The sequence below is a fragment of the Sphaerodactylus townsendi genome, linkage group LG10 (assembly GCF_021028975.2).
Source record: "Sphaerodactylus townsendi isolate TG3544 linkage group LG10, MPM_Stown_v2.3, whole genome shotgun sequence".
Taxonomy (NCBI): domain Eukaryota; kingdom Metazoa; phylum Chordata; class Lepidosauria; order Squamata; family Sphaerodactylidae; genus Sphaerodactylus; species Sphaerodactylus townsendi.
Window position 1 is genome coordinate 86,518,587 of NC_059434.1, and position 67,500 is coordinate 86,586,086.

Below are 67,500 nucleotides of genomic sequence, written 5' to 3' on the forward strand. Positions count from 1 at the left end.
CCCCCCCCCCCACCCCCCCCCCCCCCCACCCCCCCCCCCCCCCACCCCCCCCCCCCCCCACCCCCCCCCCCCCCCACCCCCCCCCCCCCCCACCCCCCCCCCCCCCCACCCCCCCCCCCCCCCACCCCCCCCCCCCCCCACCCCCCCCCCCCCCCACCCCCCCCCCCCCCCACCCCCCCCCCCCCCCACCCCCCCCCCCCCCCACCCCCCCCCCCCCCCACCCCCCCCCCCCCCCACCCCCCCCCCCCCCCACCCCCCCCCCCCCCCACCCCCCCCCCCCCCCACCCCCCCCCCCCCCCACCCCCCCCCCCCCCCACCCCCCCCCCCCCCCACCCCCCCCCCCCCCCACCCCCCCCCCCCCCCACCCCCCCCCCCCCCCACCCCCCCCCCCCCCCACCCCCCCCCCCCCCCACCCCCCCCCCCCCCCACCCCCCCCCCCCCCCACCCCCCCCCCCCCCCACCCCCCCCCCCCCCCACCCCCCCCCCCCCCCACCCCCCCCCCCCCCCACCCCCCCCCCCCCCCACCCCCCCCCCCCCCCACCCCCCCCCCCCCCCACCCCCCCCCCCCCCCACCCCCCCCCCCCCCCACCCCCCCCCCCCCCCACCCCCCCCCCCCCCCACCCCCCCCCCCCCCCACCCCCCCCCCCCCCCACCCCCCCCCCCCCCCACCCCCCCCCCCCCCCACCCCCCCCCCCCCCCACCCCCCCCCCCCCCCACCCCCCCCCCCCCCCACCCCCCCCCCCCCCCACCCCCCCCCCCCCCCACCCCCCCCCCCCCCCACCCCCCCCCCCCCCCACCCCCCCCCCCCCCCACCCCCCCCCCCCCCCACCCCCCCCCCCCCCCACCCCCCCCCCCCCCCACCCCCCCCCCCCCCCACCCCCCCCCCCCCCCACCCCCCCCCCCCCCCACCCCCCCCCCCCCCCACCCCCCCCCCCCCCCACCCCCCCCCCCCCCCACCCCCCCCCCCCCCCACCCCCCCCCCCCCCCACCCCCCCCCCCCCCCACCCCCCCCCCCCCCCACCCCCCCCCCCCCCCACCCCCCCCCCCCCCCACCCCCCCCCCCCCCCACCCCCCCCCCCCCCCACCCCCCCCCCCCCCCACCCCCCCCCCCCCCCACCCCCCCCCCCCCCCACCCCCCCCCCCCCCCACCCCCCCCCCCCCCCACCCCCCCCCCCCCCCACCCCCCCCCCCCCCCACCCCCCCCCCCCCCCACCCCCCCCCCCCCCCACCCCCCCCCCCCCCCACCCCCCCCCCCCCCCACCCCCCCCCCCCCCCACCCCCCCCCCCCCCCACCCCCCCCCCCCCCCACCCCCCCCCCCCCCCACCCCCCCCCCCCCCCACCCCCCCCCCCCCCCACCCCCCCCCCCCCCCACCCCCCCCCCCCCCCACCCCCCCCCCCCCCCACCCCCCCCCCCCCCCACCCCCCCCCCCCCCCACCCCCCCCCCCCCCCACCCCCCCCCCCCCCCACCCCCCCCCCCCCCCACCCCCCCCCCCCCCCACCCCCCCCCCCCCCCACCCCCCCCCCCCCCCACCCCCCCCCCCCCCCACCCCCCCCCCCCCCCACCCCCCCCCCCCCCCACCCCCCCCCCCCCCCACCCCCCCCCCCCCCCACCCCCCCCCCCCCCCACCCCCCCCCCCCCCCACCCCCCCCCCCCCCCACCCCCCCCCCCCCCCACCCCCCCCCCCCCCCACCCCCCCCCCCCCCCACCCCCCCCCCCCCCCACCCCCCCCCCCCCCCACCCCCCCCCCCCCCCACCCCCCCCCCCCCCCACCCCCCCCCCCCCCCACCCCCCCCCCCCCCCACCCCCCCCCCCCCCCACCCCCCCCCCCCCCCACCCCCCCCCCCCCCCACCCCCCCCCCCCCCCACCCCCCCCCCCCCCCACCCCCCCCCCCCCCCACCCCCCCCCCCCCCCACCCCCCCCCCCCCCCACCCCCCCCCCCCCCCACCCCCCCCCCCCCCCACCCCCCCCCCCCCCCACCCCCCCCCCCCCCCACCCCCCCCCCCCCCCACCCCCCCCCCCCCCCACCCCCCCCCCCCCCCACCCCCCCCCCCCCCCACCCCCCCCCCCCCCCACCCCCCCCCCCCCCCACCCCCCCCCCCCCCCACCCCCCCCCCCCCCCACCCCCCCCCCCCCCCACCCCCCCCCCCCCCCACCCCCCCCCCCCCCCACCCCCCCCCCCCCCCACCCCCCCCCCCCCCCACCCCCCCCCCCCCCCACCCCCCCCCCCCCCCACCCCCCCCCCCCCCCACCCCCCCCCCCCCCCACCCCCCCCCCCCCCCACCCCCCCCCCCCCCCACCCCCCCCCCCCCCCACCCCCCCCCCCCCCCACCCCCCCCCCCCCCCACCCCCCCCCCCCCCCACCCCCCCCCCCCCCCACCCCCCCCCCCCCCCACCCCCCCCCCCCCCCACCCCCCCCCCCCCCCACCCCCCCCCCCCCCCACCCCCCCCCCCCCCCACCCCCCCCCCCCCCCACCCCCCCCCCCCCCCACCCCCCCCCCCCCCCACCCCCCCCCCCCCCCACCCCCCCCCCCCCCCACCCCCCCCCCCCCCCACCCCCCCCCCCCCCCACCCCCCCCCCCCCCCACCCCCCCCCCCCCCCACCCCCCCCCCCCCCCACCCCCCCCCCCCCCCACCCCCCCCCCCCCCCACCCCCCCCCCCCCCCACCCCCCCCCCCCCCCACCCCCCCCCCCCCCCACCCCCCCCCCCCCCCACCCCCCCCCCCCCCCACCCCCCCCCCCCCCCACCCCCCCCCCCCCCCACCCCCCCCCCCCCCCACCCCCCCCCCCCCCCACCCCCCCCCCCCCCCACCCCCCCCCCCCCCCACCCCCCCCCCCCCCCACCCCCCCCCCCCCCCACCCCCCCCCCCCCCCACCCCCCCCCCCCCCCACCCCCCCCCCCCCCCACCCCCCCCCCCCCCCACCCCCCCCCCCCCCCACCCCCCCCCCCCCCCACCCCCCCCCCCCCCCACCCCCCCCCCCCCCCACCCCCCCCCCCCCCCACCCCCCCCCCCCCCCACCCCCCCCCCCCCCCACCCCCCCCCCCCCCCACCCCCCCCCCCCCCCACCCCCCCCCCCCCCCACCCCCCCCCCCCCCCACCCCCCCCCCCCCCCACCCCCCCCCCCCCCCACCCCCCCCCCCCCCCACCCCCCCCCCCCCCCACCCCCCCCCCCCCCCACCCCCCCCCCCCCCCACCCCCCCCCCCCCCCACCCCCCCCCCCCCCCACCCCCCCCCCCCCCCACCCCCCCCCCCCCCCACCCCCCCCCCCCCCCACCCCCCCCCCCCCCCACCCCCCCCCCCCCCCACCCCCCCCCCCCCCCACCCCCCCCCCCCCCCACCCCCCCCCCCCCCCACCCCCCCCCCCCCCCACCCCCCCCCCCCCCCACCCCCCCCCCCCCCCACCCCCCCCCCCCCCCACCCCCCCCCCCCCCCACCCCCCCCCCCCCCCACCCCCCCCCCCCCCCACCCCCCCCCCCCCCCACCCCCCCCCCCCCCCACCCCCCCCCCCCCCCACCCCCCCCCCCCCCCACCCCCCCCCCCCCCCACCCCCCCCCCCCCCCACCCCCCCCCCCCCCCACCCCCCCCCCCCCCCACCCCCCCCCCCCCCCACCCCCCCCCCCCCCCACCCCCCCCCCCCCCCACCCCCCCCCCCCCCCACCCCCCCCCCCCCCCACCCCCCCCCCCCCCCACCCCCCCCCCCCCCCACCCCCCCCCCCCCCCACCCCCCCCCCCCCCCACCCCCCCCCCCCCCCACCCCCCCCCCCCCCCACCCCCCCCCCCCCCCACCCCCCCCCCCCCCCACCCCCCCCCCCCCCCACCCCCCCCCCCCCCCACCCCCCCCCCCCCCCACCCCCCCCCCCCCCCACCCCCCCCCCCCCCCACCCCCCCCCCCCCCCACCCCCCCCCCCCCCCACCCCCCCCCCCCCCCACCCCCCCCCCCCCCCACCCCCCCCCCCCCCCACCCCCCCCCCCCCCCACCCCCCCCCCCCCCCACCCCCCCCCCCCCCCACCCCCCCCCCCCCCCACCCCCCCCCCCCCCCACCCCCCCCCCCCCCCACCCCCCCCCCCCCCCACCCCCCCCCCCCCCCACCCCCCCCCCCCCCCACCCCCCCCCCCCCCCACCCCCCCCCCCCCCCACCCCCCCCCCCCCCCACCCCCCCCCCCCCCCACCCCCCCCCCCCCCCACCCCCCCCCCCCCCCACCCCCCCCCCCCCCCACCCCCCCCCCCCCCCACCCCCCCCCCCCCCCACCCCCCCCCCCCCCCACCCCCCCCCCCCCCCACCCCCCCCCCCCCCCACCCCCCCCCCCCCCCACCCCCCCCCCCCCCCACCCCCCCCCCCCCCCACCCCCCCCCCCCCCCACCCCCCCCCCCCCCCACCCCCCCCCCCCCCCACCCCCCCCCCCCCCCACCCCCCCCCCCCCCCACCCCCCCCCCCCCCCACCCCCCCCCCCCCCCACCCCCCCCCCCCCCCACCCCCCCCCCCCCCCACCCCCCCCCCCCCCCACCCCCCCCCCCCCCCACCCCCCCCCCCCCCCACCCCCCCCCCCCCCCACCCCCCCCCCCCCCCACCCCCCCCCCCCCCCACCCCCCCCCCCCCCCACCCCCCCCCCCCCCCACCCCCCCCCCCCCCCACCCCCCCCCCCCCCCACCCCCCCCCCCCCCCACCCCCCCCCCCCCCCACCCCCCCCCCCCCCCACCCCCCCCCCCCCCCACCCCCCCCCCCCCCCACCCCCCCCCCCCCCCACCCCCCCCCCCCCCCACCCCCCCCCCCCCCCACCCCCCCCCCCCCCCACCCCCCCCCCCCCCCACCCCCCCCCCCCCCCACCCCCCCCCCCCCCCACCCCCCCCCCCCCCCACCCCCCCCCCCCCCCACCCCCCCCCCCCCCCACCCCCCCCCCCCCCCACCCCCCCCCCCCCCCACCCCCCCCCCCCCCCACCCCCCCCCCCCCCCACCCCCCCCCCCCCCCACCCCCCCCCCCCCCCACCCCCCCCCCCCCCCACCCCCCCCCCCCCCCACCCCCCCCCCCCCCCACCCCCCCCCCCCCCCACCCCCCCCCCCCCCCACCCCCCCCCCCCCCCACCCCCCCCCCCCCCCACCCCCCCCCCCCCCCACCCCCCCCCCCCCCCACCCCCCCCCCCCCCCACCCCCCCCCCCCCCCACCCCCCCCCCCCCCCACCCCCCCCCCCCCCCACCCCCCCCCCCCCCCACCCCCCCCCCCCCCCACCCCCCCCCCCCCCCACCCCCCCCCCCCCCCACCCCCCCCCCCCCCCACCCCCCCCCCCCCCCACCCCCCCCCCCCCCCACCCCCCCCCCCCCCCACCCCCCCCCCCCCCCACCCCCCCCCCCCCCCACCCCCCCCCCCCCCCACCCCCCCCCCCCCCCACCCCCCCCCCCCCCCACCCCCCCCCCCCCCCACCCCCCCCCCCCCCCACCCCCCCCCCCCCCCACCCCCCCCCCCCCCCACCCCCCCCCCCCCCCACCCCCCCCCCCCCCCACCCCCCCCCCCCCCCACCCCCCCCCCCCCCCACCCCCCCCCCCCCCCACCCCCCCCCCCCCCCACCCCCCCCCCCCCCCACCCCCCCCCCCCCCCACCCCCCCCCCCCCCCACCCCCCCCCCCCCCCACCCCCCCCCCCCCCCACCCCCCCCCCCCCCCACCCCCCCCCCCCCCCACCCCCCCCCCCCCCCACCCCCCCCCCCCCCCACCCCCCCCCCCCCCCACCCCCCCCCCCCCCCACCCCCCCCCCCCCCCACCCCCCCCCCCCCCCACCCCCCCCCCCCCCCACCCCCCCCCCCCCCCACCCCCCCCCCCCCCCACCCCCCCCCCCCCCCACCCCCCCCCCCCCCCACCCCCCCCCCCCCCCACCCCCCCCCCCCCCCACCCCCCCCCCCCCCCACCCCCCCCCCCCCCCACCCCCCCCCCCCCCCACCCCCCCCCCCCCCCACCCCCCCCCCCCCCCACCCCCCCCCCCCCCCACCCCCCCCCCCCCCCACCCCCCCCCCCCCCCACCCCCCCCCCCCCCCACCCCCCCCCCCCCCCACCCCCCCCCCCCCCCACCCCCCCCCCCCCCCACCCCCCCCCCCCCCCACCCCCCCCCCCCCCCACCCCCCCCCCCCCCCACCCCCCCCCCCCCCCACCCCCCCCCCCCCCCACCCCCCCCCCCCCCCACCCCCCCCCCCCCCCACCCCCCCCCCCCCCCACCCCCCCCCCCCCCCACCCCCCCCCCCCCCCACCCCCCCCCCCCCCCACCCCCCCCCCCCCCCACCCCCCCCCCCCCCCACCCCCCCCCCCCCCCACCCCCCCCCCCCCCCACCCCCCCCCCCCCCCACCCCCCCCCCCCCCCACCCCCCCCCCCCCCCACCCCCCCCCCCCCCCACCCCCCCCCCCCCCCACCCCCCCCCCCCCCCACCCCCCCCCCCCCCCACCCCCCCCCCCCCCCACCCCCCCCCCCCCCCACCCCCCCCCCCCCCCACCCCCCCCCCCCCCCACCCCCCCCCCCCCCCACCCCCCCCCCCCCCCACCCCCCCCCCCCCCCACCCCCCCCCCCCCCCACCCCCCCCCCCCCCCACCCCCCCCCCCCCCCACCCCCCCCCCCCCCCACCCCCCCCCCCCCCCACCCCCCCCCCCCCCCACCCCCCCCCCCCCCCACCCCCCCCCCCCCCCACCCCCCCCCCCCCCCACCCCCCCCCCCCCCCACCCCCCCCCCCCCCCACCCCCCCCCCCCCCCACCCCCCCCCCCCCCCACCCCCCCCCCCCCCCACCCCCCCCCCCCCCCACCCCCCCCCCCCCCCACCCCCCCCCCCCCCCACCCCCCCCCCCCCCCACCCCCCCCCCCCCCCACCCCCCCCCCCCCCCACCCCCCCCCCCCCCCACCCCCCCCCCCCCCCACCCCCCCCCCCCCCCACCCCCCCCCCCCCCCACCCCCCCCCCCCCCCACCCCCCCCCCCCCCCACCCCCCCCCCCCCCCACCCCCCCCCCCCCCCACCCCCCCCCCCCCCCACCCCCCCCCCCCCCCACCCCCCCCCCCCCCCACCCCCCCCCCCCCCCACCCCCCCCCCCCCCCACCCCCCCCCCCCCCCACCCCCCCCCCCCCCCACCCCCCCCCCCCCCCACCCCCCCCCCCCCCCACCCCCCCCCCCCCCCACCCCCCCCCCCCCCCACCCCCCCCCCCCCCCACCCCCCCCCCCCCCCACCCCCCCCCCCCCCCACCCCCCCCCCCCCCCACCCCCCCCCCCCCCCACCCCCCCCCCCCCCCACCCCCCCCCCCCCCCACCCCCCCCCCCCCCCACCCCCCCCCCCCCCCACCCCCCCCCCCCCCCACCCCCCCCCCCCCCCACCCCCCCCCCCCCCCACCCCCCCCCCCCCCCACCCCCCCCCCCCCCCACCCCCCCCCCCCCCCACCCCCCCCCCCCCCCACCCCCCCCCCCCCCCACCCCCCCCCCCCCCCACCCCCCCCCCCCCCCACCCCCCCCCCCCCCCACCCCCCCCCCCCCCCACCCCCCCCCCCCCCCACCCCCCCCCCCCCCCACCCCCCCCCCCCCCCACCCCCCCCCCCCCCCACCCCCCCCCCCCCCCACCCCCCCCCCCCCCCACCCCCCCCCCCCCCCACCCCCCCCCCCCCCCACCCCCCCCCCCCCCCACCCCCCCCCCCCCCCACCCCCCCCCCCCCCCACCCCCCCCCCCCCCCACCCCCCCCCCCCCCCACCCCCCCCCCCCCCCACCCCCCCCCCCCCCCACCCCCCCCCCCCCCCACCCCCCCCCCCCCCCACCCCCCCCCCCCCCCACCCCCCCCCCCCCCCACCCCCCCCCCCCCCCACCCCCCCCCCCCCCCACCCCCCCCCCCCCCCACCCCCCCCCCCCCCCACCCCCCCCCCCCCCCACCCCCCCCCCCCCCCACCCCCCCCCCCCCCCACCCCCCCCCCCCCCCACCCCCCCCCCCCCCCACCCCCCCCCCCCCCCACCCCCCCCCCCCCCCACCCCCCCCCCCCCCCACCCCCCCCCCCCCCCACCCCCCCCCCCCCCCACCCCCCCCCCCCCCCACCCCCCCCCCCCCCCACCCCCCCCCCCCCCCACCCCCCCCCCCCCCCACCCCCCCCCCCCCCCACCCCCCCCCCCCCCCACCCCCCCCCCCCCCCACCCCCCCCCCCCCCCACCCCCCCCCCCCCCCACCCCCCCCCCCCCCCACCCCCCCCCCCCCCCACCCCCCCCCCCCCCCACCCCCCCCCCCCCCCACCCCCCCCCCCCCCCACCCCCCCCCCCCCCCACCCCCCCCCCCCCCCACCCCCCCCCCCCCCCACCCCCCCCCCCCCCCACCCCCCCCCCCCCCCACCCCCCCCCCCCCCCACCCCCCCCCCCCCCCACCCCCCCCCCCCCCCACCCCCCCCCCCCCCCACCCCCCCCCCCCCCCACCCCCCCCCCCCCCCACCCCCCCCCCCCCCCACCCCCCCCCCCCCCCACCCCCCCCCCCCCCCACCCCCCCCCCCCCCCACCCCCCCCCCCCCCCACCCCCCCCCCCCCCCACCCCCCCCCCCCCCCACCCCCCCCCCCCCCCACCCCCCCCCCCCCCCACCCCCCCCCCCCCCCACCCCCCCCCCCCCCCACCCCCCCCCCCCCCCACCCCCCCCCCCCCCCACCCCCCCCCCCCCCCACCCCCCCCCCCCCCCACCCCCCCCCCCCCCCACCCCCCCCCCCCCCCACCCCCCCCCCCCCCCACCCCCCCCCCCCCCCACCCCCCCCCCCCCCCACCCCCCCCCCCCCCCACCCCCCCCCCCCCCCACCCCCCCCCCCCCCCACCCCCCCCCCCCCCCACCCCCCCCCCCCCCCACCCCCCCCCCCCCCCACCCCCCCCCCCCCCCACCCCCCCCCCCCCCCACCCCCCCCCCCCCCCACCCCCCCCCCCCCCCACCCCCCCCCCCCCCCACCCCCCCCCCCCCCCACCCCCCCCCCCCCCCACCCCCCCCCCCCCCCACCCCCCCCCCCCCCCACCCCCCCCCCCCCCCACCCCCCCCCCCCCCCACCCCCCCCCCCCCCCACCCCCCCCCCCCCCCACCCCCCCCCCCCCCCACCCCCCCCCCCCCCCACCCCCCCCCCCCCCCACCCCCCCCCCCCCCCACCCCCCCCCCCCCCCACCCCCCCCCCCCCCCACCCCCCCCCCCCCCCACCCCCCCCCCCCCCCACCCCCCCCCCCCCCCACCCCCCCCCCCCCCCACCCCCCCCCCCCCCCACCCCCCCCCCCCCCCACCCCCCCCCCCCCCCACCCCCCCCCCCCCCCACCCCCCCCCCCCCCCACCCCCCCCCCCCCCCACCCCCCCCCCCCCCCACCCCCCCCCCCCCCCACCCCCCCCCCCCCCCACCCCCCCCCCCCCCCACCCCCCCCCCCCCCCACCCCCCCCCCCCCCCACCCCCCCCCCCCCCCACCCCCCCCCCCCCCCACCCCCCCCCCCCCCCACCCCCCCCCCCCCCCACCCCCCCCCCCCCCCACCCCCCCCCCCCCCCACCCCCCCCCCCCCCCACCCCCCCCCCCCCCCACCCCCCCCCCCCCCCACCCCCCCCCCCCCCCACCCCCCCCCCCCCCCACCCCCCCCCCCCCCCACCCCCCCCCCCCCCCACCCCCCCCCCCCCCCACCCCCCCCCCCCCCCACCCCCCCCCCCCCCCACCCCCCCCCCCCCCCACCCCCCCCCCCCCCCACCCCCCCCCCCCCCCACCCCCCCCCCCCCCCACCCCCCCCCCCCCCCACCCCCCCCCCCCCCCACCCCCCCCCCCCCCCACCCCCCCCCCCCCCCACCCCCCCCCCCCCCCACCCCCCCCCCCCCCCACCCCCCCCCCCCCCCACCCCCCCCCCCCCCCACCCCCCCCCCCCCCCACCCCCCCCCCCCCCCACCCCCCCCCCCCCCCACCCCCCCCCCCCCCCACCCCCCCCCCCCCCCACCCCCCCCCCCCCCCACCCCCCCCCCCCCCCACCCCCCCCCCCCCCCACCCCCCCCCCCCCCCACCCCCCCCCCCCCCCACCCCCCCCCCCCCCCACCCCCCCCCCCCCCCACCCCCCCCCCCCCCCACCCCCCCCCCCCCCCACCCCCCCCCCCCCCCACCCCCCCCCCCCCCCACCCCCCCCCCCCCCCACCCCCCCCCCCCCCCACCCCCCCCCCCCCCCACCCCCCCCCCCCCCCACCCCCCCCCCCCCCCACCCCCCCCCCCCCCCACCCCCCCCCCCCCCCACCCCCCCCCCCCCCCACCCCCCCCCCCCCCCACCCCCCCCCCCCCCCACCCCCCCCCCCCCCCACCCCCCCCCCCCCCCACCCCCCCCCCCCCCCACCCCCCCCCCCCCCCACCCCCCCCCCCCCCCACCCCCCCCCCCCCCCACCCCCCCCCCCCCCCACCCCCCCCCCCCCCCACCCCCCCCCCCCCCCACCCCCCCCCCCCCCCACCCCCCCCCCCCCCCACCCCCCCCCCCCCCCACCCCCCCCCCCCCCCACCCCCCCCCCCCCCCACCCCCCCCCCCCCCCACCCCCCCCCCCCCCCACCCCCCCCCCCCCCCACCCCCCCCCCCCCCCACCCCCCCCCCCCCCCACCCCCCCCCCCCCCCACCCCCCCCCCCCCCCACCCCCCCCCCCCCCCACCCCCCCCCCCCCCCACCCCCCCCCCCCCCCACCCCCCCCCCCCCCCACCCCCCCCCCCCCCCACCCCCCCCCCCCCCCACCCCCCCCCCCCCCCACCCCCCCCCCCCCCCACCCCCCCCCCCCCCCACCCCCCCCCCCCCCCACCCCCCCCCCCCCCCACCCCCCCCCCCCCCCACCCCCCCCCCCCCCCACCCCCCCCCCCCCCCACCCCCCCCCCCCCCCACCCCCCCCCCCCCCCACCCCCCCCCCCCCCCACCCCCCCCCCCCCCCACCCCCCCCCCCCCCCACCCCCCCCCCCCCCCACCCCCCCCCCCCCCCACCCCCCCCCCCCCCCACCCCCCCCCCCCCCCACCCCCCCCCCCCCCCACCCCCCCCCCCCCCCACCCCCCCCCCCCCCCACCCCCCCCCCCCCCCACCCCCCCCCCCCCCCACCCCCCCCCCCCCCCACCCCCCCCCCCCCCCACCCCCCCCCCCCCCCACCCCCCCCCCCCCCCACCCCCCCCCCCCCCCACCCCCCCCCCCCCCCACCCCCCCCCCCCCCCACCCCCCCCCCCCCCCACCCCCCCCCCCCCCCACCCCCCCCCCCCCCCACCCCCCCCCCCCCCCACCCCCCCCCCCCCCCACCCCCCCCCCCCCCCACCCCCCCCCCCCCCCACCCCCCCCCCCCCCCACCCCCCCCCCCCCCCACCCCCCCCCCCCCCCACCCCCCCCCCCCCCCACCCCCCCCCCCCCCCACCCCCCCCCCCCCCCACCCCCCCCCCCCCCCACCCCCCCCCCCCCCCACCCCCCCCCCCCCCCACCCCCCCCCCCCCCCACCCCCCCCCCCCCCCACCCCCCCCCCCCCCCACCCCCCCCCCCCCCCACCCCCCCCCCCCCCCACCCCCCCCCCCCCCCACCCCCCCCCCCCACACACCCCCCTACCCCACCCCCCCCCCCCCCCAACCCCCCCCCCCCCCACCCAAGACCCCCCCCCCCCACAATCCCCCCCCCCCCACAACCCCCCCCCCCCCCCACCCCCGCCCCCCCAAACCCCCCCCCCCCCCCCCCCCCCCCTCCCCCCACCCCCCCCCCCCCCACCCCACCCACCCCCCACCCCCCCACCCCCCCCCACACAACCCCCCCCCCCCCCCCCCCCCCCCCCAACCCCCCCCCCCCCACAACCCCCCCCCCCCCCCCCCGGGGCCACCCCGGGCCCCCCCCCCCCCCCCCCCCCCCCAGGGGGGCACCAAACTCAGGTTTTGTCTCCGGGCGCCAGTTTGCCTAGGTACGCCCCTGCCTCTAGCACAGAAGTTTCTTTCCATGTGGCTGATACTCTGAGGTCCTCTGTTACTTGGTGATGCCCAGGATCGAACTTACAGCTTTCCCTGGGCAAAAAACAGGTACACTGCAGACACGAGCCAACTCTAAGCCCTGGAATCACTTACCCCCTGCCATGCCTTTGCCAGGAAATGGATGGATGGGATGGCGTCATAACATGGACTGATGCAGCATGCTATGGGAAGAAATCAAGTTGGGGGGGGGGGTGTTTTCAGTTGCCTCCTGCCACACTGTCATGTCTAGACTTGCCCTAATCAATTAATTAAATGGAATTGGGGTCTATGGGAAGCTGTTCCTACTCCATGAGTAGAGAAAACCCTCCCGAGGAAGGGAATTGGATGGAAACACCCAGGAGCAGATGCAAACATCTGTGTTTCTTATTGCAGACGGGGGCCCCGCTTTTCACAGCCCGTGCAAAAAACATACCTCTTTTGTATTGTCGAAGGCTTTCACGTCCGGAATCACTGGAGTGTTGTGTGGTTTCCGGGCTGTATGGCTGTGTTCTAGCAGCATTCTCTCCTGACGTTTCTCCAGCATCTGTGGCTGGCATCTTTTGCTAAGCGTCTTCAGTTAAAAGGACCAGGCAGTAGAAGAAGAAGAAGAGTTTGGATTTATATCCCCCCTTTCTCTCCTGCAGGAGACTCAAAGGGGCTTACAATCTCCTTGCCCTTCCCACCTCGCAACAAACACCCTGTGAGGTGGGTGGGGCTGAGAGAGCTCCGAGAAGCTGTGACTAGCCCAAGGTCACCCAGCTGGCGCATGTGGGAGTGTACAGGCTAATCTGAATTCCCCAGGTAAGCCTCCACAGCTCAGGCGGCAAAGCTGGGAATCAAACCCTGTTCCTCCAGATTAGATACACAAGCTCTTAACCTCCTACGCCACTGCTGCTCCTCTTAAGAACAGGCGGATTCTAATCTGGAGAACTGGGTTTGACTCCCCACTCCTCCGCCTGAGTGGCAGAGGCTTATCTGGGGACATTCCTGCTGGGTGACCTTGGGCTGGCCACAGTTCTCTCAGAACTCTCTCAGCCCCACCTGCCTCGCAAGGTGTCTGTTGTGGGGAGAGGAAAGGAAAGGAGCTTGCAGGTCACCTTGAGTCTCTTTACAGAAGAGAAAGGTGGGGTATAAATCCAAACTCTTCTCTCTCTCCCCACAACAGACATCTTGTTCAGTAGGTGAGGCTGAGAGAGTTTGGAGAGAACCGTGACTGGCCCAAGGTCACCCAGAAGGCTTCACATGGAGGAGCAGAGAATTGAACCCGGTTTTCTAGATTAGAGTCAGCACTGTTAACCACTACACTCCTGCTTGTTGTGAATGGCTTACTACAGTAGGTGTGGCAGAAGGTGCCTTTCTTTACTGCATTCAGGAAGGAAAGTGAGACAGTGTTGTTCCGGCGGGCATCTGGCGAAGGGCAAACCATTTTTGCCCGTGTATCCGTGTTTTGACTTTTACGGACCTGCTCTGAATTGCGCGGGGTGAATCGGTTTGGATGGATCGACCTGTATATTGGCTTAAGTGTCTGTGAATTATTTTGTTGGTTCGGTTTTGCGACCGCCGCGTCCTGCTTTGCTAGCCATCTGGTGTTTGCCAAGTGGAAATATGTTAAATAAAACAAATACAAACAGGGATTAGCACAATGTGCCTTTCAGTCTCGGTCCGGGCTGGTGGCGATAAAACCCTGGGTGTCGCTCCTACACAAAGTCCCACCTCCCTGGAGGTTTTAGATGCAGGGAGAGGGGATGTTAAATACATTTATTAAAAAAGAATGTTGCTAGACCCAAGTTGAAAAGGAGTACATACACAGACACCGCACCGCAGGGAGGAAAGAGCAGGCACTTAAGAAGAGGTTTGGAAGCATTTTTTTAATCTCCAGAAGAATTTTTGTTTGGGAAAACGTCGCCACCTAGAGGACTGCAGTGGAATGACACATTTCCTAAATGGGCTCTGCAATTGTGCAGGTTGCGTGTGTGTAAAGAGCCGTCAAGTCGCAAATGATGTATGGCAACCTTGTAGGAATTTTAAGGCACCCTAATAAAGGAGACCAGGTACATACCAGGAAAACCCTTTCATTTGAATAAGGGCAATCAATAACAAGCCCTGTTTCACAATGTACTGGCAGGTTTCTTGGTGCTCACAGGGACCCGTTGTGGAAGAAGAAGAGTTTGGATTTATATCCCCCCCTTTCTCTCCTGTAGGAGACTCAAAGGGGCTGACAATCTCCTTGCCCTTCCCCCCTCACAACAAACACCCTGTGAGGTAGGTGGGGCTGAGAGAGCTCCGAGAAGCTGTGACTAGCCCAAGGTCACCCAGCTGGCGTGTGTGGGAGTGCACAGGCTAATCTGAATTCCCCAGATAAGCCTCCACAGCTCAGGCGGCAGAGCTGGGAATCAAACCTGGTTCCTCCAGATTAGATACACGAGCTCTTAACCTCCTATGCCACTGCTGCTCCTAGCAGAAGAAGAAGAGTTTGGATTTATATCCCCCCCTTTCTCTCCTGTAAGGAGACTCAAAGGGTTTACAATCTCCTCCCCCCCCCCCCCACAGACAACAAACCCTGTGAGGTGGGTGGGGCTGAGACAGCTCTGGAGAACTGTGACTAGCCCAGGGGTCTACAACCTGCAGCTCTCCAGATGTTCATGGACTAGAAATCCCATCAGCCCCTGCCAGCATGGCCAACTGGCCATGCTGGTAGGGGCTGATGGGAATTGTAGTCCATGAACATCTGGAGAGCCGCAGGTTGCAGACCCCTGGACTAGCCCAAAGTCACCCAGCTGGCATGCATTGGAGTGCACAAGCTCATCTGGTTCCCCAGATAAGCTTCCACAGCTCAAATGGCACAGTGGGGAATCAAACCCTGTTCTCCAGATTAGAGTGCATCTTCTCTTAACCACTACACCACACTACAACTGGGTTAGGGCTTTGCAGGGCAACCGGGCTCTTCCTGAACCAAGACAGTCCTCTAAGGGGAGAGACCCCTAAACGATCCAAGGACAGTCAGCGGAAGAAGGGTTTAGATTTACACCCCGCCTTTCCCTCCTGGAAGGAGACTCAAGGCAGCTTACATTGCAAACTCCTTTCCCTTCCTCTCCCCACAACAGACCCCTAGTAAAGTAGGTGGGGCTGTGAGAGTTCTGAGAGAACTGGGTCTGAACTTAGGTTCGCCCTGCAGGCTTCATGCTGAACAACGGAGAAACAAACCCAGTTCAGCAGATCAGAGTCCTGCCACTCATGCGGAGGAGTGGGGAATCAAATCCGGTTCTCCGGATTAGAGTCCGCTGCTCTTAACCGCTACGCAGGCCGGCAGCCTATTTATCAGCACAGCTCCCCTTTTACACCCAGGCTACAATCCAGTCCTTGCTAGCATCCTTGCAGGGCTGGTTTTGGTAACAATGACACCCCGCAAGCCCACGGTGGCTGTTGTTTATTATTTTTATTGAGCTCCCAAGCAGAGTCTGTTCATGGGCGCCCTCCCCTCCCCCTCCCCCTCCCCCACACGTTGTACTACAAATCTCCACATCACAAAACAGGCTGATGTGACGTCTCACCGGCGTCGTTTCGCGGCAGCCCCCATTTCCCAAACCCAGCAGAAGTTTGGGCTCCTCGTGGATTTTTCCGCCTGGCCGCTCCCACGCTCGGACAGAAGGAACCGGCCGCAAATGAGCGCCGTGGCACTTGGTGGATGCCAGGGGGACAGAGCGAAAAATCTGGGCAAGTTGCAACGAGGTCTTGTTCCCCCCCCTGCCCCCGCCCCCTCGGCGAAACAAGGCGGTTGGTATCTTGGATTCCCGTGCAAGCCTTTGACGCACAACGCCGTGCGGTCAGGTTTCGGAGCGGAGGCGTTTATGCCTGGCTTTCGGTCATCCATCGGCCGTCTTTTTTTAAGCCCCTGAGCCTTGGGTGGAGACCAAAAGGGCTTGAAGGCACAGACTCTGGTGGGAGGGGGAAGCAAGGGGCCATTTAGACCCCCGAGAAGCTGGATCCAGCCGTCCTGCTCCCTTGCTGAGGGCCAAGGACGACTCCTCACGGGGGAGCAGCTTTTGGCTACAGGGGCTGATCTACTCCCCTAGAAGTGGCAAGGGTAGTAGGAGACAACCAGCCGGAAGGACAAAAGAGCCATAGAGATTTGGGGTGGGTGGGGGGTGGGATAGTGCTAAGAAGAGGGGGAGGCAGGGCAATTGTCTTCCAGACGGCCATCGGGAGCTTCTAGTCGTGTCCTGCCTGAGATCTCAGTTTCGCCCCCTGCAGATGCAACAGTTAATTGACTCTGTGCGGGCACCTGTGGACTGTCTTTGACGAGGCCCCCTGGAACAGCAGGCAGAGAAGGGCCAGCGCTGCTTCGCGTCTCAAGGGCCCCGCACTCGCCCCGGGAAGCTTGGCTCTCAGGACTGCTTTGCCTCGGATCTCCTCTCGATCTGGCGCCCGAGTCGCCCAAATGCGATTTCCTGAGGCTTCCCTGAACAGGCGGGCTTTCCACCCGCAGAGGCACATGAGGAACACTATTCGCCACATCACTGGACGCTTCCGGTTCACTCTGGGGAATTCCCTGGTCAGGAACCTTCTCCGCTGACTCCCCAGATTCCTCCGGCGGCGGCAGCTCTTCCTGGCCCGTCAGTCCCAAACCCTGCCGTTCTGTCCCGCGTCTCTCTGTGGTCCCCGCCGAGTCTGTGCTCTCTGCGGCACTGCGGGCAGCAGATTCTTCCTCCTCGGGGCTAGGTGGCTCCTCCTCCTCCTCGGAGGGAGGCTCCGCCTCTTCCGCGCCGCTGTGGTTCGCCCGATTCTCCTTGCTGGCCAAGGCCTTGACCGGCTGGTGGCACAGGGGGCACGTGTCCTGCACGTAGAACCATTTGCGAAGGCAGCCCCCGTGGAAGATGTGGCCGCAGTGGGTGATGACGGCCAGGGTCATCTGCTGCAAAGGAAGGAAGAAGCTGGTTAATGGGAGAGGGAGGGTGGAGGGTGGGGGGAGGGTCTCCCCTCAAAACAACAAGGCAACAGTGGGTCACCGCTGTCATTACTGCCTTCCTCTCGATGGCTGCTCTGTTCTGGTTGGCGCAGCTTGGCCTGACCTCGACAGAGCATGGAAGCCAAGCAGGGCTGGCCCTGTTTACTTCTTGGGTGGCCCTTGAGGTCTCTTCCAACTCTATGATTCTTCAACCACGAGGAAAGGCGGGCACAAATTTTTTATCATTAATGAACAAACAAACAAACAAACATCAGAGCAATGTCATGTCGAAGGCTTTCACGGCCGGATTCAACTGCTTCTGGTGGGTTTTCCAGGCTATGTGGCCGTGGTTAAGAACATAAGAACAAGCCAGCTGGATCAGACCAGAGTCCATCTAGTCCAGCTCTCTGCTACTCGCAGTGGCCCACCAGGTGCCTTTGGGAGCTCACACGCAGGAGGTGAAAGCAATGGCCTTCTGCTGCTGCTGCTCCCGATCACCTGGTCTGCTAAGGCATTTGCAATCTCAGATCAAGGAGGATCAAGATTGGGAGCCATAAACCGACTTCTCCTCCATAAATCTGTCCAAGCCCTTTTTAAAGCTATCCAGGTTAGTGGCCATCACCACCTCCTGTGGCAGCATATTCCAAACACCAATCACACGTTGTGTGAAGAAGTGTTTCCTTTTATTAGTCCTAATTCTTCCCCCCAGCATTTTTAATGTATGCCCCCTGGTTCCTAATGTTTTGCCTGCATCTGTGGCTGACATCTTCAGACGATGCCAGCCACAGATGCAGGCGAAATGTTAGGAACAAGATCCACCAGACCACGGCCACACAGCCTGGAAAACCCACCAGAAACATCAGAGCAATTTCTTCCAAATACAGGATCCAATTAATTGTTCGAAGACACGAAAGGCTGCCTCTAGTTCTTCCCCTTCCCCCATGGAAAAGACGGCACTCACCTGAAAGCAAATGGCACACACGTCGTTATGGTCTGCCAGCTGCCCCCGCGTGGCCCTCGGCAGCGAGTTGATCTTCTTGGCTGCCTCCCTGCGGAGCAGAAAGCTCCTCCAGCCGGACTGTGCCCTCAGCCAGACGTTGAAGTATGAGTGTATGATGATGACCGAGGCGCCCAGCCAGCTCCACTCCCCGAAGACGGACTCCCAGGTCCCGTAGGCCACCACGCAGACGGCCACCAGGAACTCCAGCACGCGGCTGACGGCATTGACGTAATAGATGATCTCGTCCATCTTCTCCATGGGGGCCTCTTGGAAGATCTCGATCATGAAGAGGACGTAGATGAACAGGGTCCCCATCACCTGTGTGGAGGAGGAAGGGGAAAGGATGGGTGCTTCGGCTCATGAAAGAAGTCCTCCAAGGCTGTGGTCTACTCAGACTCCCAGATCCCTGCCACATGTAGTGCTGTCAAGCCATCTAGCTGACCTCTCTCAATTTCTCTCCTTTTCCTTTTTAAACCCCCCATCCTTTCAACTACCTTTGAAGTTACTCGTTTTATCCCCTTTAATTAGAATTCAGTTATGCCGTTTCCCAGCTCTTCCACTCCGACACGGTCCCAAATTGGCACTTTATAGGACTATTCGAATATTATGGTATGGTTTTAAACTGTGAAAATGTTTTTAATTGTGGTTTTGTAATATAAAGACAATGTGTGTAACGTTAGTAGCAGGGAACCAAAAATCGCGTCACACACTCAGACGGAGAGAAATATATACATTTTGTGTAATATAATTCATTCAGTATATAACAGTACAAAAACAAACTAGTAGTATAATTAAATCAACAGATATTAAATCCAAGTAACGTCCAGGAAAATAACGTATCAATTTTTCTTCAACCAAAGAAAAGGGTCTGATTGATGCCCAATTATGGTTTTACCATGTAAACTGCTCTGGGCCCAACTTGCCCGGGTTATAAATGGAACAAACAAATTGCATTTAGGCCTAATTCAAGAGTGTCCAGTTCTGGCGCTCCAGATGTTCATGGACTACGATTCCCATTGGCCCTTCCAGCATGGTCATGGTGGCAGGGGCTGACGGGAATTGTAATTCATTAACATCTGGGGCGGAGTTGGACACCCCTGGTCTAATCTTACTAGTTGCCCGAGACACTCACTAGATCAGCAGACAACTAACAAAAATTCAGCTAAATGCAAAAACCAGAGAGAAGAATAAGAATTTTGATTAATATCCCCCTTTTTCTCCTGTAAGGAGACTCAAAGGGGCTTACAAACACCTCCCCCCCACCCTCCAACAAACACCCTGTGAGGTGGGTGGGGCTGAGAGAGCTCTGAAGAACTGTGAGTAGCCCAAGGTCACCCAGCTGGCATGTGTTGGAGTGCACAAGCTAATCTAGTTCACCAAATAAGCCTCCACAGCCCAAGTGGCAGAGCGGGGAATCAAACCCGGTTCCCCAGATTAGAGTGCACCTGCTCTTCACCACCACACCACACTGGCTCTCAGAGGTAGAAGCCCTGGAAGTTTGCAAAATCCAAATGACTCAGGAAATACCTGCAGGGAGGTCAGCATGCAGCTGGAAACGAGAATCAGGAGCCAGAAGTCCATGTGGAAGAAGTGGGCGATCTTGTAGGCCATGAAACCCGGGAAGATCAAAAGGAAGAGGCACATGCTGACCCCCCGGAAGTGCTTCCAAACACTCCTGCAAGGAGAGGACAAGAACAGATGCATGATGGGGCCACCTCCGCTTCGCAGCAGTGCTCCGTGCTCTCCAGCCCAGAAAGGCATTTTCAAGAGCCCCTGCCCCATCCTCCGGGAATGGGACATTCCGGCCAAAGCAAATGCTCCGCCTTTCCTCTCGCCTAAGGAGTTTTGCAACCTCATACCTGCGGGACCGCCTTACCCCATATGTCCCGAGTCGACCTGTCCGTTCGGAAGAGGCGAATTTACTGGTGGTCCCTGGCCCCTCCATGATGCGGCTGGCCTCTACCCGGGCCAGGGCTTTTACAGCCCTGGCCCCTGCCTGGTGGAACGCTCTTCCTCCATCTGTTAGGGCCCTGCGGGACCTCGGGGAGTTCCGCAGGGCCTGTAAAACCGAGCTGTTCCACCGGGCCTTTGGTGAGGCTGGCCGCTGAGTCCGCCCTTCTTTGTTGCTCCTTACAGCTTTGTCATCTGCTGATTGAATATCGGCCTGTCCCCTCCCGGGAGGTTAATGCCGGACAACATCTACTTATTTTAATTGTGGAAGATCACTGCTGCTAGTGTTTTAATGTTTAATTTATTTATTGTTTTAATTGAAACTATTTGCTGTATTCAAATGTTGATTGTTTTGTAAACCGCCCTGAGCCCTCCGGGGGTAGGGCGGTGTATTAAATGTAATAAATAATAATAATAATAACTTAGCTCAGCTTCCAAGATCTGGTGAGATCAGGCTAGCCTACGTGATCCGAGTCAGCACAAGAGATGTTCAGCGGTCGTTTGCCATTGCCCGCCTTGGTATAGCCAGTCCAGACTTTCTCAGGGGTCTTCCATTCAAGAACTAACCAGGACTGACCCTGCTCAGCTTCCAAGATCTGTCAAGATCGGGCTAGCCAGGGTCATGAAGACACAGCTGCATGGGTACAGCGCCGTCGAGTTGCAGCCAAATTGTAGCCGTTGTGGCAGAGGTGGGATCCAGCAGGTTCTCACCGGTTCCCGAGAGTAGGTTTCTAATTATTTGTGTGTGCCGAGAGGGGGTTACTAATTGGTGATTTTGCCACGTGATTTTTGCCTTAGTTACGCCCCCCCCCTCCCTCTCAGCAGTAGTGCGCAGAACTTGAAGCAGTCTAGCAGGAGGCGCACCAGCGTGCATGGCAGCCTGCGCCTGCGTGCATTCGTTTCCCGCCCAAGGACCGGTGCAGCGGCTGCGTCCTTGCCACAGCCCCGCCCAGGAATGCCCCGCCCACGTCATGCCTGGCCACGCCCCCGTCTTGCCCTGCCCAGCCCCATTGGCGCTACGCCACAGTTTGAATCCCACCACCGTGGGAACCTGTTACTAAAATTTTTGGATCCCACCACTGCCTTGTGGAGTTTTCAAGACAAGAGACCAACAGAGGCGGTTTGCCCTCGCCAGTCTCTGCGGAACAACCCTTGACTCCCTTGGTGGTTTCCCATCCAAGTACTAATCAGGGCCCACCAGTGGCATCCCTAGGCAAACTGGAGCCCTGGGCAAAACCTGAGTTTGATGCCCCCCCAACAACAACAACAACAACCACCTTTATTAGGCATTGAAAGAATAAAAGAAAGAAAGAAAACAAGCATTGGCAGGAAGGGGGTGGATTTAAAAGGAGAATCTGGGGAAATTTATGGGGTGCCTGCTGTCAGGGGTGCAATTATTAAGATAGCAGGACCAAAATTTCAGAGTATCTTCATGAGCCCCTACTGATGATACCACCCAGGTTTGGTGAAGTTTGGTTCAGGGGGTCCAAAGTTATGGACCCTCAAAGGTGTAGCCCCCATGGGAGATGGGGACACTCCCTATGGGAGTCCATAACTTTGGACTCCCTAAACCAAATCTCACCAAACCTGGGTGATATCATTAGTCTCCTGGAAAATCCTTGAAATTTTGGTGCTGCTAGCCTAAAAACTGCACCCCCTGCAAGCCAAAAACAGAAAAAACACTGAAAATTCAAAAAAATCGCACCTGCATTTTTGACGCCCCCCACAAGGTGGCGCCCTGGGCAACTGCCCACTTTGCCCAATGGGAGGAACGCCTCTGGGGCCCACCCTGCTTCGCTTCCAGGATCTGACAAGATCATGCTAGCCTGGTCAGCACAAAAGATGTTCAGAAAGAATCGCCCTTTGCACTTGTTAACCAATGCAAATGTTCTCCCACCCTGGAGATTCCACAGGTATATGATTGGTGTGATTGGTGTTTGGAATATGCTGCCACAGGAGGTGGTGATGGCCACTAACCTGGATAGCTTTAAAAGGGGCTTGGACAGATTTATGGAGGAGAAGTCGATCTATGGCTACCAATCTTGATCCTCCTTGATCTCAGATTGCAAATGCCTTAACAGTCCAGGTGCTCAGGAGCAGCAGCAGCAGCAGAAGGCCATTGCTTTCACCTCCTGCACGTGAGCTCCCAAAGGCACCTGGTGGGCCACCAAGAGTAGCAGAGTGCTGGACTAGATGGACTCTGGTCTGATCCAGCAGGCTAGTTCTTATGTTCTTAAGTTCTTATATACACTCCACTTGCTTTACTACCATCAGACCCTCTGAAGATGCCTCAGCCACAGATGCAGGTGAAACGTCGGGAGAAAATGCTACTGGGACACGGCCGTACAACCTGGAAACCACACAGCACCCCATTTTTAGGTGGTTGTAGCCTGCCCTGGGATGCATCTGAAGGGCAGGATGGAAATCATCAAATAAATAAATCTGCCTTCCCCCACTTTTTCAGCCCCTCACGGCCACCCACCCACCCACCCACTGCAAATCTGTTCTCCCCCACACCCAGAGCCTCATTAGCTCTACTGAAGGGGACATCGTCACCTGTTCTGGGATGCCCCCAAGCCCAGGACAATGGGGTCCGCTATCTCGATCATGGACTGCAGGGTCGACGTCACCACGATGAAGAGGATGATGCTCAGGAGGAAGGTCCTTTGGAGCAGCTGCAGGCCCAGCAAATCCGTCTGGAGGGCCAGCAGCAGCAACGTCACGCCCTCGGTCACGCCCCTGGTCCAAAGGAGAGGGAAGAGGGATGTTGGACCAGGAGCATGGGAGAAACTGCCACCCGTCACTGAGATCATGGGTCTTGGCTTCCCCCTTCCCCCCAACTTGGTGCTTTAAAGCAGGTAAACATTGGAAGGACTTGTGACAGGAGATGTGAAGGTTCTAGGCCCGTGGTGGCGAACCTTTGGCACTCCAGATGTTATGGACTACAATTCCCATCAGCCCCTGCCAGCTAAGTGATTATTCATTCATTCATTCATTCATTCATTCATTCATTCATTCATTCATTGGGTTTATAGACCGCCCTCCCCCGGAGGGCTCAGGGCGGTGAACAATATGTAAATAGAGCACAAATTAGGTTAAAATCCAGTAAATATAAATTAGTATGGCTCTAATAAAAATAAACCCTACCCCATTAAAATACAGCATCATTAAAAATTAACATTAACACAAGATGGCGCCTGCTATCAATTCCCCTAAAAACCCCAATGGGGGGGGGGGGGGCGGAAGGATCCCCTTGATGTTGTAGGAGAAAGGAGAGGGAGGGGGCCCCTATCAACGGCTAGGCTCCCCAAAGGCCCGGTGGAACAGCTCGGTGTTGCAGGCCCTGCGGAACTCGTTAAGATCCCGCAGGGCCCGGACGGATGGTGGTAGAGCGTTCCACCAGGCCGGGGCCAGAGCTGTAAATGCTCTGGCCCGGGTGGAGGCCAGCCGTATCATTGAGGGGCCAGGGATCACCAGTAAGTTGGCCTCTGCTGAACGCAGAGACCGATTCGGGACGTATGGGGTAAGACGGTCCCGCAGGTACGGAGGTCCCAGGCCGCGCAAGTTTAGTTATAAGAGTTGGAAGATTTATACTGTATCTTTAAGAACTTTGTCAGAGAAATAAGGAGATTGTAAATACAAATAGAAGTGTTAAGGTGTTCAATTATATATAAGATTAATATATAAGATTAGACACAGCCAGAGTGCAACGTGTGTATTTTTGAGTTTATTTGGGCTAATGTTGGCATTGCACTCTTAAAGATAGTGGCAATTGTAGTCCGTAACATCTGGAGTGCCAAAGGTTCGCCACCATGGTTCTAGGCTCTCCTGTGGTAATGGAACCAACTGCCTTCTTCCCTATCAACCTTCTGACTCACTTGGGTCATCTTTGGAGGCTCTGCTCCAGTTGCGGCCACCTGGAACTAGACAGGTGGCAACCCGAGAAAGGGCCTTTTTTGGTCGCGGCACCAAAGCTTTGGAACCCCTTCCCTGGGGAGGAACACCTGTCGCCCTCTATTGACGACTTCTGCCAGTAGATCCGTGGTGGCGAACCTTTGGCACTCCAAATGTTATGGACTACAATTCCCATCAGCCCTTGCCAGCATGGCCAATTGGCCATGCTGGCAGGGGCTGATGGGAATTGTAGTCCATCCCCCCCCCACCCCCCCCCCCCCCCCCCCCCCCCCCCCACCCCCCCCCCCCCCCCCCCCCCCCCCCCCCCCCCCTCCCCCCCCCCCCCCCCCCCCCCCCCCCCCCCCCCCCCCCCCCCACCCCCCCCCACCCCCCACCCCCACCCTCCCCCCCCCCCCCCCCCCACCCCCCGCCCCCCCCACCCCCCCCCCCCCTCCCCCGCCCCCTCCCCCACCCCCCCCCCCCCCCACCCCCCCCCCCCGCGCGCCCCCCCCTCTCCCCGTCGTCCCCCTCCCCCTCACACCCCCCCCCCCCCCGCCCCCCCCCCCCCCCCCCCCCCCCCCCCCCCACCCCCCCCCCCCCCCACCCCCCCCCCCCCCCACCCCCCCCCCCCCCCACCCCCCCCCCCCCCCACCCCCCCCCCCCCCCACCCCCCCCCCCCCCCACCCCCCCCCCCCCCCACCCCCCCCCCCCCCCACCCCCCCCCCCCCCCACCCCCCCCCCCCCCCACCCCCCCCCCCCCCCACCCCCCCCCCCCCCCACCCCCCCCCCCCCCCACCCCCCCCCCCCCCCACCCCCCCCCCCCCCCACCCCCCCCCCCCCCCACCCCCCCCCCCCCCCACCCCCCCCCCCCCCCACCCCCCCCCCCCCCCACCCCCCCCCCCCCCCACCCCCCCCCCCCCCCACCCCCCCCCCCCCCCACCCCCCCCCCCCCCCACCCCCCCCCCCCCCCACCCCCCCCCCCCCCCACCCCCCCCCCCCCCCACCCCCCCCCCCCCCCACCCCCCCCCCCCCCCACCCCCCCCCCCCCCCACCCCCCCCCCCCCCCACCCCCCCCCCCCCCCACCCCCCCCCCCCCCCACCCCCCCCCCCCCCCACCCCCCCCCCCCCCCACCCCCCCCCCCCCCCACCCCCCCCCCCCCCCACCCCCCCCCCCCCCCACCCCCCCCCCCCCCCACCCCCCCCCCCCCCCACCCCCCCCCCCCCCCACCCCCCCCCCCCCCCACCCCCCCCCCCCCCCACCCCCCCCCCCCCCCACCCCCCCCCCCCCCCACCCCCCCCCCCCCCCACCCCCCCCCCCCCCCACCCCCCCCCCCCCCCACCCCCCCCCCCCCCCACCCCCCCCCCCCCCCACCCCCCCCCCCCCCCACCCCCCCCCCCCCCCACCCCCCCCCCCCCCCACCCCCCCCCCCCCCCACCCCCCCCCCCCCCCACCCCCCCCCCCCCCCACCCCCCCCCCCCCCCACCCCCCCCCCCCCCCACCCCCCCCCCCCCCCACCCCCCCCCCCCCCCACCCCCCCCCCCCCCCACCCCCCCCCCCCCCCACCCCCCCCCCCCCCCACCCCCCCCCCCCCCCACCCCCCCCCCCCCCCACCCCCCCCCCCCCCCACCCCCCCCCCCCCCCACCCCCCCCCCCCCCCACCCCCCCCCCCCCCCACCCCCCCCCCCCCCCACCCCCCCCCCCCCCCACCCCCCCCCCCCCCCACCCCCCCCCCCCCCCACCCCCCCCCCCCCCCACCCCCCCCCCCCCCCACCCCCCCCCCCCCCCACCCCCCCCCCCCCCCACCCCCCCCCCCCCCCACCCCCCCCCCCCCCCACCCCCCCCCCCCCCCACCCCCCCCCCCCCCCACCCCCCCCCCCCCCCACCCCCCCCCCCCCCCACCCCCCCCCCCCCCCACCCCCCCCCCCCCCCACCCCCCCCCCCCCCCACCCCCCCCCCCCCCCACCCCCCCCCCCCCCCACCCCCCCCCCCCCCCACCCCCCCCCCCCCCCACCCCCCCCCCCCCCCACCCCCCCCCCCCCCCACCCCCCCCCCCCCCCACCCCCCCCCCCCCCCACCCCCCCCCCCCCCCACCCCCCCCCCCCCCCACCCCCCCCCCCCCCCACCCCCCCCCCCCCCCACCCCCCCCCCCCCCCACCCCCCCCCCCCCCCACCCCCCCCCCCCCCCACCCCCCCCCCCCCCCACCCCCCCCCCCCCCCACCCCCCCCCCCCCCCACCCCCCCCCCCCCCCACCCCCCCCCCCCCCCACCCCCCCCCCCCCCCACCCCCCCCCCCCCCCACCCCCCCCCCCCCCCACCCCCCCCCCCCCCCACCCCCCCCCCCCCCCACCCCCCCCCCCCCCCACCCCCCCCCCCCCCCACCCCCCCCCCCCCCCACCCCCCCCCCCCCCCACCCCCCCCCCCCCCCACCCCCCCCCCCCCCCACCCCCCCCCCCCCCCACCCCCCCCCCCCCCCACCCCCCCCCCCCCCCACCCCCCCCCCCCCCCACCCCCCCCCCCCCCCACCCCCCCCCCCCCCCACCCCCCCCCCCCCCCACCCCCCCCCCCCCCCACCCCCCCCCCCCCCCACCCCCCCCCCCCCCCACCCCCCCCCCCCCCCACCCCCCCCCCCCCCCACCCCCCCCCCCCCCCACCCCCCCCCCCCCCCACCCCCCCCCCCCCCCACCCCCCCCCCCCCCCACCCCCCCCCCCCCCCACCCCCCCCCCCCCCCACCCCCCCCCCCCCCCACCCCCCCCCCCCCCCACCCCCCCCCCCCCCCACCCCCCCCCCCCCCCACCCCCCCCCCCCCCCACCCCCCCCCCCCCCCACCCCCCCCCCCCCCCACCCCCCCCCCCCCCCACCCCCCCCCCCCCCCACCCCCCCCCCCCCCCACCCCCCCCCCCCCCCACCCCCCCCCCCCCCCACCCCCCCCCCCCCCCACCCCCCCCCCCCCCCACCCCCCCCCCCCCCCACCCCCCCCCCCCCCCACCCCCCCCCCCCCCCACCCCCCCCCCCCCCCACCCCCCCCCCCCCCCACCCCCCCCCCCCCCCACCCCCCCCCCCCCCCACCCCCCCCCCCCCCCACCCCCCCCCCCCCCCACCCCCCCCCCCCCCCACCCCCCCCCCCCCCCACCCCCCCCCCCCCCCACCCCCCCCCCCCCCCACCCCCCCCCCCCCCCACCCCCCCCCCCCCCCACCCCCCCCCCCCCCCACCCCCCCCCCCCCCCACCCCCCCCCCCCCCCACCCCCCCCCCCCCCCACCCCCCCCCCCCCCCACCCCCCCCCCCCCCCACCCCCCCCCCCCCCCACCCCCCCCCCCCCCCACCCCCCCCCCCCCCCACCCCCCCCCCCCCCCACCCCCCCCCCCCCCCACCCCCCCCCCCCCCCACCCCCCCCCCCCCCCACCCCCCCCCCCCCCCACCCCCCCCCCCCCCCACCCCCCCCCCCCCCCACCCCCCCCCCCCCCCACCCCCCCCCCCCCCCACCCCCCCCCCCCCCCACCCCCCCCCCCCCCCACCCCCCCCCCCCCCCACCCCCCCCCCCCCCCACCCCCCCCCCCCCCCACCCCCCCCCCCCCCCACCCCCCCCCCCCCCCACCCCCCCCCCCCCCCACCCCCCCCCCCCCCCACCCCCCCCCCCCCCCACCCCCCCCCCCCCCCACCCCCCCCCCCCCCCACCCCCCCCCCCCCCCACCCCCCCCCCCCCCCACCCCCCCCCCCCCCCACCCCCCCCCCCCCCCACCCCCCCCCCCCCCCACCCCCCCCCCCCCCCACCCCCCCCCCCCCCCACCCCCCCCCCCCCCCACCCCCCCCCCCCCCCACCCCCCCCCCCCCCCACCCCCCCCCCCCCCCACCCCCCCCCCCCCCCACCCCCCCCCCCCCCCACCCCCCCCCCCCCCCACCCCCCCCCCCCCCCACCCCCCCCCCCCCCCACCCCCCCCCCCCCCCACCCCCCCCCCCCCCCACCCCCCCCCCCCCCCACCCCCCCCCCCCCCCACCCCCCCCCCCCCCCACCCCCCCCCCCCCCCACCCCCCCCCCCCCCCACCCCCCCCCCCCCCCACCCCCCCCCCCCCCCACCCCCCCCCCCCCCCACCCCCCCCCCCCCCCACCCCCCCCCCCCCCCACCCCCCCCCCCCCCCACCCCCCCCCCCCCCCACCCCCCCCCCCCCCCACCCCCCCCCCCCCCCACCCCCCCCCCCCCCCACCCCCCCCCCCCCCCACCCCCCCCCCCCCCCACCCCCCCCCCCCCCCACCCCCCCCCCCCCCCACCCCCCCCCCCCCCCACCCCCCCCCCCCCCCACCCCCCCCCCCCCCCACCCCCCCCCCCCCCCACCCCCCCCCCCCCCCACCCCCCCCCCCCCCCACCCCCCCCCCCCCCCACCCCCCCCCCCCCCCACCCCCCCCCCCCCCCACCCCCCCCCCCCCCCACCCCCCCCCCCCCCCACCCCCCCCCCCCCCCACCCCCCCCCCCCCCCACCCCCCCCCCCCCCCACCCCCCCCCCCCCCCACCCCCCCCCCCCCCCACCCCCCCCCCCCCCCACCCCCCCCCCCCCCCACCCCCCCCCCCCCCCACCCCCCCCCCCCCCCACCCCCCCCCCCCCCCACCCCCCCCCCCCCCCACCCCCCCCCCCCCCCACCCCCCCCCCCCCCCACCCCCCCCCCCCCCCACCCCCCCCCCCCCCCACCCCCCCCCCCCCCCACCCCCCCCCCCCCCCACCCCCCCCCCCCCCCACCCCCCCCCCCCCCCACCCCCCCCCCCCCCCACCCCCCCCCCCCCCCACCCCCCCCCCCCCCCACCCCCCCCCCCCCCCACCCCCCCCCCCCCCCACCCCCCCCCCCCCCCACCCCCCCCCCCCCCCACCCCCCCCCCCCCCCACCCCCCCCCCCCCCCACCCCCCCCCCCCCCCACCCCCCCCCCCCCCCACCCCCCCCCCCCCCCACCCCCCCCCCCCCCCACCCCCCCCCCCCCCCACCCCCCCCCCCCCCCACCCCCCCCCCCCCCCACCCCCCCCCCCCCCCACCCCCCCCCCCCCCCACCCCCCCCCCCCCCCACCCCCCCCCCCCCCCACCCCCCCCCCCCCCCACCCCCCCCCCCCCCCACCCCCCCCCCCCCCCACCCCCCCCCCCCCCCACCCCCCCCCCCCCCCACCCCCCCCCCCCCCCACCCCCCCCCCCCCCCACCCCCCCCCCCCCCCACCCCCCCCCCCCCCCACCCCCCCCCCCCCCCACCCCCCCCCCCCCCCACCCCCCCCCCCCCAATCTGTGTTGTTTAACAGAAGCTCCACAACAGAGCAGTCAGAGTCACGTTCAGATTTGTCTAGGGCCAGCCTGGGAGAGAAATTCCTAATGCCCACACATCTCGGACAGTCAAGAATAATGTGAGCAAGAGTCTCCACTTGATTTTTACAGTGTGGACAGACCCGATCCTGAAGAGGTATGGATAAGTAGCGACCCTTTGTAATGGCCGATGGGAAGGTATTGGATCTGGCCCTTGTGATAATCCATCTCTGTTGGGGTTCAGTTAATAATTCAAGATATTTGGCTATGCGCCCCTGTTCCGGTATTATTCTGACAGAGAGGGGTGAGCATGATTTGTTTGCTTGCCCCAACAAGATATGATATTCCTGTTCTAGAAGTCTACTTTTCGAGGTTTGGAAAATTTCTCTGGGTGTGGCAAGGAGATCCACAGACGCTTATCCTCTCTTCCGATTGGTGCAGCGGGACCCTGCCTAACCAAGCCACTGAACTCCTCACCTGTGAGCACGGTGGCAAAGCGACTGAGTGCCACGGGATCGTTGTACACGGCCCCCTGGAACTCACGGCCCGTCTCTTGCCAGATGTAGTCCCTGCAACGAGAACCTGTTAACATGGTTGGCCACGGCAGCAGAGGTTTTTGAAAAGCAACCACGGAGGAAGGAGTGGGTCTCTGCTGTTACAGGGGGGCGACCAAAACAGTAAAAGGCCTGGAATCCATGACCTGTGAGGAGAGACTTAGGGAGCTGGGGATGTTTAGTCTGGAGGAGAGCAGGTTAAGGGGGGACATGATAGCCAGGATGAAATATTGGAAGGGATGTCATGTTGAGGAGGGAGCTTATTTTCTGCTGCTCCAGAGACGAGGACCAGGAATCATGGGTCAGTGCTATCAGTCACAGACCAGGAAAGGGATTTGGGCGTCTTAGTTGATAGTTCCATGGGAATGTCCACTCAATGCATGGCAGCTGTGAAAAAGGCAAACTCTATGCTGGGGATCATTAGGAAAGGAGTTGATAATAAAACTGCAAGGATTGTCATGCCCTTATATAAAGCTGTGGTGCGACCGCCCTTGGAGTCCTGTGTTCAGTTCTGGTCGCCGCATCTCAAAAAGGATATCGAGGAGATAGAAAAAGTGCAGAGAAGGGCAACGAGGATGATTGAAGGATTGGAGCACCTTCCTTATGAGGAGAGGCTGCAGCGTTTGGGACTCTTTAGTTTGGAGAGGAGGCGTCTGAGGGGGGATATGATTGAAGTCTATAAAATTATGCATGGGGTAGGAAATGTTGACAGAGAGAAATTTTTCTCTCTTTCTCACAATACTAGAACCAGGGGGCATTCATTGAAAATGCTGGGGGGGTGGGGGGGGAGAATTAGGACTAATAAAAGGAAACACTTCTTCACACAACGTGTGATTGGTGTTTGGAATACGCTGCCACAGGAGGTGGTGATGGCCACTAACCTGGATAGCTTTAAAAAGGGCTTGGACAGATTTATGGAGGAGAAGTCGATCTATGGCTACCAATCTTGATCCTCCTTGATCTCAGATTGCAAATGCCTTAGCAGACCAGGTGCTCAGGAGCAGCAGCAGCAGCAGGCCATTGCTTTCACCTCCTGCATGTGAGCTCCCAAAGGCACCTGGTGGGCCACTGCGAGTTGCAGAGTGCTGGACTAGATGGACTCTGGTCTGATCCAGCAGGCTAGTTTTTATGTTCTTATGTTCATGGGTTCAAGATGCAGGAAAAGAGATTCCACCTAAACAGTAGGAAGAATTTCCTGATGGTAAAAGCTGTTCGACAGTGGAATATGGTGCCTTGGAGAGGGGTGGAGTTTCCTTCTTTGGAAGTTTTTCAACAGAGGCTGGATGGCCATCTGTCAAGGGTGCTTTGATTGTGTGTTCCTGCCGGGCAGGAAGTTGGACTGAATGGCCCCTGTGGTCTCTTCCGACTTCTATGATTCTATGAAAGTCCCAAGCTCCAACTACGAACCCTTCCCTCAAGGAGTAGCCCTGCTCTCCATCTTCCAAGCAGTCACGATTAAGTGGATCAGGGCAACTTGTTTGTCTAGTTCAGATGCAGTTGAAATCTAATGATAATAAGACTGTGACTCTGGGAAGAGCAGATATGCACCCGGTAGTTCACCAGCGACACTGGCTCCTGGTGGAATACCAAATCAGGTTTGCAGTTTTGGTGTCAACTCTTAAAAGTCTGGGGTCCTTGTACCTTGCATCTGATCGTCCTAGTCTCTGGAGCAGCAGAAAACAAATGTTGTGGGGTTACATGCAGTGACTGAAGAACATGTGCAGGCAGTGTGCATACTACATTTTCTTTTATGTACACTGAGAGCATATGCACCGGAGACAAATTCCTTGTGTGTCCAATCACACTTGGCCAATAAAGATTCTATTCTATTCTATTCTACATGGTCAGAATTGGTTGCTTGCAGTTAGAATCATAGGATCATAGAGTTGGAAGAGACCCCCAGGGGCCATCAAGACCAACCCCCTGCCACGCAGGAACACACCATCAAAGCACTCCTGACAGGTGGCCATCCAGCCTCTGTTTAAAAACCTCCAAAGAAAGAGACTCCACCACCCTCCAAGGCAGCGTATTCCACTGTATTCCAAGGCAGCGTATTCCACTATGTCGAACAGCCCTGACAGTCAGGAAGTTCTTCCTAATGTTTAGGTGCAATCTCTTTCCCTGCACCTTGAACCCATTACTCCTTGTCCCAGTCTCTGGAGCAGCAGAAAACAACCTTGCTCCCTCTTCGACATGGCATCGCTTCAAATACCTCAACATGGTTTTCATGTCACCTCTTAACCAGTGGCGGGATCCAAAAATTTTAGTAACAGGTTCCCATAGTGGTGGGATTCAAACTGTGGCGTAGCACCAATGGGGCTGGGCGGGGCATTCCGGGGGCGTGGCCGGGCATTCCGGGGGCGGGGCATTAATAATTTCTCTGTTACTGTAAAAAACTCTAACTGTAAAAAAAAAGTTCCTCATTTCCAGCTGGTATCTTTCTGTCCGTAATTTAAACTCATTATAGCAAGTCCTATCGTCTGCTGCCAACAGAAACAACTACTTCTCCTCTAATTGACTGCCTGTCAAATACTTAATACTTTCAAATACTTAATTTTGTTTCTAGAAATCAAAAGAAGGAGACTTTCCTTAAACAAGGAACTTTACCATATTTCTAAAACATGTTTTTAAAACAGCCCAACAACAGGGAGAATTAGCCCGTTTTCTACCTTCGCTAACCAGCCACATAGGAAACAACAGAACTTTATGATTTTTGGACCTAATGGAATTTCTAACGGAAAAGCGGACCCAATTAGTAACCCCCTCTCGGCACACACAAATGATTAGTAACCCACTCTCGGGAACTGGTGAGAACCTGCTGGATCCCACCTCTGCTGTTAACCTTCCCTCCTCCACCTGTGCACAGTAGCTGTAACTCAGCCAAACCTTTGCCTTCTTTTCTGCTTGCAAGGACAAGAACTGGGCAAATCTGATGACATCACAGCACTCTTTTTTGGCCACCTTGGAGTCAAGCAACTTAGCTAATATGCATGTAAACACACATGACTCTGCTTTATCCAGAGTCAAACTTGTGGTCCGTCGAGTTGAGTCTTGCCTACCCAGACTGGCCGCTGCTCTCCAAGGTCTCAGGAAAACATCTTTCATAACACCCACCACAGGGGTCCCCAACCTTTTCAGCCTGTGGACACATCTGGAATTCTAACACAGCATGGTGGGTGTGGCAACAAAATGGCTGCCTCAGGAGGCGGAGCCAGCCGCAAAATAATCGCCACAGCTTAGCGTTAGTCACACAGTGCAGACCCTTGGCTGTAGTCACAGCGGCTGCCACAGCAACATTTAAAAGAATCTGCAAAATGTTGACAGAGAGAAATTTTTCTCTCTTTCTCACAATACTAGAACCAGGGGGCATTCATTGAAAATGCTGGGGGGAAGAATTAGGACTAATAAAAGGAAACACTGCTTCACGCAACGTGTGATTGGTGTTTGGAATATGCTGCCACAGGAGGTGGTAATGGCCACTAATCTGGATAGCTTTAAAAGGGGCTTGGACAGATTTATGGAGGAGAAGTCGATTTATGGCTACCAATCTTGATCCTCCTTGATCTCAGATTGCAAATGTCTTAACAGACCAGGTGATCGGGAGCAACAGCAGCAGAAGGCCATTGCTTTCACCTCCTGCAGGTGAGCTCCCAAAGGCACCTGGTGGGCCACTGCGAGTAGCAGAGTGCTGTACTAGATGGACTCTGGTCTGATCCAGCTGGCTTGTTCTTATGTTCTTATGCACAGCCAGTCAACTTTCCAACAGCCAATCAGAAGCCTTGCTGGACGAAAGCCCTACCTGGCCCGGCAGGTACTGGCAAACCACCTCAGCTTCCCACTTGCGTTAAGACCCCTTGCTGGGATTCCCATAAATCAGTACACACACAATATAATGAGGGGTTTTTTTTGAGGATATGTTCTAGCACTTCTGCCCTCTTTTATTTGCATAATCCAAATATTTACAGCCCACCCTTCTTCTTGGTAAGGTGGTCAACTTCTTTCTTTCTAGATGGTTTGTTACAAACAGAGCTGCTTGCTTCTAGCAGGGTCATTTTTACGCTGTTGCATTGTGTGCAAGCCCTGGCAGGTGCTGTTGGCAAGAAAGCGTGGGGATATAAACAAAACGCCTGGTCCTCACCTGACCGTCTGATGGCCCACATAGAGCAACAGCATCGTCAGGATGTAGAGGTACAACTTCACGAGAAACCGGACCGGGAGAAGGAGGACCACCACGCAAACCAGGTGACCTAAGAGAGGAGGAAGACAGGCAAATCCAAGTGCAGTACTTTGAAAGGATTTTTTTTGTTTTGTTTTAAGGGGTAGATCTGTAGCCTCCAACATTCAGGGATTTGGTACCTGCCAATTTCCCAGGGCCATTAGAACCATGATGCACGGCAGCTGTGAAAAAGGCAAACTCTATGCTGGGGATAATTAGGAAAGGAGTTGATAATAAAACTGCAAGGATTGTCATGCCCTTATATAAAACAGTGGTGCGACCGCACTTGGAGTCCTGTGTCCAGTTCTGGTCGCCACATCTCAAAAAGGATATTGGAGAGATAGAAAAAGTGCAGAGAAGGGCAACAAGGATGATTGAGGGACTGGAGCATTTTCCTTATGAGGAGAGGCTGCAGCGTTTGGGACTCCTTAGTTTGGAGAGGAGACGTCTGAGGGGGGATATGATTGAAGTCTATAAAATTATGCATGGGGTAGAAAATGTGGACAGAGAGAAATCTTTCTCTCTTTCTCACAATACTAGAACCAGGGGGCATTCATTGAAAATGCTGGGGGGAAGAATTAGGAGTAATTAAAGGAAACACTTCTTCACGCAACGTGTGATTGGTGTTTGGAATATGCTGCCGCAGGAGGTGGTGATGGCCACTCACCTGGATAGCTTTAAAAAGGGCTTGGACAGATTTATGGAGGAGAAGTCGATCTATGGCTACCAATCTTGATCCTCCTTGATCTCAGATTGCAAATGCCTAAGCAGACCAGGTGCTCAGGAGCAGCAGCAGCAGAAGGCCGTTGCTTTCACATTCTGCATGTGAGCTCCCAAAGGCACCTGGTGGGCCACTGCGAGTAGCAGAGTGCTGGACTAGATGGACTCTGGTCTGATCCAGCAGGCTCGTTCTTATGTTCTTATGATAACCTTGGTAAAAATTAAACTGTAGTCAGAAATACCTTAATTAATGTAACAATTGGAACAGTTGCCTCACTGGGCTTCAACGCCAAAACTTATCAAACACAACATAACACACAGTAAAAAAAAAGTCTGCGTGCAACACACTACGTTGGAAGTAAATCACAACTTATGAGAACTTTGCACAGGGTTAGGACGAAAACAAGAACCTTCACAATGAGCATGTACAATTCTTTAGCTGGGGAATACGTTCCCCGCAACGCACTATTACAATTGGAAAAACACCCCCCTTGCAGATTTAAAGTACAAACCACAGTGCAATCATGTCCAGACTTTTAACAGTGCACAGTGGCACGGTTTTACAAACCACAATGCGTTAGAATCAACACGCACGCTCCACAGTCTGTCCTCTTTTATGCCATTAAGTCGGCGAACTCTTTTGTACAGCGCAACCCTGTTCTCTGCACGGACAAGTTCTTTTGAATAGTTCGGTTTTGCGACGTTTGCGGAAGACCAGGAGCACCTGGGATCCCTCCTGACCTCCTCCCGCAGCCATTTCACAAGGGTGGGGGCCAATCTCCACAGATATCCCAACCCTTTGGGCTGGCAACAGCGGAGGGGGACAGGGCTTACGAGGATGGCTTGCAGTCCCTTGCCCCTCTCTCTGCCAGGGACCTGCCAGGCCCCCCTGGGCGACTCACCTGCATAGTAGAGGGTCCAGAGGTGCCGGCGAGGCAGGTGGGGCTCCCTGGTTCGAGGCTGCAGCAGGTCAGCAAAGGTCTGCACGTCCCAGCGGTAGAGCAGGTCCAGCAGGACGACGCTGGGCACCCGCAGGGCCACGTTGGCCACCCGCTCCAGGGTGGGCATGGCTGGCAGGTGGGGGTGAGGAAGCAGGAGGGCACCTTGCCCCCACCGGCCCCTGATCCAAGCGCAGTGGGGGGCCTCCCTCCCCCAGGAAGGGCCCCCTGGCAGAGAGAGGGAAGGAGGGGAGGGTGAAATAAGGGGGCACCACCCACAAAATAAGCAAACGGGGGGGGGAGGCAGGGGAGGGACAAGAAGGGCTCAGAACCTGCAAATCTGATGGGGGTGTTACAACCGGGCAAGGGGAGGGGGGTCTAAACTGGTCTCTTGTGACCTCTGAGGGTGTAAGTTATTGGAGGGGGGGCAAGTGGGGTTAGCTAGGGCGATTCTCTTCTTACAGAAAAATGTATTTTTAAAAGGGAAGGAAAGAATAACTGGGGGGGGGGGAGTGGCAGCGAGGGGTTGATATAAAGGGGGGGGGGATGTTGTGTCCCTTCCTGACACCCTTACCTGTCAACCAGGTAAGAATTGGAGAAGGGGGTCACCTTTGGAAGGGGGGCTGGAGTGTCTCCCCTTCCTCTTCCCGCCCCCCGTCAGCGAGTGCCGCACTTTAACTTTCTCTCCGCCCCCGATCACAGGGGAAAGCCCCCTGGAGAGGAGCCCCGTGAAGACGCGGCGGCCATCTTCCTTCCTGGCGCCCGCCCTTCTCGCCGGGCGGACACGTGGCGCGAGGGCGAAGGCGGGGCGGGAGCGCGTGGCCGCCATTTTGGGTGAGGGCACGCCGGCGCCTGGGCGGTGGAAGACGCAAAGGGTATAGATAGAACGTGAAGGCGATGCTGTCCACTTCCGGTTCCGATGGACCTCACCGCCCGCCCTGTGCGGGGCAGAGAGGGTGGAAGCCGCGTCCAAAGTCGGCAACAAGAATAACAACTCATTAGAATGAAATGGACCTGATGATGATATTATCAAGCATACTAGTTATTTCACATTAATGCTAACTATACATTGATAAGAACATTAATTATTTTATTTTCAATCTTAGTACTGTCCATTACTATGCATGCAATCCCCGGGCAAAACACGGCAGTTTACAAAGCGCAACCCCTGCCCCGAAGAACCTGCAATCTGAAACAATCTTAAATTAGGCCTAGACTGGGGGCTGGTGGTGGAATAGAGGCAAGGAATCTGTGCAATCAAAGACAGTTAGCTTCATAAAAGGGTGGGTGGATGGGTGGGTTTGTGCGTTAATTCTAGATTCAGAGACTCTGAAGTACAATCAGATAGATTAGAATCCAGTAGCACCCGGAAGCCAACAAACTTTGTGGGTATAAACTTTCGAAAGCTGATCTGGCGGAAGGATCTTTGGCTCTTGAAAGCTTGAACCTGGAAAATCTTACTGTTCTCTGAGGTGCTCCTGGATTGAAATCTAGTTATTTAGGTTAATCATTGATATTCCGTGTTCTCAGCCCATATTGGATTCTTCTGCAACTCTTTTTCTCCCACCTTCTTTCCTAAAGGTCTCTGCTTGGTCGTAATGTCTGTGGGGAGCCTTTTTGGCCCCTTCCGCACATGCAGAATAATGCACATTCAATCCACTTTCACAAGTTTGAAAGTAGATGTTGCAATTTCGCACAGTAAAATTCAGCTTCCAAGTGCATTGAAAAGTGCAATTCTGGGGAATTCAGATTAGCCTGTGCACTCCCACACACGCCAGCTGGGTGACCTTGGGCTAGTCACAGCTTCTCGGAGCTCTCTCAGCCCCACCTACCTCACAGGGTGTTTGTTGTGAGGGGGGAAGGGCCAGGAGATTGTCAGCCCCTTTGAGTCTCCTGCAGGAGAGAAAGGGGGGATATAAATCCAAACTCTTCTTCTTCTTCTTCTTATTTTGCATGTGCGGAAGGGGCCTTTGACTAGTGTTACGATGGTTCTAGGGCGCAGGCCGGGAATAGGGCTATGGTCAGTTTTAGGTTTCGGGTTTTTGTTACAATTTTGGGAACAATTTATGACTGAATCTATTAAATAAAAATAATAAGTTAGGGTTAGGGTTAAGGCAAGGTCAGCAGGTCAGCATTGCCTTAGTGTTACGTAAAGATCTAGGGCGCACTCCGAGAATAGGGCTATGGTCAGTTTCACGTTTTGGGATTTTCTTACAATTTTGGGAAAAATTTATGACTGAATAAATTAAATAAATTAAATAAATTTATTAATAAATAAATTAAATACAAATAATAAGTTATGGTTAGGGTTAAGGCAAGGGCAGTGGGTTAGCATTGCCTTAGTAGTTAATCAAGAAATTGCCATGGCTATTTGGAGCCAGAAGGTGGCATTAAATACTAAGCAGATTTTTCTTTCAACTAAAACAGCCCCAGACTTCATCTCAGACTGCAATTAATGCAGCAGTGAAGAGATTCTGTGATAGATTGTGGTTGAGATGATCTCTTTGAATTTATGAGACAGTGTGATACTCAGGTAGCATGAATGTATTTTGAGCCTTTGAAGTTACAGCAAGGTCAGGCGTCAACCTGGGAGCAGCTAGCTCAAACTATTCTCTTTAAACCTAAGAATCTTGTAGCACCCTAAAAGAGATTTGTAGGGTTGTGTTGCTGGTCTATGGACTCTTGCCTGAATATTACATGCTTATTGGAGACTGAGGAAAATCCCACACGTTCTTTTTCAAGTGATTTGGTGTCAAGCATACTTCTTGTTATGGGTGTTGGAGACCGAGGGAAGTCCCGTACACTTCATTTGAAACAGTAAGGGAGAAATTCTTCTTTTGTAAATAGCATCAAACGCCTTTAAAGTTTTTTCAGTCAAACAGTCCTTTGACTTCTAGCCAATATTCGCGCAATTGCATTTGGTTGTGCCCTCCAGGTGGGTTCTTCCAGAATGACAACTGGTCTCCAGATTTATTTATTTCGATTCGTGCACCACCCTCCGCATAAGGGCTCAGAGCCGCTTAAAGTAGTGAATGACCTATGCATTTGATGAAACAAACAATAAAACACATGAAACAATTAAAACAGTTTAAAACAGTTATAGTAGTTAAAAAACCCAATCTAACCTAGTTATTTATTTATTTATTTATTTATTTATTTTCAAATTTGTATACCGCCCTTCCCTTGAAGGGCTCTGGGCAGTGAACAACAAAATAAACAGTAGACAAATAGAGCACAAAATAAGATAAGATTATAAATAAATAATAGGCTCCATGAGTCATAACATCACTGAGACCCAATAAATACAACAATACGTACAAACTTCCCAGAGTCTGACATTAAAATTTTCAGTAAAAACCCCTCCCCCAAAAGGGGGAAGAACGGTGGGTTGCAGAGATGTTAAAAGTCCCAGTATGTAAGCAGGACAGGAAGGGGTGCATCAGTGGCCATCCCCCCCCAAAAGCCCAGAGGAACAACTCAGTCTTACAGGCCCTGCGGAACTCACCAAGATCCCGCAGGGCCCAGACAGATGGAGGAAGAGTGTTCCACCAGGCAGGGGGCTGGTTAAAACAATTAAAAATAGTTATAGCAGTTAAAATCTAATCTACTGTCGTTTAAATACATTTAAATTAAAATCAATTAAAAGCTCAGTTTCAAATCAAAGTTAAAAGAAGGCCAGCGACAGATGCCATTCAAAGCAACAGGGATTCAGGTGACATTCAGAGATCATTTGCCCTGGAGAAAATGGCTGCTTAGAGGGTGGGCTCTGCAGCGTCCCATCCCTGCTGATCTCCTTCCCTCCCCAATCTCTCCCCGCCCCCCCCTCCCCCAGGCTTCACCTCCAAATATCCAGGAATTCCCCATCTCAGATTTGGCAACATTATTCTCTAGCATTCATGCCTGGGTGTGGGTTGAACAGAGGTGTAGCTCCAAGGGGACAGGTGGGGTGGGTGGGTGCGTGATGCACTGGGTGCATGCCCCAGTGGGGGTGTGTCGCGGGCCTTCTGGGGGAATGGCAGGGCATTCCGGGGCGGGACGGGGGCATGGCAGGGGGTGGGGGACACACCAGTGCACTGGGCGCCTTCCCCCCTCGCTCTGTCCCTGGTGTTGAACCTGTGTTTCATCATGCAGACAAGGGTGTTTATTCCTGGCTATCCTGCCCAATGCTAGTCTGTACACTCTGTTCAAGTTTCAAGAACTGTTTCAACTTTCAGGTGTGAGTGGGGCCTGGAGACACACACACACACACACACACCGCCAGGGTCACACCTATTCGACAAACTGCAGAGATCCGTTTCCCAGGTGGCTGACCTGGTCTCATCTGTCAAATCACGGGGTGTCTGTACCCAGGAAAATCCAGCAACATCTGCTGGATTACACCAAGGGCTCATTTAGTATCTGAAAATGTCTCCCAAAAGGCAGGCATTCTACAGGCCTCCTCAATCATTGGTCCTTCCCAAAATACTGGCTATTCAGAGGTTCTTAGAACATGGTGGATGGAGGTCTTTGCTTTTCCTTGCTGGCACATTGATTGCTTTGGGATTTTCTTTGAGAGCCAGCGTGGTGCAGTGGTTAAGAGCAGGTGGGTTCTAATCTGGAGAACTGGGTTTGATTCCCCACTCCTCCACCTGAGTGGGGGAGGCTTATCTGGTGAACCAGATGTGTTTCTGCACTCCCACATTCCTGCTGGGTGATCTTGGGCCAGTCACAGTTCTCTCAGAACTCTCTCAGCCCCACCTGTCTCACAAGGTGTGTTGTGGGGAGAAGAAGGGAAAGGAGATTGGAAGTCACTTTGTGGAGAGAAAGTATAAATCCCAACTTCTTCTTCTTTGACCAAACAGGGGTATATTTACAGAAAACGGCCCTCAGGGGCTGAAATTGTGCCCCACCCCTCAAATCCATTAGGTCATCCCCATTTTGGAAGACCAGCTCTCTGGTGGCCAGGTCTACCCATTCTTCTTAAAGGTGGCTAGACTAGCCTTCTGAGTGGGGGCAGCTTCCTGCTTTTCAAAGGAGATGCTTGGATGCCCTGAGGCTTGGATGCCTCCTGGGGCTTAAACCTGGGCTTTCATAAGAACATAAGAACTAGCCTGCTGGATCAGGCCAGAATCCATCTAGTCCAGCTCTCTGCTACTCGCAGTGGCCCACCAGGTGCCTTTGGGAGCTCACATGCAGGAGGTGAACGCAATGGCCTTCTGCGGCTGTTGCTCCCGAGCACCTGGACTGTTAAGGCATTTGCAATCTCAGATCAAAGAGGATCAAGATTAGTAGCCATAAATCGACTTCTCCTCCATAAATCAGTCCAAGCCCCTTTTAAAGCTATCCAGGTTAGTGGCCATCACCACCTCCTGTGGCAGCATATTCCAAACACCAGTCACACATTGCGTGAAGAAGTGTTTCCTTTTATTCGTCCTAATTCTTCCCCCCAGCATTTTCAATGTATGCCCCCTGGTTCTAGTATTGTGAGAAAGAGAGAAACACTCACCCTAAATACACCAGTGCACAAAGGTTCCATCATAGAAACATAGAGTTGGAAGAGACCCCAAAGGCCATCAAGTCCAACCCCCTGAAATGCAGGAACACACAAAGCACTCCTGACAGATGGCCATCCAGCCTCCGTTTAAAAACCTCCAAAGAAGGAGACTCCACCACACTCCGAGGCAGTGAATTCCACTGTTGAACAGCCCTGACTGTCAGGAAGTTCTTCCTAATGTTTAGGTGGAATCTCTTTTCCTGCACCTTGAACCCATGACTCCTGGTCCCAGTCTCTGCAGCAGCATGGCATCCTTTCAAATATTTGGACATATCATGTCACTTAATCTTCTCTTCATCAAACTAAACCTCTCCAGCTCCCCAAGTCTCTCCTCATAGGGCCTGGATTCCAGACCTTTCAGGTATCTATCAGATTATATAGCTACTAGCGGGCCCTGGCCACGCGTTGCTGTGGCAATTGTCCTTCTCATCACAGTCCGCAACCCACACAGATGTCCATGCAGGTCCAATGATCCCCAGCATAGCCTTTTGGGGTGGTCAAATGGAATCCCTCTTTCCCTTTTCAATTCACATTGTTATATGGTGGTGTCTTGTTTTTTTTAGTATAAGGTAACCCTTTCCATTCCACAACGGAACTGTCCAGAGTGCGAATCCCGCTGTCCATGAGGCTGGTTGACACGCACAGTCCTGGCTTGGGGAAGGCAGAACTGGGGCAAGCAGGCTATCATAGGTCAAATCCCCACTACCGTCTTAGCCAGGTTTCACAACACAAACTAACCAGCTTTGAGGGACGACCTCCCCAGTCGAATCCCCACTACCGTCTGAGCCAGGTTTCAGAACACAAACGACCTCAAACCTGGTTAGTTTGTGTTCTGAAGTCTGGCTAAGACGGTAGTGGGGATTCGACCCCAGTCAAGCAGCAGAGGCAGGGGGGTGAGGCGCTCAGATTGAGGCCAGCTCTCTGGGTTCTTAAAGGGCCATGTGCAAAAGAAGCGGATGTGGTAGTGTTGGATTTAAGCCCCACCCACTTAGATTTTCTTAGAAGAAAAAGGCAAACTGCAGCTCGCTTTTAGTAAAAGAGAGTTGTGGCGAATATGGGTGAGGAAGTGGGTAAATGAGTGAGTTATGGCGGATGTGAGGGAGGGCAGAGTGAGGTGTGTGAGGTTAGCAGGCTGGATGTGTGTTGTGTGGTAGCAGTGGGTGAGGCACAGAGAGTGAAAGTTACCTGCGTGTAAGGGGGGGAACCCCACCTGACGTCTCACACGGCAAAGTGTGTATGTGTTTCACTTCCACTCGTATTACCTAACAGTGTTACCTATTTACTGTCTTCAATGCTCATCTCTGGCCATCTGCGCAAACATCCTAAGCCCTCATCCCAAGCCCTCAGGCCACAGACAGACAGGCTGCACGAACACACTAAGGGTGACAGTTAAACACAGCCAGCTTCATGGCCTGGTGCGCCAGGAAAAAGACGTTTTACCTGGCTTAGGTATGGGTTTTGGCGATTTGAAGGTCCCATTACCTGCCCGCAACAGGGAGGAACGTCATGTGAAAATTTGGGGGCGATCCGTCCAGCCGTTTCGGCGTTAGGGCGTGACTAACAAAGTCACTGTTAGCTTTTTATATAGATAGATTCTTATTTTTTTTTTTGAAAGTCCAACTGTGTCATCTTTTCTCCACTGCTGTGTCTCCACACAGAGAGAAGCACGGGGAGCTTGTTGGTACAAAGGGACCCGGTCCTTGTTCAGAGCCCCATCATGGAGTCTACAAACTGATGTCACGCCTGCCTACTACTTTCCCTCCCCAAGATAGTGTTTGAGCATTTGCCACAAGCCTTTGTGATGAATTCCAAAGGGAGAGAGATACGGCCTGTGGCTTTGAAAAAGTTCCCCATTCCTATCATGTGTTCCTTCCTCCCACCCACCCACCCTCAATTACTAGACAGGGGGGAAAGCAGAAAGCAGACTCTATCAAGCAGGGAGGCATGAAACAGCGGTGCTGACCCTGCGTGCGATCTGAGAATTAAAAACAGGGCTTCTCTTGACTGAGCTTCACGGTTGCAATCCATCAGCTTTGGCATCTTGTGAAAAGAGAACCCCAAAGCAATTAACGTGCCAGCGAGGGAGGGCAAACACCTCTCTGAGGGAGGGGAGCGGTGTAGAAGTGGGTGCGTGTGGGACAATTTCTTAACGTCAACACCAGCCAGCAGGACAGCCTAGGCAGCTATAAAGCTTCACACTTTCCAAGCCACGATTCCCAAGAAGCATTGTCCCTCATGCAGAAGAAGAACATAAGAACATAAGAACAAGCCAGCTGGATCAGACCAGAGTCCATCTAGTCCAGGGGTAGGGAACCTGCAGCTCTCCAGATGTTCAGGAACTACAATTCCCATCAGCCTCTATCAGCATGGCCAATTGGCCATACTGGTAGGGCTGATAGAATATGTAGTTCAAGGCCTCTGGAGAAACCCTGGGGCCAATTCCTGATCTGAACCATCTCTCTGCTACTCGCAGTGGCCCACCAGGTGCCTTGGGGAGCTCACATGCAGGATGTGAAAGCAATGGCCTTCTGCGGCTGTTGCTCCTGATCACCTGGTCTGTTAAGGCATTTGCAATCTCAGATCAAAGAGGATCAAGATTGGTAGCCATAAATCGACTTCTCCTCCATAAATCTGTCCAAGCCCCTTTTAAAGCTATCCAGGTTAGTGGCCATCACCACCTCCTGTGGCAGCATCTTCCAAACCCCAATCACACGTTGCGTGAAGAAGTGTTTCCTTTTATTAGTCCTAATTCTTCCCCCCAGCATTTTCAATGAATGCCCCCTGGTTCTAGTATCATAACTACAAAGAAGAGTAGTAGTAGTTTGGATTGATATCCTCCCTTTCTCTCCTGCAAGGAGACTCAAAGGGGCTTACCATCTCCTTTCCCTTCCCCTCTCACAACAAACACCCTGTGAGGTGGGTGGGGCTGAGAGAGTTCCAAAGAACTGTGACTAGCCCAAGGTCACACCACTGGCATGTGTTGGAGTGCACAGGCTAATCCGGTTCCCCAGATAAGCCTCCACAGCTCAAGTGGCAGAGCCGGGAATCAAACCCGGTTCTCCAGATTAGAGTGCCCCTGCTCTTACCCACTACCCCACGGTGGCTCACAGATTTCACCATCACCTTCCAACCCCGATTCAGCCGCACATAGCACAGACCAGCAAATGCGTCAATGCTGCCCTTGTCCTCCGGGCCTGCCCTGCTTAGCAGCTCTGTGCCAAGAGTCATTAGCTGTAAACCGATAAGGCCATCGGCATGGAGGGAATATCCGGTGGGGCTTGGAACCCGTTAGCAGAAGGGCTTGTTCATCTCTGGTCAGCTCTTCGGGCAGAGATATCGCCTCCAGGTCGCACCTTGGGAACCCCTGGAATTACAGGTCATCTCCAGACCACAGAGGTGAATCCCCCTAGACTAGAAGATGGACGCCGTGTGGGGTGGGCTCTGAGGCATCGTCCCCCACTGAGATCCCCGTCCTCAAACCTTTAGGAATTTCCCAGTCTGGATCTGGCAATTCTGCCCCCTCACCCCCTGCTAGTGCTGGGTCCGGGGGGGGGGGGCACATGGTTTCCCCCACTGCACCCGGGAGACAACGAACCTCCAGAAGGGATAGTTTGGTTGGCTGTGCAGCCTGCCTTGGGGGCGGGGAGCTGCAAAAGGTGTGCTCTGCCGGCGGAAGCCCTTGCGTCTCTGGTGTTGGAAGAAAGGGACTGTACGCTGTTTCCTGCCTCATCCTACAGAGGGGTTTTTTACTAGTGAGCTAGTGGCTAGATAGGGACTTAGGAATTTGTCACCTTTACTCTATCATGTTGAGTCTATCCCTTTGATGTAGACTGATACTCTTAGGGACTTCCTCCCTTGCTTCCGCCTTCTTCTCGGACTCTCTCCAGAGGCTGCAGCGTTTGGGACTCTTTAGTTTGGAGAGGAGGCGGCTGAGGGGGGATATGATTGAAGTCTACAAAATTATGCCTGGGGTAGAAAATGTTGACAGAGAGACATTTTTCTCTCTTTCTCACAATACTAGAACCAGGGGGCATTCATTGAAAATGCTGGGGGGAAGAATTAGGACTAATAAAAGGAAACACTTCTTCACGCAACGTGTGATTGGTGTTTGGAATATGCTGCCACAGGAGGTGGTGATGGCCACTCACCTGGATAGCTTTAAAAGGGGCTTGGACAGATTTATGGAGGAGAAGTCGATTTATGGCTACCAATCTTGATCCTCTTTGATCTGAGATTACAAATGCCTGTAACAGACCAGGTGATCAGGACAGCAACAGCAACGCCCATGAAGGCCATTGCTTTCACATCCTGCATGTGAGCTCCCAAAGGCACCTGGTGGGCCACTGCGAGTAGCAGAGAGCTGGACTAGATGGACTTTGGTCTGATCCAGCTGGCTTGTTCTTATGTTCTTATGTTCTTATGTTCTTACTCTTACTTTCACCATGCCTAGGGAGAGGATGTGTCTCCTACGCATCCGCCTCCATCCAGCTAGATTAGACTAGATAGTGAACCTATCTCTCCACCTTTCTATCCAGAATGGAGTTCACTAATAAATACTCTTTTTATTAGATAAGAAACTACAAATGACTCTGATTTTCTTTTGTGTCTGAAGTTCTCTCTAGCAAGCTCAACCACGTGTTTGTACCCAGGTAAGCTTCCCTGTGTTTAGCCTCTGTGCCACTCTGCTACTTTTCAAGGGATACACACGCACCAGGTGTGGATCTCCCAACATCTGGAACTCTAAGGTTGCCAACTTTGGGCTGGGAAATACCTGGAGATTTTGGGGGTGGGGCTTGCAAGAGGAGAGGGACCTCATCAGGGCATCGTGCCGTGAAGTCCACCATCCAAAGCGGACGTTTTCTTCAGTGGAGCTACAATTGCCCGGTCTCCTGCTGTGGCCTAAAGATCACCTGGAAATACAACTGATCTTCCTAACTACAAAGATCAGTTGCTCTGGAGAAAACTGCTGCTTTGGCGAGTGGTCTCTGTGGGATTATGCTTCATTGAAGTCCTCCCTTCTCCAAATCCTGCCCTCGGCTGGCCCCATCCTCCAGATCAGCAGGAGAAGAAGAAGAAGAAGAAGAAGAGTTTGGATTTATATCAGAGGTGGGATCCAGCAGGTTCTCACAGGTTCCCGAGAGTAGGTGACTAATTATTTGCGTGTGCCGAGAGGGGGTTACTCATGGGTGATTTTGCCACGTGATTTTTGCCTCAGTTACACCCCCCACTCTCAGCAGTAGCGCGCAGGACTTGGAGCAGTCTAGCAGGAGGTGCACCGGCGTGCGTGGCAGCCTGCGCCTGCGTGCATTCGCTTCCCGTCCAAGGACCGGCGCAGCGGCTGCGTCCTTGCCACAGCCCTGCCCAGGGATATCCCACCCCCGGAATGCCTGGCCACGCCCCCGTCGTGCCCCGCTCAGCCCCATTGACGCTACGCCACAGTTTGAATCCCACCACCATGGGAACCTGTTACTAAAATTTTTGGATCCCACCACTGATTTATATCCCCCGTTTCTCTCCTGTAGGAGACTCAAAGGGGCTCACAAACTTCTTTCCAGGGGCGTAACGAGGCAAACTGTAGCCCTGGGCAAAACCTGAGTTGGATGCCCCCCCCCCATGGTTGGCCACTCCACCACGACCAATTTTTTTTGCACCAGGACATTGATGATACCCTGAAATTTTGGTGCTGATACGTCCAAGAATGCCCTCCCTGCAAGAAGATCCCGAAATTTGCCCAAGAATCTTTGTTCTGCATTGAGTTTTCTGCATTGCTGTCAATGGGGATTGCAGGCTGGGAGGGGGCATATTTCTGAAGGCACAGTCTCAAAACTTTCAGGGTCTCATCAGGAGACTGCCCTAGTGATACCCCCCAGTTTTGGTGCAGTTTGTTTCAGGGGGGCCAAAGTTATGGACCCTCAAAACTGTAGCCCCCATCTCCTATTAGCTCCCATTGGAAACGTGGGGGATAGGGGCACCCCCTTTGGGAGTCCATAAGTTTGGACTCCCTGAACCAAACCTCACCAAACTTGGGGGGTAGCATAAAGACAGTCTCCTGATGATATGCTGAAATTTTTGTGCCACTAGCCTAAAAACCGCGCCCCCTGCAGGACAAAAACGGAAAACAACTAAAAATACCCCAAAACGAACCCAGCATTTTGATGCCCCTCACAAGGTGATGCCCTGGGCAGCTGCCCACCTTGCCCAATGGGCATTACTTCAGTGCTCCTTTCCCTTCTCCCCTCACAACAAACACCCTATGAGGTGGGTGGGGCTGAGGGAGATCCAAAGAACTGTGACTCACTAGCCCAAGGTCACCCAGTTGGCATGTGTTTGAGTGCACAAGCTAATCTGGTTCACCAGATAAGCCTCCACAGCTCAAGTGGCAGAGCAAGGTATCAAACCTGGTTCTCCAGATTAGAGTGCACCTGCTGTTAACCACTAGACCATACTGGCTCTCATGAGTTTCCCCTCATGGAGTTGGCCATCTTGGATCTTCAGTCTGACCCAGCAGGCCTCTTTGGGTACTTTTATTTGAAGTGATAATTTGCGTCAACGCAGCCGATGTTTCCAGTTGGGAATGAAGCGAGCCAGAAAAATCAAACAAGTTTGCACAGAACTCCCCGGCAGCTACTGCAGGGGTGATCGACCCATATCTAATTCTCTGTGGTTCTTCCCCACTCCCCACCCTTCCCCGCTGATGCTTTGCATTCTGCAGTCAAAGCAGGTTATATTGGATCATGTTGTGCTTTTTCACGTCTAGGCATGCAAGCTGCCTTTTTGCATGGGGAGAGCCAGCATGGTGTAGTGGTTAAGAGCAGGTGGATTCTAATCTGGAGAACAGGGTTTGATTCCCCACTCCTCCACCTGAGTGGCAGAGGTTTATCTGGTGAACCACATGTGTTCCTGTAACCCCCATGCTCAGAATGGGTTGACCCAGCAAGGGGTGGAGACTCAAAGCAGCAAGAGGCTGCAGAGCTCATGTGGTTTGGAGGAGACAAGGCTACCAGACTCGGACCTTGGTTTGTATAAGCCCTTAACACCTTGTTAAGGTAACTGCAATATTGTTGGGAACTACTGGGAAGGTAGTTGTTTGTTTTTGCTATGTTGTAAATTTTGGAGTTTATTGTTTCAGGGTTTCTTTTTGTGGTTGTAATGGGTGAGAGTTCTCCTGGAAACCTTCATCATGTCGAATCCTGTTCATCAAGCCCTTGGAGTCTTCAGGAGCCAACCCACTTGCAAGAAGAATTGGACTTGGCAGTATCAGTAGACTGTAAATATAAGGACTTGAAAATGCAACCTGAACAGAACCTTGAAGTGTGATGTTAAATGTTGATGTTTGATGTTATATGTTAAGAAAGTAAACCATTTTGTTTTTAAAATTTGTTGTTGCAAACTCATTCCAAGTTCTGCCCCACAGAACCACAGTTAGAGGTTACATCCCCGCACTCCAACATTCCTGCTGAGTGACCTTGGGCTAGTCACAACTGCGGTTAAAAGCACAGGCGCAAGGGTGGTTGAAAAGCTACCTTGCAAGCAGGTGAGCTTTTGGCTGCAGCAAGTGCCCACCCCTTCTCCCCAGGCTGACTTCAAATTCACCCTCTCTCAGGCAGGGATGGCTCCCCCATTATCTGTCGTGGCCCCACAATACGTATCTCCTCCCTGCCTGGCCCTGCACATCACGCTGGCCCCTGCATTTGAATTCCCCTCCACAGCCTCCTTCCCCACAGCAACCCTGCCTGCAAAGCATTCCACAAAAGGGCTTGCCACCGGCAGCTATTAGATAAGCGGCAGCCGGGCTCGCAATTAAAAACCCTTCTCCAAAGCGCTAATGGAAACGCTCGGCTGCCAGCAGACCCTTTGTTTTTCCCCAGCCGTCCAAAGCATGAAAGGTTGCTGGTGGATGTTGAGCTAGCATGTTGGTGCCAGAGGTGGGGGAGGGCCCCCTCTAAGCATAAAAGGAGGGTGGGGGGGGGGAGAGAGAGGGAGAGATGCACCCAAAAAGGGACATTCAAAATTCATTTTGTGGCTTAGGTAGCTATTTCAATTAATCTGCCCAATCCAAGTGGTTTAGCTAAGTGAATCTGCCAACTTTTACGTCATCCGGTCTCTCTAGCTGTCCCTTCAATACCAGCTTAGAGTGGGTGCAGAGAAAGAGGAGAGTTTGGATTTATACCCCACCTTCCTCTCCTGTAAGGCTTACAAGCTCCTTTCCCTTTCTCTCCCCACTACAGATACCTTGTGCGGCAGGTGGGGCTGAGAGAGTTCCGAGGGAACTGTGCAGTGGCGTATCTGCCTAGGGACAAGGGGTACCCCTTGTCCCCGACCGCCACTCTTCTGGTCACGTGGGGGGGTCGCAAAATCGGCCCCCCACGTGACTAGGAAGTCCTGCTGTCTCGTCGTTTTCGCGCGCCTCGACCCCAACTGATGCAAAAATGACGAAACAGCAGGACTTCCTGCTGCCTCCAAGCCCCCTCAACCCCGCCCTGGACTCCTCCCTCCCTTCCTCCCCCCTGCCAGCTGGGTCGAGGGCAGTGTGGGCGGAGCTGAGGTGGGCGGGGCAGGGATAGAGCCTGGGGGGCGTCCTGGAGACACTTTGTCTCCGGGCGCCATTTACCCCTGGTACGCCTCTGGAACTGTGACTAGCCCAAGGTCACCCAGCAGGAATGTAGGAGTGCAGAAACACATCTGGTCCACCAGATAAGCCTCTGCCGCTCAAGGGAAGGAGTGGGGAGCCAAACCCAGTTCTCCAGATTAGAATCCACCTGCTCTTAACCACTACACCACAAGTGACAAGGATGAGCTGGGGTCTGGAGACCTGTGAGGAAAGACTGAGGGATTTGAGTCAGTCTGGAGAAGAGGAGGCTTTTGGGGGAGGGACAGCATTGCTTTCTTGAAGTGTTGGAAGGGCTGTCACTTAGAGGAGGGCAGGGAGCTGCTGCTGCTGGCATCAAAGGAGAGGACTTGCAAGAATGGGCGTCAATTACCGGCAGAAAGGATCCAACTGGATATTAGGGAAAAAAGTTTTACAGGAAGAGAATCAGTTGCCTGGGGAGGTGGTGATGAGCTCCCCCTCTCTGACTGTATTGAAGCCGCGGCTGGACAAACAATTGTGTCAGGAGGTTTTTCCTGATGTTTAGGTAGAAGCTCTTTTCCTTCACCTGGAACCCATGACTCCTGGTCCTAGTCTCTGGAGCAGCAGAAAACAAGATGGCTCCCTCCACGACATGACATCCAGAGGTGGGATCCAGCAGGTTCTCACCAGTTCCCGAGAGTGGGTTACTAATTATTTGTGTGTGCCAAGAGGGGGTTACTAATTGGGTCCGCTTTTCCGCCTCCACGCCCTCGCCTCCCCGAGAGGCATCCTGCCTTTGAACGTGAAGGTTCCATATAGCAATTGCGGCTAATAATGTAACTCCCTGAACTGGGTCAATCCCTTCCAGGTACTGCAATTCATGGATTCTCAGCCTTTCGTACCTTTTATCTCACCAGTCTCTATCAAAGAACCTGTGTGTTTCACCATTGCTGTGTTCAGATTTGTGAGTTGGGGCATTTTCTATAATGCGATGATGATTTAAAAATGACCTGGTGCAAAAAAATTTTTGGGGTCGTGGTGGGGTGGCTGCCCATGGGGGGGCATCCAACTCAGGTTTTTCCCAGGGCTCAGGTTTGCCTAGGTGCGCCTCTGCCCCCTTTGCTGAGGGGGAGCTGGCGAGGGAACCTGTTACTAAAATTTTTGGATCCCACCACTGATGACATCCCTTCAAATATCTAATTGTAGCTATCATGTCACCCCTTAACCTTCTCTTCAAACTAAACCTCCCCACCTCCCTCAGCCTCTCCTCGTAGGGCATGGATTCCAGACCTTTGACCATTTTGGTTGCCCTCCCCTGGACCCAATCCAGTTTGTCAATATCCTTCTTGGATTACGGTGCCCAGAACTGTACACAATATTCAAGGTGAGGTCTAACCAGTGCAGAATACAATTACCTCCCCTGATCTTGACACTATACTCCTACTGATACAGCTCAGAATCACATTGGCTTTCTTGGCTGCCGCATCCAAGAACTTGGTCACTACACTGCTCACCCCTAGCCCCAGATAATTTATGAACAAATAAAATAGCACCAGCCCCAATACTGATCCTTGTGGGATTCCACCGCTTGCTTCCTTCCAATGTGAGAACTATCCCTTTGTTCCAACTCTTTGCTTCGTGACACTTAACCAGTTTTGAAGCCATTAGAGGTGCCGTTCTTATGGTGGAGTCTTTGGTGGAGGGTTTGAGCAGGAGTGGAGCCCCTCATGTTAAATATTATTATAAGCCTCTATCGGACTGTCAGTGGATTCACTTTGCCCTTTGTCCTATTCAGAAACTTATAGGAAATTAAAAGGTCAACTATTGGATAGAGAGTTCTCTACCCTAATCACCGCAGCCAAGAAAATGTGCTCCCCCCTGTATTTTTCTCTCCCATTTGAACGGGGCCACTTGGCACACTACCTGCACTGCTTAATAAACCCTGTTCAAAGGAGAACCATAATGCTCGCCAGGTTTAATGTTATGCCTTCTGCCTTGTTACATGGCAGATTTAATAAGCAAGAAAAGGCTAAAAGATTGTGCCCATGTAACGATGGCTCAGTTGAATCTCTGGCCCACCAATTTACTTCACTGTCTCAGATTCAAAGGAAATCAGATCAAATCGCAAGTGAATCTCACTCCTTTACATTTACCCGACCTCCCCGATTTATTTAGATTACACTACTTGTTGGACAACCCTGATCCTTCTCTCTGTAGGATAGTGGCAGACTTTCTCCTGGAAATTACTAAACGCCAGTAGATTTCCTTCGTCCTAACATGTATATCCTGTATTGTATATGCTTTTTTATCTGTTTTTATTATTGTTGTACTGCTGTCTATGCCAATAAAGGCTTGTTTCTGATATTATTATGGGCCAGGTGGGGGGGGGGGTTATGGTTATTTCTCAGCATTGTGAACAAGGAATGACAAAATCCTGATAAGTACACAAACGGCTACGCATGCAAGCAAACAGACCCTGGGGCATATTCTGTCCTCCCCATCAGTACTGCGAAGAGGGGCTGGAGCCACCACAGAAGAGGAGGGAGATGGGAGAAAATTGGCCATCTCCACCACAGGAGGGGGCCCTAGAGACCGCACATCTCAGCTGGAGCCAGCGCACTGGAGCTAATTCCCATCTGCAAACTGAAGAGGGGAAGAAATTAAAGCCTGACCTACTTTTGCAAGATAGGCCTTCAAAAAACAGAAGAGAGGGATTGGGCGGTACATGGGGGGATACGTGCTAGAGGGTGCATCTCAGCATGCCTGGACACTGGAGGGCTCTACATCTGTTTAAGCATGTATAAGTGTTATCTCTTTGAACGGGGTGTCCCTCTCTTTAGCTTAACCTAGGAGCTGCCCTCTGACCCACTACTCTTCGTGTGTGTCCGTTGTTCTTCATGGATCTTCATGGAGTCACATATGGTGTAGTGGTTAAGGGCAGGTGCACTCTAATCGGGTTTGATGCCCCGCTCTGCCACTTGAGCTGTGGAGGCTTCTTTGGTGATCCAGATTAGTTTGTGCACTCCAAAGCATGCCAGCTGGGTGACCTTGGACTAGTCACAGTTCTTTGGAGCTTCCTCAGCCCCACCCACCTCATAGGGTGTTTGTTGTGGGGGTGGGGAGGGAAAGGAGATTGTAAGCCTTTTTGAGTCTCCTTACAGGAGAGAAAGGGGGGATATGAATCCAAACTCCTCGTCCTCTTCTTCTTCTTCTTCTTCTTCTTCTTCTTCTTCTTCTTCTTCTTCTTCTTCTTCTTCTTCTTCTTCTGGCTATTTCTGGCCTGGCTGGCCTATTCTAAGCCTTCTTCTTCTTCTTCCATCTTCCTCTTCCTCTTCCTACTGTTCTTCCTCTTCTTATTGCTGTGTACCATCTTCTTCCTCTTCAGCTGGCTAGCAGCTGCTTCTGCTTCTGCTAGCAGCAGCTGCTTAAGCTATTTCTTCTTAGCTGCTAGCTGCTTCAGCTCTCCTCCTCCTCTTCTTCTTCTTCTTCCTCTCCTCCTCCTCCTCCTTCCATGCACACAATTCCATATTATCTGGCCATTGACAGGAAAAGTAGACTTTAGACTAGACTATCTCTCCTTTTGACTACAGCGTGAATGTGAACATAGCCGACTTTAAAAAAAATGTAAGTTTTCCTTTTTGCAATATACCTCTGGGGAGATTTATTTACTGCACTCAAAATCATGCTTCTATGACTGGGCAAATTCTACTATATGAATCAAATGTCCCAATAATATGGAAGGTGGATGGGAGATCTATTTAGCTGTAGAAATTGCTCCAAAATATACTAGAATATACAGAAGTCCTTGCTTATGAACAGCAAGGATGAATACCTTACCTTTGAAGGATAAGTCGTAAATAAATGGGTACACAAGGGGCTATTTGAGTGCAGCGGGAAAGAAGAGGAAGGAGACTAAGGTTTTTTTTAACCAGTGTACCCCATGACCTGACTAACCCAGGTTAGCCCAATCTCATCAGAACTTGGCTAAGTAGGGTTGACCCTGGTTAGTACTTGGATGGGAGACCCCCAAGGGAGACAAGGGTGACTATACAGAGGCAGGCAGTGGAAAGACCCCTCTGACTGTCTGCCTTGAAAACCCCTACAAGGTTGTCATAAGTTGGCTGGAACTTGTGGTGTTTAATATGCAACCGGTAAGCCAAATGTTCCAAAGATGCCACCTGATCCTGTGCCCAGGAAAGAAATCTACTCAGCACTATGGTGAAGTCGATCAAGATCTGAAAGATCCTTCTTTGCTCCCTCCATTTTTAAAAAAATATCCAGAGTTCTACAGAACTCAGATCTTGCCTCGCTGGGTTGCGTTGTTTTGGTTGATCTTCCAAAATGGCATTTCACGACTTTTGTTTTTGGATCCTATGGAGCATCGCCCCTTCACCTGCATCCGGGATCAGAGATGAGGCTTCTACACTGGCATCAGTCCCAACACCTTTCTCACTGATTCTCACAGGCAGAGCCGGCTTTTGCACGGATATGTGGCTTCCAGTTCTGGTTGCCATGGTGATTTTGGCAGGTACTTTCAATTACAGGGGGGGGGGGCTGCCTCTCACTCCCCACTCCCAACTAACCAGGCAGGTTTTTCCCAACAGCTGGACAGTTAAGCCAAGGAGGGAGAATTCTGAATTAAGCCCACAGGTGGGTTGTGAACAGAGACCAGGAAGGTGAGTCTCAGCCCGGGCACCTCCTCTGCTGCAAAGTTTGTGATAAAACAAATGTGGCCAGAATTGATACATGTACGAAGAAGAAGAAGAAGAAGAAGAAGAAGAAGAAGAAGAAGAAGAAGAAGAAGAAGAAGAAGAAGAAGAAGAAGGAGAAGGAGAAGGAGAAGGAGAAGGAGAGGAGGAGGAGGAGGGAGGAGGAGTCCCCCCCCACCCCCCCCCCCCCCCACCCCCCCCCCCCCCCACCCCCCCCCCCCCCCACCCCCCCCCCCCCCCACCCCCCCCCCCCCCCACCCCCCCCCCCCCCCACCCCCCCCCCCCCCCACCCCCCCCCCCCCCCACCCCCCCCCCCCCCCACCCCCCCCCCCCCCCACCCCCCCCCCCCCCCACCCCCCCCCCCCCCCACCCCCCCCCCCCCCCACCCCCCCCCCCCCCCACCCCCCCCCCCCCCCACCCCCCCCCCCCCCCACCCCCCCCCCCCCCCACCCCCCCCCCCCCCCACCCCCCCCCCCCCCCACCCCCCCCCCCCCCCACCCCCCCCCCCCCCCACCCCCCCCCCCCCCCACCCCCCCCCCCCCCCACCCCCCCCCCCCCCCACCCCCCCCCCCCCCCACCCCCCCCCCCCCCCACCCCCCCCCCCCCCCACCCCCCCCCCCCCCCACCCCCCCCCCCCCCCACCCCCCCCCCCCCCCACCCCCCCCCCCCCCCACCCCCCCCCCCCCCCACCCCCCCCCCCCCCCACCCCCCCCCCCCCCCACCCCCCCCCCCCCCCACCCCCCCCCCCCCCCACCCCCCCCCCCCCCCACCCCCCCCCCCCCCCACCCCCCCCCCCCCCCACCCCCCCCCCCCCCCACCCCCCCCCCCCCCCACCCCCCCCCCCCCCCACCCCCCCCCCCCCCCACCCCCCCCCCCCCCCACCCCCCCCCCCCCCCACCCCCCCCCCCCCCCACCCCCCCCCCCCCCCACCCCCCCCCCCCCCCACCCCCCCCCCCCCCCACCCCCCCCCCCCCCCACCCCCCCCCCCCCCCACCCCCCCCCCCCCCCACCCCCCCCCCCCCCCACCCCCCCCCCCCCCCACCCCCCCCCCCCCCCACCCCCCCCCCCCCCCACCCCCCCCCCCCCCCACCCCCCCCCCCCCCCACCCCCCCCCCCCCCCACCCCCCCCCCCCCCCACCCCCCCCCCCCCCCACCCCCCCCCCCCCCCACCCCCCCCCCCCCCCACCCCCCCCCCCCCCCACCCCCCCCCCCCCCCACCCCCCCCCCCCCCCACCCCCCCCCCCCCCCACCCCCCCCCCCCCCCACCCCCCCCCCCCCCCACCCCCCCCCCCCCCCACCCCCCCCCCCCCCCACCCCCCCCCCCCCCCACCCCCCCCCCCCCCCACCCCCCCCCCCCCCCACCCCCCCCCCCCCCCACCCCCCCCCCCCCCCACCCCCCCCCCCCCCCACCCCCCCCCCCCCCCACCCCCCCCCCCCCCCACCCCCCCCCCCCCCCACCCCCCCCCCCCCCCACCCCCCCCCCCCCCCACCCCCCCCCCCCCCCACCCCCCCCCCCCCCCACCCCCCCCCCCCCCCACCCCCCCCCCCCCCCACCCCCCCCCCCCCCCACCCCCCCCCCCCCCCACCCCCCCCCCCCCCCACCCCCCCCCCCCCCCACCCCCCCCCCCCCCCACCCCCCCCCCCCCCCACCCCCCCCCCCCCCCACCCCCCCCCCCCCCCACCCCCCCCCCCCCCCACCCCCCCCCCCCCCCACCCCCCCCCCCCCCCACCCCCCCCCCCCCCCACCCCCCCCCCCCCCCACCCCCCCCCCCCCCCACCCCCCCCCCCCCCCACCCCCCCCCCCCCCCACCCCCCCCCCCCCCCACCCCCCCCCCCCCCCACCCCCCCCCCCCCCCACCCCCCCCCCCCCCCACCCCCCCCCCCCCCCACCCCCCCCCCCCCCCACCCCCCCCCCCCCCCACCCCCCCCCCCCCCCACCCCCCCCCCCCCCCACCCCCCCCCCCCCCCACCCCCCCCCCCCCCCACCCCCCCCCCCCCCCACCCCCCCCCCCCCCCACCCCCCCCCCCCCCCACCCCCCCCCCCCCCCACCCCCCCCCCCCCCCACCCCCCCCCCCCCCCACCCCCCCCCCCCCCCACCCCCCCCCCCCCCCACCCCCCCCCCCCCCCACCCCCCCCCCCCCCCACCCCCCCCCCCCCCCACCCCCCCCCCCCCCCACCCCCCCCCCCCCCCACCCCCCCCCCCCCCCACCCCCCCCCCCCCCCACCCCCCCCCCCCCCCACCCCCCCCCCCCCCCACCCCCCCCCCCCCCCACCCCCCCCCCCCCCCACCCCCCCCCCCCCCCACCCCCCCCCCCCCCCACCCCCCCCCCCCCCCACCCCCCCCCCCCCCCACCCCCCCCCCCCCCCACCCCCCCCCCCCCCCACCCCCCCCCCCCCCCACCCCCCCCCCCCCCCACCCCCCCCCCCCCCCACCCCCCCCCCCCCCCACCCCCCCCCCCCCCCACCCCCCCCCCCCCCCACCCCCCCCCCCCCCCACCCCCCCCCCCCCCCACCCCCCCCCCCCCCCACCCCCCCCCCCCCCCACCCCCCCCCCCCCCCACCCCCCCCCCCCCCCACCCCCCCCCCCCCCCACCCCCCCCCCCCCCCACCCCCCCCCCCCCCCACCCCCCCCCCCCCCCACCCCCCCCCCCCCCCACCCCCCCCCCCCCCCACCCCCCCCCCCCCCCACCCCCCCCCCCCCCCACCCCCCCCCCCCCCCACCCCCCCCCCCCCCCACCCCCCCCCCCCCCCACCCCCCCCCCCCCCCACCCCCCCCCCCCCCCACCCCCCCCCCCCCCCACCCCCCCCCCCCCCCACCCCCCCCCCCCCCCACCCCCCCCCCCCCCCACCCCCCCCCCCCCCCACCCCCCCCCCCCCCCACCCCCCCCCCCCCCCACCCCCCCCCCCCCCCACCCCCCCCCCCCCCCACCCCCCCCCCCCCCCACCCCCCCCCCCCCCCACCCCCCCCCCCCCCCACCCCCCCCCCCCCCCACCCCCCCCCCCCCCCACCCCCCCCCCCCCCCACCCCCCCCCCCCCCCACCCCCCCCCCCCCCCACCCCCCCCCCCCCCCACCCCCCCCCCCCCCCACCCCCCCCCCCCCCCACCCCCCCCCCCCCCCACCCCCCCCCCCCCCCACCCCCCCCCCCCCCCACCCCCCCCCCCCCCCACCCCCCCCCCCCCCCACCCCCCCCCCCCCCCACCCCCCCCCCCCCCCACCCCCCCCCCCCCCCACCCCCCCCCCCCCCCACCCCCCCCCCCCCCCACCCCCCCCCCCCCCCACCCCCCCCCCCCCCCACCCCCCCCCCCCCCCACCCCCCCCCCCCCCCACCCCCCCCCCCCCCCACCCCCCCCCCCCCCCACCCCCCCCCCCCCCCACCCCCCCCCCCCCCCACCCCCCCCCCCCCCCACCCCCCCCCCCCCCCACCCCCCCCCCCCCCCACCCCCCCCCCCCCCCACCCCCCCCCCCCCCCACCCCCCCCCCCCCCCACCCCCCCCCCCCCCCACCCCCCCCCCCCCCCACCCCCCCCCCCCCCCACCCCCCCCCCCCCCCACCCCCCCCCCCCCCCACCCCCCCCCCCCCCCACCCCCCCCCCCCCCCACCCCCCCCCCCCCCCACCCCCCCCCCCCCCCACCCCCCCCCCCCCCCACCCCCCCCCCCCCCCACCCCCCCCCCCCCCCACCCCCCCCCCCCCCCACCCCCCCCCCCCCCCACCCCCCCCCCCCCCCACCCCCCCCCCCCCCCACCCCCCCCCCCCCCCACCCCCCCCCCCCCCCACCCCCCCCCCCCCCCACCCCCCCCCCCCCCCACCCCCCCCCCCCCCCACCCCCCCCCCCCCCCACCCCCCCCCCCCCCCACCCCCCCCCCCCCCCACCCCCCCCCCCCCCCACCCCCCCCCCCCCCCACCCCCCCCCCCCCCCACCCCCCCCCCCCCCCACCCCCCCCCCCCCCCACCCCCCCCCCCCCCCACCCCCCCCCCCCCCCACCCCCCCCCCCCCCCACCCCCCCCCCCCCCCACCCCCCCCCCCCCCCACCCCCCCCCCCCCCCACCCCCCCCCCCCCCCACCCCCCCCCCCCCCCACCCCCCCCCCCCCCCACCCCCCCCCCCCCCCACCCCCCCCCCCCCCCACCCCCCCCCCCCCCCACCCCCCCCCCCCCCCACCCCCCCCCCCCCCCACCCCCCCCCCCCCCCACCCCCCCCCCCCCCCACCCCCCCCCCCCCCCACCCCCCCCCCCCCCCACCCCCCCCCCCCCCCACCCCCCCCCCCCCCCACCCCCCCCCCCCCCCACCCCCCCCCCCCCCCACCCCCCCCCCCCCCCACCCCCCCCCCCCCCCACCCCCCCCCCCCCCCACCCCCCCCCCCCCCCACCCCCCCCCCCCCCCACCCCCCCCCCCCCCCACCCCCCCCCCCCCCCACCCCCCCCCCCCCCCACCCCCCCCCCCCCCCACCCCCCCCCCCCCCCACCCCCCCCCCCCCCCACCCCCCCCCCCCCCCACCCCCCCCCCCCCCCACCCCCCCCCCCCCCCACCCCCCCCCCCCCCCACCCCCCCCCCCCCCCACCCCCCCCCCCCCCCACCCCCCCCCCCCCCCACCCCCCCCCCCCCCCACCCCCCCCCCCCCCCACCCCCCCCCCCCCCCACCCCCCCCCCCCCCCACCCCCCCCCCCCCCCACCCCCCCCCCCCCCCACCCCCCCCCCCCCCCACCCCCCCCCCCCCCCACCCCCCCCCCCCCCCACCCCCCCCCCCCCCCACCCCCCCCCCCCCCCACCCCCCCCCCCCCCCACCCCCCCCCCCCCCCACCCCCCCCCCCCCCCACCCCCCCCCCCCCCCACCCCCCCCCCCCCCCACCCCCCCCCCCCCCCACCCCCCCCCCCCCCCACCCCCCCCCCCCCCCACCCCCCCCCCCCCCCACCCCCCCCCCCCCCCACCCCCCCCCCCCCCCACCCCCCCCCCCCCCCACCCCCCCCCCCCCCCACCCCCCCCCCCCCCCACCCCCCCCCCCCCCCACCCCCCCCCCCCCCCACCCCCCCCCCCCCCCACCCCCCCCCCCCCCCACCCCCCCCCCCCCCCACCCCCCCCCCCCCCCACCCCCCCCCCCCCCCACCCCCCCCCCCCCCCACCCCCCCCCCCCCCCACCCCCCCCCCCCCCCACCCCCCCCCCCCCCCACCCCCCCCCCCCCCCACCCCCCCCCCCCCCCACCCCCCCCCCCCCCCACCCCCCCCCCCCCCCACCCCCCCCCCCCCCCACCCCCCCCCCCCCCCACCCCCCCCCCCCCCCACCCCCCCCCCCCCCCACCCCCCCCCCCCCCCACCCCCCCCCCCCCCCACCCCCCCCCCCCCCCACCCCCCCCCCCCCCCACCCCCCCCCCCCCCCACCCCCCCCCCCCCCCACCCCCCCCCCCCCCCACCCCCCCCCCCCCCCACCCCCCCCCCCCCCCACCCCCCCCCCCCCCCACCCCCCCCCCCCCCCACCCCCCCCCCCCCCCACCCCCCCCCCCCCCCACCCCCCCCCCCCCCCACCCCCCCCCCCCCCCACCCCCCCCCCCCCCCACCCCCCCCCCCCCCCACCCCCCCCCCCCCCCACCCCCCCCCCCCCCCACCCCCCCCCCCCCCCACCCCCCCCCCCCCCCACCCCCCCCCCCCCCCACCCCCCCCCCCCCCCACCCCCCCCCCCCCCCACCCCCCCCCCCCCCCACCCCCCCCCCCCCCCACCCCCCCCCCCCCCCACCCCCCCCCCCCCCCACCCCCCCCCCCCCCCACCCCCCCCCCCCCCCACCCCCCCCCCCCCCCACCCCCCCCCCCCCCCACCCCCCCCCCCCCCCACCCCCCCCCCCCCCCACCCCCCCCCCCCCCCACCCCCCCCCCCCCCCACCCCCCCCCCCCCCCACCCCCCCCCCCCCCCACCCCCCCCCCCCCCCACCCCCCCCCCCCCCCACCCCCCCCCCCCCCCACCCCCCCCCCCCCCCACCCCCCCCCCCCCCCACCCCCCCCCCCCCCCACCCCCCCCCCCCCCCACCCCCCCCCCCCCCCACCCCCCCCCCCCCCCACCCCCCCCCCCCCCCACCCCCCCCCCCCCCCACCCCCCCCCCCCCCCACCCCCCCCCCCCCCCACCCCCCCCCCCCCCCACCCCCCCCCCCCCCCACCCCCCCCCCCCCCCACCCCCCCCCCCCCCCACCCCCCCCCCCCCCCACCCCCCCCCCCCCCCACCCCCCCCCCCCCCCACCCCCCCCCCCCCCCACCCCCCCCCCCCCCCACCCCCCCCCCCCCCCACCCCCCCCCCCCCCCACCCCCCCCCCCCCCCACCCCCCCCCCCCCCCACCCCCCCCCCCCCCCACCCCCCCCCCCCCCCACCCCCCCCCCCCCCCACCCCCCCCCCCCCCCACCCCCCCCCCCCCCCACCCCCCCCCCCCCCCACCCCCCCCCCCCCCCACCCCCCCCCCCCCCCACCCCCCCCCCCCCCCACCCCCCCCCCCCCCCACCCCCCCCCCCCCCCACCCCCCCCCCCCCCCACCCCCCCCCCCCCCCACCCCCCCCCCCCCCCACCCCCCCCCCCCCCCACCCCCCCCCCCCCCCACCCCCCCCCCCCCCCACCCCCCCCCCCCCCCACCCCCCCCCCCCCCCACCCCCCCCCCCCCCCACCCCCCCCCCCCCCCACCCCCCCCCCCCCCCACCCCCCCCCCCCCCCACCCCCCCCCCCCCCCACCCCCCCCCCCCCCCACCCCCCCCCCCCCCCACCCCCCCCCCCCCCCACCCCCCCCCCCCCCCACCCCCCCCCCCCCCCACCCCCCCCCCCCCCCACCCCCCCCCCCCCCCACCCCCCCCCCCCCCCACCCCCCCCCCCCCCCACCCCCCCCCCCCCCCACCCCCCCCCCCCCCCACCCCCCCCCCCCCCCACCCCCCCCCCCCCCCACCCCCCCCCCCCCCCACCCCCCCCCCCCCCCACCCCCCCCCCCCCCCACCCCCCCCCCCCCCCACCCCCCCCCCCCCCCACCCCCCCCCCCCCCCACCCCCCCCCCCCCCCACCCCCCCCCCCCCCCACCCCCCCCCCCCCCCACCCCCCCCCCCCCCCACCCCCCCCCCCCCCCACCCCCCCCCCCCCCCACCCCCCCCCCCCCCCACCCCCCCCCCCCCCCACCCCCCCCCCCCCCCACCCCCCCCCCCCCCCACCCCCCCCCCCCCCCACCCCCCCCCCCCCCCACCCCCCCCCCCCCCCACCCCCCCCCCCCCCCACCCCCCCCCCCCCCCACCCCCCCCCCCCCCCACCCCCCCCCCCCCCCACCCCCCCCCCCCCCCACCCCCCCCCCCCCCCACCCCCCCCCCCCCCCACCCCCCCCCCCCCCCACCCCCCCCCCCCCCCACCCCCCCCCCCCCCCACCCCCCCCCCCCCCCACCCCCCCCCCCCCCCACCCCCCCCCCCCCCCACCCCCCCCCCCCCCCACCCCCCCCCCCCCCCACCCCCCCCCCCCCCCACCCCCCCCCCCCCCCACCCCCCCCCCCCCCCACCCCCCCCCCCCCCCACCCCCCCCCCCCCCCACCCCCCCCCCCCCCCACCCCCCCCCCCCCCCACCCCCCCCCCCCCCCACCCCCCCCCCCCCCCACCCCCCCCCCCCCCCACCCCCCCCCCCCCCCACCCCCCCCCCCCCCCACCCCCCCCCCCCCCCACCCCCCCCCCCCCCCACCCCCCCCCCCCCCCACCCCCCCCCCCCCCCACCCCCCCCCCCCCCCACCCCCCCCCCCCCCCACCCCCCCCCCCCCCCACCCCCCCCCCCCCCCACCCCCCCCCCCCCCCACCCCCCCCCCCCCCCACCCCCCCCCCCCCCCACCCCCCCCCCCCCCCACCCCCCCCCCCCCCCACCCCCCCCCCCCCCCACCCCCCCCCCCCCCCACCCCCCCCCCCCCCCACCCCCCCCCCCCCCCACCCCCCCCCCCCCCCACCCCCCCCCCCCCCCACCCCCCCCCCCCCCCACCCCCCCCCCCCCCCACCCCCCCCCCCCCCCACCCCCCCCCCCCCCCACCCCCCCCCCCCCCCACCCCCCCCCCCCCCCACCCCCCCCCCCCCCCACCCCCCCCCCCCCCCACCCCCCCCCCCCCCCACCCCCCCCCCCCCCCACCCCCCCCCCCCCCCACCCCCCCCCCCCCCCACCCCCCCCCCCCCCCACCCCCCCCCCCCCCCACCCCCCCCCCCCCCCACCCCCCCCCCCCCCCACCCCCCCCCCCCCCCACCCCCCCCCCCCCCCACCCCCCCCCCCCCCCACCCCCCCCCCCCCCCACCCCCCCCCCCCCCCACCCCCCCCCCCCCCCACCCCCCCCCCCCCCCACCCCCCCCCCCCCCCACCCCCCCCCCCCCCCACCCCCCCCCCCCCCCACCCCCCCCCCCCCCCACCCCCCCCCCCCCCCACCCCCCCCCCCCCCCACCCCCCCCCCCCCCCACCCCCCCCCCCCCCCACCCCCCCCCCCCCCCACCCCCCCCCCCCCCCACCCCCCCCCCCCCCCACCCCCCCCCCCCCCCACCCCCCCCCCCCCCCACCCCCCCCCCCCCCCACCCCCCCCCCCCCCCACCCCCCCCCCCCCCCACCCCCCCCCCCCCCCACCCCCCCCCCCCCCCACCCCCCCCCCCCCCCACCCCCCCCCCCCCCCACCCCCCCCCCCCCCCACCCCCCCCCCCCCCCACCCCCCCCCCCCCCCACCCCCCCCCCCCCCCACCCCCCCCCCCCCCCACCCCCCCCCCCCCCCACCCCCCCCCCCCCCCACCCCCCCCCCCCCCCACCCCCCCCCCCCCCCACCCCCCCCCCCCCCCACCCCCCCCCCCCCCCACCCCCCCCCCCCCCCACCCCCCCCCCCCCCCACCCCCCCCCCCCCCCACCCCCCCCCCCCCCCACCCCCCCCCCCCCCCACCCCCCCCCCCCCCCACCCCCCCCCCCCCCCACCCCCCCCCCCCCCCACCCCCCCCCCCCCCCACCCCCCCCCCCCCCCACCCCCCCCCCCCCCCACCCCCCCCCCCCCCCACCCCCCCCCCCCCCCACCCCCCCCCCCCCCCACCCCCCCCCCCCCCCACCCCCCCCCCCCCCCACCCCCCCCCCCCCCCACCCCCCCCCCCCCCCACCCCCCCCCCCCCCCACCCCCCCCCCCCCCCACCCCCCCCCCCCCCCACCCCCCCCCCCCCCCACCCCCCCCCCCCCCCACCCCCCCCCCCCCCCACCCCCCCCCCCCCCCACCCCCCCCCCCCCCCACCCCCCCCCCCCCCCACCCCCCCCCCCCCCCACCCCCCCCCCCCCCCACCCCCCCCCCCCCCCACCCCCCCCCCCCCCCACCCCCCCCCCCCCCCACCCCCCCCCCCCCCCACCCCCCCCCCCCCCCACCCCCCCCCCCCCCCACCCCCCCCCCCCCCCACCCCCCCCCCCCCCCACCCCCCCCCCCCCCCACCCCCCCCCCCCCCCACCCCCCCCCCCCCCCACCCCCCCCCCCCCCCACCCCCCCCCCCCCCCACCCCCCCCCCCCCCCACCCCCCCCCCCCCCCACCCCCCCCCCCCCCCACCCCCCCCCCCCCCCACCCCCCCCCCCCCCCACCCCCCCCCCCCCCCACCCCCCCCCCCCCCCACCCCCCCCCCCCCCCACCCCCCCCCCCCCCCACCCCCCCCCCCCCCCACCCCCCCCCCCCCCCACCCCCCCCCCCCCCCACCCCCCCCCCCCCCCACCCCCCCCCCCCCCCACCCCCCCCCCCCCCCACCCCCCCCCCCCCCCACCCCCCCCCCCCCCCACCCCCCCCCCCCCCCACCCCCCCCCCCCCCCACCCCCCCCCCCCCCCACCCCCCCCCCCCCCCACCCCCCCCCCCCCCCACCCCCCCCCCCCCCCACCCCCCCCCCCCCCCACCCCCCCCCCCCCCCACCCCCCCCCCCCCCCACCCCCCCCCCCCCCCACCCCCCCCCCCCCCCACCCCCCCCCCCCCCCACCCCCCCCCCCCCCCACCCCCCCCCCCCCCCACCCCCCCCCCCCCCCACCCCCCCCCCCCCCCACCCCCCCCCCCCCCCACCCCCCCCCCCCCCCACCCCCCCCCCCCCCCACCCCCCCCCCCCCCCACCCCCCCCCCCCCCCACCCCCCCCCCCCCCCACCCCCCCCCCCCCCCACCCCCCCCCCCCCCCACCCCCCCCCCCCCCCACCCCCCCCCCCCCCCACCCCCCCCCCCCCCCACCCCCCCCCCCCCCCACCCCCCCCCCCCCCCACCCCCCCCCCCCCCCACCCCCCCCCCCCCCCACCCCCCCCCCCCCCCACCCCCCCCCCCCCCCACCCCCCCCCCCCCCCACCCCCCCCCCCCCCCACCCCCCCCCCCCCCCACCCCCCCCCCCCCCCACCCCCCCCCCCCCCCACCCCCCCCCCCCCCCACCCCCCCCCCCCCCCACCCCCCCCCCCCCCCACCCCCCCCCCCCCCCACCCCCCCCCCCCCCCACCCCCCCCCCCCCCCACCCCCCCCCCCCCCCACCCCCCCCCCCCCCCACCCCCCCCCCCCCCCACCCCCCCCCCCCCCCACCCCCCCCCCCCCCCACCCCCCCCCCCCCCCACCCCCCCCCCCCCCCACCCCCCCCCCCCCCCACCCCCCCCCCCCCCCACCCCCCCCCCCCCCCACCCCCCCCCCCCCCCACCCCCCCCCCCCCCCACCCCCCCCCCCCCCCACCCCCCCCCCCCCCCACCCCCCCCCCCCCCCACCCCCCCCCCCCCCCACCCCCCCCCCCCCCCACCCCCCCCCCCCCCCACCCCCCCCCCCCCCCACCCCCCCCCCCCCCCACCCCCCCCCCCCCCCACCCCCCCCCCCCCCCACCCCCCCCCCCCCCCACCCCCCCCCCCCCCCACCCCCCCCCCCCCCCACCCCCCCCCCCCCCCACCCCCCCCCCCCCCCACCCCCCCCCCCCCCCACCCCCCCCCCCCCCCACCCCCCCCCCCCCCCACCCCCCCCCCCCCCCACCCCCCCCCCCCCCCACCCCCCCCCCCCCCCACCCCCCCCCCCCCCCACCCCCCCCCCCCCCCACCCCCCCCCCCCCCCACCCCCCCCCCCCCCCACCCCCCCCCCCCCCCACCCCCCCCCCCCCCCACCCCCCCCCCCCCCCACCCCCCCCCCCCCCCACCCCCCCCCCCCCCCACCCCCCCCCCCCCCCACCCCCCCCCCCCCCCACCCCCCCCCCCCCCCACCCCCCCCCCCCCCCACCCCCCCCCCCCCCCACCCCCCCCCCCCCCCACCCCCCCCCCCCCCCACCCCCCCCCCCCCCCACCCCCCCCCCCCCCCACCCCCCCCCCCCCCCACCCCCCCCCCCCCCCACCCCCCCCCCCCCCCACCCCCCCCCCCCCCCACCCCCCCCCCCCCCCACCCCCCCCCCCCCCCACCCCCCCCCCCCCCCACCCCCCCCCCCCCCCACCCCCCCCCCCCCCCACCCCCCCCCCCCCCCACCCCCCCCCCCCCCCACCCCCCCCCCCCCCCACCCCCCCCCCCCCCCACCCCCCCCCCCCCCCACCCCCCCCCCCCCCCACCCCCCCCCCCCCCCACCCCCCCCCCCCCCCACCCCCCCCCCCCCCCACCCCCCCCCCCCCCCACCCCCCCCCCCCCCCACCCCCCCCCCCCCCCACCCCCCCCCCCCCCCACCCCCCCCCCCCCCCACCCCCCCCCCCCCCCACCCCCCCCCCCCCCCACCCCCCCCCCCCCCCACCCCCCCCCCCCCCCACCCCCCCCCCCCCCCACCCCCCCCCCCCCCCACCCCCCCCCCCCCCCACCCCCCCCCCCCCCCACCCCCCCCCCCCCCCACCCCCCCCCCCCCCCACCCCCCCCCCCCCCCACCCCCCCCCCCCCCCACCCCCCCCCCCCCCCACCCCCCCCCCCCCCCACCCCCCCCCCCCCCCACCCCCCCCCCCCCCCACCCCCCCCCCCCCCCACCCCCCCCCCCCCCCACCCCCCCCCCCCCCCACCCCCCCCCCCCCCCACCCCCCCCCCCCCCCACCCCCCCCCCCCCCCACCCCCCCCCCCCCCCACCCCCCCCCCCCCCCACCCCCCCCCCCCCCCACCCCCCCCCCCCCCCACCCCCCCCCCCCCCCACCCCCCCCCCCCCCCACCCCCCCCCCCCCCCACCCCCCCCCCCCCCCACCCCCCCCCCCCCCCACCCCCCCCCCCCCCCACCCCCCCCCCCCCCCACCCCCCCCCCCCCCCACCCCCCCCCCCCCCCACCCCCCCCCCCCCCCACCCCCCCCCCCCCCCACCCCCCCCCCCCCCCACCCCCCCCCCCCCCCACCCCCCCCCCCCCCCACCCCCCCCCCCCCCCACCCCCCCCCCCCCCCACCCCCCCCCCCCCCCACCCCCCCCCCCCCCCACCCCCCCCCCCCCCCACCCCCCCCCCCCCCCACCCCCCCCCCCCCCCACCCCCCCCCCCCCCCACCCCCCCCCCCCCCCACCCCCCCCCCCCCCCACCCCCCCCCCCCCCCACCCCCCCCCCCCCCCACCCCCCCCCCCCCCCACCCCCCCCCCCCCCCACCCCCCCCCCCCCCCACCCCCCCCCCCCCCCACCCCCCCCCCCCCCCACCCCCCCCCCCCCCCACCCCCCCCCCCCCCCACCCCCCCCCCCCCCCACCCCCCCCCCCCCCCACCCCCCCCCCCCCCCACCCCCCCCCCCCCCCACCCCCCCCCCCCCCCACCCCCCCCCCCCCCCACCCCCCCCCCCCCCCACCCCCCCCCCCCCCCACCCCCCCCCCCCCCCACCCCCCCCCCCCCCCACCCCCCCCCCCCCCCACCCCCCCCCCCCCCCACCCCCCCCCCCCCCCACCCCCCCCCCCCCCCACCCCCCCCCCCCCCCACCCCCCCCCCCCCCCACCCCCCCCCCCCCCCACCCCCCCCCCCCCCCACCCCCCCCCCCCCCCACCCCCCCCCCCCCCCACCCCCCCCCCCCCCCACCCCCCCCCCCCCCCACCCCCCCCCCCCCCCACCCCCCCCCCCCCCCACCCCCCCCCCCCCCCACCCCCCCCCCCCCCCACCCCCCCCCCCCCCCACCCCCCCCCCCCCCCACCCCCCCCCCCCCCCACCCCCCCCCCCCCCCACCCCCCCCCCCCCCCACCCCCCCCCCCCCCCACCCCCCCCCCCCCCCACCCCCCCCCCCCCCCACCCCCCCCCCCCCCCACCCCCCCCCCCCCCCACCCCCCCCCCCCCCCACCCCCCCCCCCCCCCACCCCCCCCCCCCCCCACCCCCCCCCCCCCCCACCCCCCCCCCCCCCCACCCCCCCCCCCCCCCA

The 67,500-nt window shown here is 69.3% G+C and overlaps 2 protein-coding genes across 2 annotated transcripts; both read right to left on the minus strand.

Annotated features, from left to right (window-relative positions):
• Positions 1–15,254: 15,254 nt before the first annotated feature.
• LOC125440400 (RING finger protein 145-like) lies at positions 15,255–22,562 on the minus strand. Its single transcript, XM_048510212.1, has 4 exons — positions 22,383–22,562; positions 19,404–19,551; positions 17,838–18,194; positions 15,255–16,843 (listed from the first exon to the last, which is right to left on the minus strand). Exons 1-4 carry the CDS (start codon positions 22,433–22,435, stop codon positions 16,088–16,090), a joined length of 1,314 nt encoding a protein of 437 aa, XP_048366169.1. The 5' UTR covers positions 22,436–22,562; the 3' UTR covers positions 15,255–16,087.
• Positions 22,563–23,687: 1,125 nt separating this feature from the next.
• LOC125439657 (RING finger protein 145-like) lies at positions 23,688–36,258 on the minus strand. Its single transcript, XM_048508774.1, has 4 exons — positions 35,389–36,258; positions 33,689–33,797; positions 29,454–29,565; positions 23,688–23,816 (listed from the first exon to the last, which is right to left on the minus strand). The coding sequence occupies exons 1-4, from the start codon at positions 35,552–35,554 to the stop codon at positions 23,688–23,690; spliced, it is 516 nt and encodes a 171-aa protein (XP_048364731.1). The 5' UTR covers positions 35,555–36,258.
• Positions 36,259–67,500: the final 31,242 nt, after the last annotated feature.

Bases quoted from the DNA above. Each gene is read 5' to 3' on its own strand.
- LOC125440400 (XM_048510212.1), bottom strand. From the start codon at position 22,435: ATGATCGAGATAGCGGACCCCATTGTCCTGGGCTTGGGGGCATCCCAG. The intron at 19,552-22,382 runs GTGACGATGTCC...CTCTCCTTGCAG, and splicing joins TTGGGGGCATCCCAGAACAG to GAGTGTTTGGAAGCACTTCC. The intron at 18,195-19,403 runs GTATTTCCTGAG...TCCTCCACACAG, and splicing joins GCATGCTGACCTCCCTGCAG to GTGATGGGGACCCTGTTCAT.
- LOC125439657 (XM_048508774.1), bottom strand. From the start codon at position 35,554: ATGCCCACCCTGGAGCGGGTGGCCAACGTGGCCCTGCGGGTGCCCAGC. The intron at 29,566-33,688 runs GTGAGGACCAGG...TTCTCGTTGCAG, and splicing joins GTGGGCCATCAGACGGTCAG to GGACTACATCTGGCAAGAGA. The intron at 23,817-29,453 runs GTTAGGCAGGGT...GTTCCTCCCCAG, and splicing joins GTGAGGAGTTCAGTGGCTTG to GGAAGGGGTTCCAAAGCTTT.